This window comes from Mytilus galloprovincialis, chromosome 5 (genome assembly GCF_965363235.1).
Source record: "Mytilus galloprovincialis chromosome 5, xbMytGall1.hap1.1, whole genome shotgun sequence".
In the NCBI taxonomy this organism is placed as follows: Eukaryota; Metazoa; Mollusca; class Bivalvia; order Mytilida; family Mytilidae; genus Mytilus; species Mytilus galloprovincialis.
In genome coordinates, this window is record NC_134842.1 from 69,551,591 (window position 1) to 69,623,679 (window position 72,089).

A 72,089-nucleotide genomic window follows, 5' to 3' on the forward strand; every position below is an offset into this window, starting at 1 on the left:
TAATGCTTACCTAGTATACACAGTTGTTGTTGTTTATATTTAATGCTTCCCTAGTATACTCAGTTGTTGTTATTTACATTTAATGCTTACCTAGTATATTCAGTTGTTGCTGTTATCATTGAATGCTTACCTAGAATAAACAATTGTTGTTGTGTACCTTTAATGCTTACCTAGTATACTCAGTTTTTGTTGTATACATTTAATGCTTACCTAGTTTACTCAGTTGTTGTTGTTTATATTTAATGTTTACCTAGTATACACGGTTGTTGTTGGTTACATTTAATGCTTACCTAGTATACTCAGTTGTTGTTGTTTACATTTAATGCTTACCTAGTATACACAGTTGTTGTTTACATTTATTGTTTACCTAGTATACACAGTTGTTGTTGTTTATATTTCATGCTTACCTTGTATACTCAGTTTTTGTTGTGTACATTTCAAGCTGAACTAGTATACTCAGTTGTTGTTGTTTACATTTAATGCTTACCTAGTATACACAGTTGTTGTTTACATTTATTGTTTACCTAGTATACACAGTTGTTGTTGTTTACATTTTATGCTTACCTTGTATACTCAGTTTTTGTTGTGTACATTTCAAGCTGAACTAGTATACTCAGTTGTTGTTGTTTACATTTAATGTTTAACTATTATACTAAGTTGTTGTTGTTTACATTTAATGCTAAACTAGTATAAACAGTTGTTGTTGTGTACATTTAATGATAACCTAGTATACACAGTTGTTGTTGTTTACATTTAATGCTTACCTAGTATACTCATTTGTTGTTGATTACATTTAATGCTTACCTAGTATACACAGTTGTTGTTGTTTACATTTATTGTTTACCTAGTATACACAGTTGTTGTTGTTTACATTTTATGCTTACCTTGTATACTCAGTTTTTGTTGTGTACATTTCAAGCTGAACTAATATACTCAGTTGTTGTTGTTTACATTTAATGATTAACTAGTATACTAAATTGTTGTTGTTTGCATTTAATGCTTAACTAGTATAGACAGGTGTTGTTGTGTACATTTATTGATAACCTAGTATACACAGTTGTTGTTGTTTACATTTAATGTTTACCTAGTATGAACAGTTGTTGTTGTTTACATTTAATGCTTACCTTGTATACTCATTTGTTGTTGTTTACATTAAATGCCTACCTAGTATACAGAGTTGTTGTTGTTTACATTTAATGCTTACCTTGTATACTCAGTTTTTGTTGTTTACATTTAATACTGAACTAGTATACTCAGTTGTTGTTGTTTATATTTAATGTTTAACTAGTATAAACAGTTGTTGTTGTGTACATTTAATGCTTACCTAGAATAAACAGTTGTTGTTGTGTACTTTTAGTGCTTATCTAGTATATTCAGTTGGTGTTGTTTAATTTTATGCTTACCTAGTATAAACATTTGTTGTTGTGTATATTAAATGCTTACCTAGTATACTCAGTTGTTTTTGTTTACATTTAATGCCTACCTATTTTACTCAGTTGTTGTTGTTTACATTTAATGATTACCTAGTATACTCAGTTGTTGTTGTTTACATTTAATGCTTACATTGTATGCTCAGTTGTTGTTGTTGTTTACATTTAATGCTTAACTAGTATAAACAGTTGTTATTGTTTACATTTAACGCTTACCTAGTATACTCAGTTGGTGTTGTTTACATTTAATGCTTACGTAGTATAAACAGTTGTTATTGTTTACATTTAACGCTTACCTAGTATACTCAGTTGGTGTTGTTTTCATTTAATGCTTACTTAGTATAAACATTTGTTGTTGTGTACATTAGATGCTTACCTAGTATACTTAGTTATTGTTGTTTACATTTATTGCTTACCTTGTTTAAACATTTGTTGTTTTTTACATTTAATGCTTACGTAGTATACACAGTTGTAGCTGTTGCTGTTTACATTTAATGCTTACGTAGTAAACTCAGTTGTTGTTGTTTAAATTTTATGCTTACCTAGTATACACAGTTGTTGTTGTTTACATTTGATTCTTACCTAATATACACAGTTGTTGTTTATATTTAATGCTTACCTAGTATACACAGTTGTATTTGAGTCAGACAGACGGACAGACGAGCGGACGTCAATACTTGTACCTACATATCCCTTATAAATACTTGCTAATTTTATTAGTATACCTGCTATATTTCTTTGAATTTCTCCCAGCTGATCTTCTGAAATAAGAATAGATGTGTAATGGTATATACAAAATATGTATAATTTAATTTTCTCAACCAAGACACAAATAAAGGATTTTATCAGTATGAAGATCAAATCAGTGATCATGGTGTTGAAGTTGAAAAGCAATGACAATAATTAGTTTCTATGAATATGTGAATTATGAGTACTTGCCACTGGTACATTATGATAATTCAATAATTTATAGAAAAGAGTATGACTCATTAACATTTAACCCAAAAGTAGAATTGAATGAGTTACAAATGATTAAAAACATATTTTCGCTTGACAAAAAGACATATTCCGACTTGGAAAGAGTCGATCACCTTGGTATATGTGCATATTAAACAAAGGACACAGATTGATTCATGGCAAAATTGTGTTTTGATGATGAGATGTGCTGTAAGACCTTACGTTACTGAACATTCTTGCTACTTACAATTTTCTCTATCTATAATGAACTTGGCCTTTTTTTTACAGAGGAAAATATTTTGTAAAAAGTTACAATAATTTTCTAAATTAATGAAAATGGTTAACAATTGATTATAAAGGGCAATTTCTCCTTCAGGGGTCAACTGACCATTTCGGTCATGTTGACTTATTTGTAGATCTTACTTTACTGAACACTATTGCTGTCTACAGTTTATTTCTATCTATAATAGTATTCAAGATAATAACCAAAAATGGCAAAATTTCTGTAAAAATTACCAATTGGGGACAATAACCCAACAACCAGTTGTCCAATTTATCTGAAAATTTCAGGGCAGATAGATATTGACCTGATAAACAATTTATCTCCATCAAGTTTGCTCTACATGCTTTGGTTTCAGGGTTATAAGCCAAATTCTACATTTTACCCCTATGTTCTATTTCTAGCCATGGCGGTCATCTTTGTTGGTTGGCTTGGTCACCGCACACAATTTTTAAACCAGATACCCTAATAATGATCGTGGCTACGTTTAATCTAATTTGGTACAGTAGATTCAGAGGAGAAGATTTTTGTAAAAGATAACAAAAATTTACAAAAAGTTGGTAAAAAATTGACTATAAAGGGCAATGACTCCTTAAGGGGTCAACTGACCATATTAGTCACGTTGACTTATTTGTAGATCTTACTTGTCTGAACATTATGTCTGTAAACAGTTTATCTCTATCTATAATAATATTCAAGATAATAACAAAAACAGCAAAATTTCCTTAAAATTACCAATTCAGGGGCAGCAACCGACAACCGGTTGGCCGATTCATCTACAAATTTCAGAGCAGATAGCCTTGATAAACAATAAACAATAAACAACCGCGTGTCAGATTTGCTCTAAATGCTTTGGTTTCAGAGTTATAAGTCAAAATCTACATTTTTCCCCTATGTTCTATTTTTAGCCATGGCGGCCATCTTTTTTTTTTTTTTTTTTTTTTTTAACAATTAAATCATCTTTATTGCACTAAATGCTGTTTAACAATTTACCTAGCTTACAGCATTAGGCTAAGTATCCCTGTATATCAGTTATTATACATCCAGGGAGAATATATAATAAAATATTTTATAATTGTTAGTATTATACAATAAGACATAATACATAAATTAAATTAACATCAATATACATTGATTTAGTCTGCTTACAAATCGGGAAAAAGAACGGATCTACACCGTATCGTTTTGTGTTTATTATATGTGTTTACTTTCTCACAGGTGGTTACCTGTGTATTGGAGTTACTTTAATATTCTTTGTTTTGAAGGATTTACTTTGTCTAAGCTTACTTGCTTGACTATGTTAGTAAAACATAACTAGGTAAGTTTATGAAATAATTTTAAATTCAATTTAAAAGGTTATTTGCTGTGCGGGTTTATCTTGGCACCTCGTGGTGAAATATTTATACAAGGCCAAGGGAAGTTAGCATCTGTTTATCTGTTAAAAACAAACTATACCTTTACTTACAGGTTACAGTATGCTGAAGTCTTTAATAACGTATTCCCGGTTTCTATATTTCTTATCGAATTTAATCTTATAATGTCATATATTTCTTTTTTGAAAATTTTAAAGATTTCTATCTTTGATTCTTTTTTGTTTGAAACAAAATGTGCCTTATATATGGAGAAGAATATAACTGTTATCAGGGTGTTTATATCAAAATATTTTACATCTGCTATTTTATAGCCAGTTATTAAATTTTCTAGCCTTAAAATATGTCTATCTATTTTAAGATAAAGTAATAACTTGTATATTTCTTGCCAGTAAGTATTATTATAAGGGCAGGTAATAAAAAAATGTTTATAGTTGTCAATTTCTTTGCAAAAATTACAAGAATTGTTTTCTAGTACTTTCCACTGTACTAATAAGTCGTTGCATGGAAGGATGAAGTTTAGAAGTTTCCATTTAAACATCTTAAATTTGTTGTTTTCTAGGTAATTGAATATAAAATTAAGAGTGCTTTTAAATTTTATATTTAAATTTTCTTCAAGAATTCTTTCCCACTTCAGAATACCTACAGGTTTTTCTTGCTTATAGGGGGCAATTAGTATTGAATATATTTCTTTATTACTCATTTCTGGATGGATATTATGATTGATTAGTATTTGCAGATTTTTTGTTTTCTTTATATTTACTTTTGTTTTAAATGAGCTTTCTTGTTTTAAAATATTCTGCCAATGTTTTGGAATAGCTTTCTTTAATAATGATAATTCTCTAATCCAATCCCGTTTATCTTTTAATTTAAATAAAATTTTATTTTCTGATATACAACCTCTTTCATCAAGTATGTCATTTACATACAGAATATTATGTTCAATCCATTTAGTAAGTAATAAGTGTTTTCCTTTTGTTTGTATGTTATGATTGCCCCATAAAATCTGCTTTCTTATGTCTAGAAACGATTGTGGGATCTTTGTCTGTCCTCCCTTAACATTTATCCAAGTTTTAATCAATTGCTGATAGAACTCAGGAAGGGATTTAAATATTTTTTTGTCTAACATATTAACATTTTTAATATTCATTTGAAATATCAAGAGGTTTTTACCAAATTTGTTTAAGTAAGCTTGGGGTATGATTGTCCAATTATCACCAGAATTTTGTTTAAGTTTTAAAATCCATCGCAATTGAAGAGCTTTGAGATATAGGTCTATGTCGATCATTTTTAACCCACCTTCTAGATAGTTTTTACAAAGAGTTGCACGTTTAACTTTATCTTTTTTCCCATTCCATATGAAATTATATACTAGAGTTTTAAACTTTTGTATTATTTCCTTTGGTATGTACATATTTGATGCAATATAAGTTAAATTTGGTAGAATTAATGATTTTACTACTATTATTTTACCTATTAATGTTAAATTTCTTTTCATCCAGTTTGATATTATTTTTTCACACTTTTTAAGCTGCTTATCAGTGTTTAGTTTTTGACAGTCTTGATTGTTATAACCAAAATAAAATCCAAGACTTTTAATATTATCTGTTTTCCAATTTATGTTTTCAAATTTGTCTCTGCTATGTTTAAGTTTTCCCAACCAAAATCCCTCTGTTTTATTTCTGTTTAGTTGTAGTCCTGATAAACTTCCAAAAGTTTCAATTATATTCATTGCTAAACTAACATCTTTTGGTGATTTAAGAAATAGTGTTGTATCATCTGCAAGTTGACATATTTTAAGTGAGCAATTTCTACCATCTAGTTTCACCTCTAAACCTTTAAGATTATTATCTTCTCTTAGTTTTAGTGCCATAATTTCAACCACTAATACGAAGGCTAACGAAGAAATTGGACATCCTTGTCGAATTCCCCGAAAAATGTTAAAACTGCTGGACACCCAACCATTGTTGAGTATACAACCTTTTATGTCTGTGTACATTGTTTGAATCCATCTTATAAAACTACTTTTAAAGCCAAATTTTACCAAAGTTTCTGACATAAAGTTCCATTCGAGGGAGTCAAATGCCTTAGAGAAATCAACAAAAAGTATAGCGCCATCTACTTTAAAGTTCTCTGAGTAATCAATAATATCTTGTATTTGCCTTATATTGAAGCCTATGTATCTATTTTTTATATAACCTTTTTGATCAGTATGAATTATTTTTGGTAATACTTGTTTTAATCTTTGAGCAAGTGCATAAGCCAACAATTTTACATCATAATTTAACAGAGTTATTGGGCGATAATTATTTAAAGAAAGTGGATCTTCTTTTTTGTATATTAATGATATTGCTCCAATTTTCTGTGAAGATGATAATTCTCCTTTTTTATAGCAAAAATTAAATACTGATACAATTAAATCTTTTATTTTTTCCCAGAATTTTCTGTAAAATTCAACATTAAGTCCATCTAGACCTGGGGCTTTATTTAGTTTCATTTTGAATATTGCATCTGTGCATTCCTGCACTGTTATTTTTCCTTCACATAAATCACTTTCAGTATCACTCAATTTTGGACATTTTTTAATATTGTTAAAGTACTTTTTAATATCTTCCACATCAGGCTTAGTTGAGGAGTATAATGTTTTATAATAGTTAACTTCAATGTTAAGTATTTTTTCTTGATCAATAATTATATTATTGTTTACATCATACAATCTAGTGATGGTTTTTTTGCACTGCCTGGCTTTTTCAAGACCTAAGAAGTAGGAAGTATTTTTTTCTCCTTCTTCAATCCATTTCACCCTTGATCTTATTTGGTTACCTTTTACTTTTTCATTATAAAGATTTCCTAACTCTTGTTCTAGTTTCTCTATTTTTTCAATCAGGGAGGTATTTGTTTCATAATCATTAACTCTGATGTTAGTTGTATGAATTTCATTATTAAGTTGTCTAAGTTGATTTTCTAACACATTGATTGAATCTTTTTTGTTGAGGGCTTTTAATTTACAGAATTGAATTGTACAATCTCGAACCTCTATTTTAAAAGTGTCCCATAAAGTATCTAGATTTTTTGAATCATTTGCTTTAATTTTATAGTTGTTAATTAGATTGTATATTATTTTTAGGTAGATTTCATCGTTTAAAACGCTACTATTTAATTTCCAGTATCCACGTCCTTTATTATTTCTTGATATATGTACTTTTAAAGATACACTATTATGGTCAGTGTATTGAATAACAATTGGTCTAATATCACAAGAGGAGCAATTTTTTTTAATTTCAGTACTAACAAGGAAGTAATCAATTCTAGTGGCTTCAGTTTTATTTCTTTTACACCATGTAAAATGACTTTTATCTCTGTTTTTTTCACGCCATATATCTGTTAATTTCAAAGATTTAATTAAAGTTTTAAGTCCGCAGACTGGTTTATCAAATTTTAATCTTTTATTTTTATTTTTAGTATCGTTTTCAGATAAAATATCGTTAAAGTCTCCTCCGATTATTAGTTGTCCAAGACTATATTTATCTATAAAAGTTTTAACCGTTTTAAAAAAAGTGTTTCTTAGCTTAGTATTATTTGGTGCATAAACGTTTGCAATTGTAAGTATGCTTTCGTCAATTTCTATATTTACCAGAAGAAGTCTTCCATCTTTATCTTTATAAAAGTCAATAAATTTATAGTTGAGCCTACTTTTTAACCATATAGATACCCCTCTAGCATTGCTCTGACCATTACTGAAGAATAATTCACCTTCAAACTCTTTTTTTAAAGATTCTTCTAAGTTGTCAGTAAAGTGTGTTTCTTGTATTAGGAGAATATCACATTTTTGTTGTTTTGTCCATTCAATTAGTCTTTTTCTTTTTTCAGCTTGCTGTAATCCCTTAGCATTAACTGTACAGATGTGAAGGTTTTGATCAGCCATAATTGTTAATGTAAAAGGTAAGTTTATGATTGGGGAACCCCCATCTATTTATAGTATCAATTATCGATTTTATTCTTTCTGTTACCAGTTCACGAGTATTTACTTTATTCAACAGGTAAATAATTGTCGTCAATTTTGCTGTACTTTTAGCATTTAATTCTTTATACTTTATACAAAGTGCAAATTGTTTTACTGTAAGAAGTGATCCTACATAAAAACATATTAAATAGTGATAAAATTTAATCACAATAATTAGATACACAGTATCATTAATGTTTATCTTTACCGTATTATGTAAAAGAAAATTACACAATGTTGTTCTCAAATTGACAAAACATACAGTTTCTACACATGATGACCTCGCCTTACGGGTCATTATTTGGGTCAACAACGTGACTTTGTTTACAAACTGAGCTATGACAAACATATGCCACACACAGTTTGTGAAGACAATAATTGAGAAATAAATTTTACTCAATACAAAAATAATATAAATACTACAATAATTCTTTAAAGAAATATAAAAATAAAAACATTTACATGAATATATTATACAAAAGATGTATTTACATAGTTTACAGTAGATAAAGATAATGAGTTCTTTATGTAAATATGTACATTTTTTTTTATCAGTACTATAAGTGTTTCTTTTGTCAGGTCTTATTCGTAATGTTTTGTTATTCTCATTCTTCTTTGCTTTTATTTTGCTAAATTGTTTTTTATAGCTATTGAGTGCTAAAAGATTTATTATTTTTTCCAGGAGATATATGTAATGGTTTGCATTATGAAGTGGATTATATCTGTTTTCCAATTTGGACTCAAAGTTTTGCACATAATCTAGACATGAAGTATCAGCATACACAGAGCTATAAGTGTGAATCTGTATGGGAACATCTGTTGTCAATTCACTTATGAATTTTTGTGTGCAAAAGTATGTCTGTTGCAAATTTGTGTACAGAGTTAACAAAATATATGTGTGTTCATTTTGTGATATAAGGAGAAGAATTTTGAGGCACATCTTGATTAATTGGAACTGTGATGAGAAAAGTGCGAAATTTATATAAAATATGCAATTCACCAAAGATATAAATTGTGAAACTATACTAAATTCAACTCTACTGTAAATGAGTTTTGTTACACATGTCATCATGATTATAAACAAAATAAATATCACTAAACATGCATTACAGTATAATTTTAAACCAGTTTTACATTTATTTGTTTTCATATAAAGGTTCTGTAAACTGTTTGTTGCTACATATACAGTACTGATAAATGCCATTTGGTTTCAGTTGGTGTCATTAAGTTGCCAAAGTTTTTGACCGTTTAGCTGTGGTATCACCTTCGTTGTCATGCAAAACATGGGTCGGGGTAACTGGAGACCTCTCCACGTTTCTGTTGGTTTTTTGTTTAGCTGGAGTTGATACAGATTCCTGTTGCTCCGATACAAATGAGGTGATTTGAGTTTGTTTTGTTTTTCTCTCTTTCTTTGACTTTTTTTTCTTTCGTTGTTCTGCCTCCAGAGATGTTACTAATTGGGACATATCAATGTCTTCTTCATGTACACTCGTTGATTCATGTTCACTATTTGTAGATGGATCATCTGTGTGATTTGGTTGCTGTGTTGTATCATTTTCTTCAATGGTGCCTTCAGCATCATTTGTGTTTTCATTTGTGCTTTGTTGTTCATTAGGGTGTTGAGTGTTGTCAGAGAGGTCATTTTCTACACAGTCAATTTGTTTATGACCTTCCTTACCACATGATTTGCAAACCCAGTCATTAGGACAATTGCTAAAATTATGCCCATCAGCTAGACATTTCGAGCACTTTTTTTGACGACTGCTTGTAGATGGTTGATCACGGTACATGACTGTGGCTCTGTATTTGCCTATAGTAATAGAGCGAGGAATGTCTTGGGATAAAGGACCCTGACATATGATAATTCTATCACCAGTGAGACAGTTAGTGATCTCATTCTCATACCTGAGACGTTCTCTAAAGTGGTTCATAATTACACAGTTCCGTTCTTCTAGAGCTCTTAATATTTGGCCATCATCGGCAGACAGTGGAACATCTTTCACTCTAAATCGGACAGTGTCTATGTTCTCATGTGTGGTTACCCTAGGGTTTCTTGAGTAAATATTGATTTGTTTACCCCGAATTTCAACTCCCTTACAGATAAGGTGGTCTCTAGCGGACTCACAATCGAGGTATATACGCCAGAGTCCTCTTATTCGTTGAAGTCCTATGATGGAACGTGCCTCAACTGAATAACCTAGGGTTTGGTACATTTCAACATTTGTAAGGTACAATGTTTTTGTTGTGACTCGATCTGTGAGTGAACCAAATACATCTATTTCTTGAACGAAGACTGGTTTGACTCCAGTCATTGTCGAAGAGCTTGTTGTCTTTGGATCAGTTTTGGTTGCGTCGGCATACGACGCCATTTTTTCTTCACCTTGGCTCTCCTCGTTAGATTTTGCCATTTTCCAAGAGTTTAAGAATATTCTGGTATATTAAGATCGTGCAAATTGTCAAAAGAAATGATTTTGATACACCTTACACATCAATATGTTGCAGTTAATCTGTAGTCTGCTTCGAATTTTACAATTTTTCTCTTGTCTGATTACAACCCGCTACCTTAGTCAAGGGCTGTAACTCAAATCCTCAAAACCCAAATGGCGGCCATCTTGGTCAGTTGGCTTGGGCACAGGACACATTTTTTAAACTAAATACCCCAATGATGATTGTTGCCAAGTTTGGAACAATTTGGCCCGGTAGTTTCAAAAGAGAGGATTTTTGTAAAAGTTAACGACGGACGACGGACGCCAAGTGATGACAATAGCTCTCTTGGCCCTTTGGGCCAGGTGAGCTAATAAAAAGGGGGGATATAACTAATCTAAACTTGTTGAATTCATAATAGAAATGTTCTAATAAATAGTACCCACTATGTTAATATTTGATTGAATTACCCAGTCTATGATACTGAAATAAACGTATTATATTTCAAATCATAGAACGACGATACATATATAATAATACATGGCAAAGTCCGTATCGCATGCTGTATCACCACGATAAACCAATATCAGTCCCGAGGGCCGCAGGTCCCGAGGACTGATATTGGTCGAGTGGTGATACAGCATGCGATACGATTTTTGCCATATATTATTCTGTTTATCATATATTTTTATAGAATCAAGGGATATTATTTTTTTTAAATCGTTCGAAATTATAAGCTTAACAAGAACATTATGATTTTCCAGTATTTTTCCCGCTGACTTAGTTTTTTTCATATAGACTTCCTTATTGCTTAATATCCACATCGTTATGTCCGCTATAACCTTATTACATTCTCAATATACTTTAAAGGCCATGTATTAAAATGCATCCACTAACGATACTGTCCTATTATTTCATTTTAAACTAATTTTGATCAAATAATATAATAAATTGTAGAAATGTTTAAAGTTTTATTGTTTATGTGGCGATTATTTTATTCATGACCATTTTAATTTTCTGACAAGGTGAACAGCAAGAAAAACATGCCTTGAAAAGTTTGCTATCTATTCTAATCAAATTAAAATCGTAAAAATTTGCATTTGTGTTTGATCCATCAGGTAATGAAAACAAACTTCATGAAAATTATTACCAAATAAACAATAAAACTTCAGATATTTCTACATCTTATTGCGTCTTTATTTTCATATATATAAAAATCGCTCATAAAGTTACTGGGTAATAATTTTCTGAAAAATATCGATTTTAGTTGAAATGATAGGACATATTTTTTAGTGGAAACTAATTTTTCCTTTGCTAGAAAATTCAGCAACTGGACGTCAAGTAGAAGCGTTGAAGTCATTCAAATTATGACATCACTCCAGGTATGCGATACGGGTTTTGCTATGCGATACGGGGTATGCGATATGGGTTTAGCTATACGATACGGGGTATGCGATACAGGGTAGGTGATACAGACTGGAAAAAAGTACCTTTATTAGAAATACAAAACTGCTTTATTTAGTACTAAACATATGATAACATTTTATAAACATTTTTTTCGGGGCAAATTAGATATACCTTTCGTTGTGCATGTTGGAAATACTGTCTCGTAATTGTTTATGTATATATGAGGAGCTCTGTCACCAGTTTTAGAGGAATCGAACTGGATGAAAATTTGGCTAAATTCAACAAATTATATATAAAATCGGTAAAACAAGAACTGTTCACAAGTATTGGAATACACATATACGTGTTACTTGAATCATATGTCTGTTCCTTTTGCAGATAATATATATTTCCAGTTAACTTGTACAAATGTTGTATTTTAGACGACTTACACACATTACATTTTAGCTGTATGATAATTATCGGATTTGCAATTATTTACCCTTATTTCATAATATACTAGTACCTGCCATGTTTTAACATGCACGAAAGGTTTCTTTTTCACTCTCCACACACTGTCATCTCTCTTTTCGTTTTATTTGTGTCTTGTGAAACTTAAATGTCTTCACCTATTTGTGTTTAATGTTTTTGTCCCTGTGCGATATGTAGCGGTTAGAATAGGAATGTTAAATCAGATGCCTTCTGTAGTAGTTAGCTTTGCTATCTGAACATGAACTTACTCTGACATGATGATTCTGATTGATTATTAAAAGGTCCTTTATGGCATATAGCTAGGCTAAATTTCTGCACTTGTTCCAATACACAATGATACTGTTGTTTTCAAGGAGTATTTAAAACTTCATCTCTTACGACCCAATTCACCATTTCAGAATTTATTGCATCCTGGGTAATATTTTCAAAAGTGAACACCAAAACGTTTTGATTGGTTAAAAATGTCATAAACAATGAAAATTCAACCAATGACGTGACGTAATCTTCATTTCGGGGTACGAACAATGAAATTACCGATGATTCTTTAGATTCTGAAACGGCCAATTACTGAATTGCTTTTTGTGTTAATGATGAATAGTTTATAGTCTTAAATAAGCATTCAAAAATTGCCTATTGGTGTTCAGTTAGTAATACTAAAAATAATATTGTACAAGATTCCCCTATTCTTAATTAGCAGGTTGAAAACTTCTAAAAAATAGTTACTTACCCATTAATGATAAATTTTCATCTGTATCTGAAAGAAATTTTAAAATTTGGAAAATCAAACTAGCTGTAAGAAAATTAGAGCCTCTTTTAGGATAAAACAATTCTGAAAGGTATTTGTATCCCCCATTGTCACACTTTTTTGTAATTATTTAAACTCCGAGAGAATATAAAAATCAAATAGAAACTTGCAATTAATCACACAAATGCGCACACACTAGAATGTATCACGTTCGTTATTAAACATGAATACGTTCATGTGAAAACAAATTTGAAGATTTTTTTTAAAAGTTCATAATTATTCTACAGTGTTCTATTTCAATTTCTTATAATAAACTATAATTAAAATGAGTGAAAATATATATACTTCATTATATTTTTTAAATAATAACCACCAGTTGTATATAGTTATGATGTTTCGTATGTAAATTTGGTAAGAGTTTGTGTTATGTTTTATTGTTCTTTTTGTTTAATTTGTGAAAGGAAAAGTAAAGATAATCAAGTTTAAAGCAACTATATGCACAGTATTTATATGTTTTTACAAAGTTTCGAATTCATGTAAAAGAAAACTGACATGGGTTTTGTAAAATACAAATAATTACACCATTACTTACACAACTCTATATTTTCAATATTGTTATTCTTGTAATAGTACGAAAACATTAAAAACAAACTTAATCCCAATCTAATATTAAATTTTTAGAATTTATTTGACCTGTTACGTCTATTTTTGTGGCGTTGATACATTCGTGTGAAGCACAGTTCATACTTGTATTGTGCTGTACTTGTGTTCTGTTGTAAATGAAGTATGAGTGTAACAATGTTATTTAAGCGCTGTTTCTAACATTGACATTTAACCTGGGGGTTTGGCTAGACATGGAACCAGGTTCAATCCACCATTTGTTTCTGAAAATATCCTGTTCCAAGTAAGGAATATGGCAGTTATTATAAAATAATCAATATCTATGTGTGTTGGCATTTGTTTTTTAACAATTAAGTGTTTCTGTTGTTCCGTTGTGTTCCTCTTATAGTTGATATGCCAGTTGGTTTGGACCCGATTTTTTTCCAGTTAAATCGATTCATGTACATTAATCAGCGATATTCTACTATTGCCTCCACTTAAGTACTGATCAATTAAGAACACAAACTCATTTTCAGTCTATAAGATAATTATCATACTCAGTTAATATGGAAAATTCCATAATGTTCAGAAACATGCCTCTATGCAGTCCAATCTGACTATTTAATAGCGTTTAGTCTTTTTATATAATGTTAAGATTAAGATGCTTGTACCAAATTTAAAATAAGTAAAATGTTAATCTTTATAAGTTTTCCATCGTATTTTTAATATATCTGCACAATGTGAAAAACACTCATACATTAAAATGGGTTATTTTATTGTTGAACCTAAATACAGAAAAGCGATAACATGCACAACAGCAGGTTACTTAATTACTATTTACATGGATTACCATGTTTTGATACAGTAAAGTCACTGACTGCTTGGCTAATCTGGTAAGCATGTGGTCTTTGCATCGGAAATTTAAAAACAAAAGGCAAGTAGTATACCGCTGTTCAAAAGTCATAAATCGATTGAGAGAATACAAATCAAGGTTATAAACTAAAACCGAGGGAAACATATCAACTAATGTATAAGAGGAACACAACAGAAACACTGAAGTGCATCAAAAAGCAAATGACAATGCATCATACATAGAAACGACTTTTAGCTAACAGCTGCTATATTCATGACTTGTTAAAGGACACTTTTAGAAAAAAAAATGGTGTGTTGAACCTGATTTATTGCTAGACAAACCTTGCGCTTTACCTCAATGTTAAATATACTCCTAAAATTACCACATTACATGACAGGAATACAGTACAAATAAATGCAAGAATACTCAGGACAGAGAAATAATATAATAGTACAATTTGACATGTTAACTACAGAATAACTACGAATACCTCAAATAATTTAGGACAGTCCATATAACAGCATAATAAAATTACGAACTGTGCGTCATACGAATTTATTAATGCCAAAAAAAGTGATGTCACAGGAAATTTCAAAAAATTTGATATAAGTCGACATAAGGTTTATAAATATGTTATTTGATGTGTTTTATAACAATTACAAGAATATTGATATAGAATGTGGTTAGTTATTATGTAATTAATTATATTATCTCTTATTCAGATGCTTGTATCAAATACTAGTATGCATATTTTGTAATTATGTCGGTGTTTCTTCTAAATCAGACTGTAAAACAAACAAATTCTGTAATTATAAATGCCTTAAAATAAAATCATATAAATGAACTTTGGAATTAATTATCTTTGCTTTAACATACGAGTAGAAAATTGAAAACAGAAATATAACTACAAACATAAAACCATTTCCGATCATAATTACAGATAAAACAACCTGACTAAATTTATGAATGTTGGATGTACAAATACCGAGACACGTCTTAAACCAATAAGAATGCACATGCCATAAGCAAAACAGCAGAAAATCTATAAAAATGACCACATAATCGATATTCATGTCAACACCGAAGTGCTGACTACTGAACTGGTGATACCCTCGGGGAGAAACGTCCACCAGCAGTGGCATCGACCCAGTGGTGTAAATAGTTATCAAAAAGTACCAGGATTATAATTTAGTATGCCAGACGCGCGTTTCGTCTACACAAGACTCCTCAATGACGCTCATATCATAAAAAGTTATAAAGCCAAACAGTTACAAAGTTGAAGAGCATTGAGGATCCAAAATTCCAAAAAGTTGTGCCAAATACGGCTAAGGTAATCTATTCCTTGGACAGGAAAATCCTTAGTTTTTCGAAAAATTCAAAGTTTTGTAAACAGAACATTTACAAAAATGACCAAATAATCGATATTCATGTCAACACCGAAGTGCTGACTACTGGGTTGGTGATACCCTCGGGGACGAAACGTCCACCAGAAGTGGCATCAACCCAGTGGTGTAAATAGTTATCAAAAGTACCAGGATTATAATTTAGTACGCCAGACGCGCGTTTCGTCTACACAAGACTCTTCATTGACGCTCATATCAAACAAAGTTATAAAGCCAAACAAGTACAAAGTTGAAGAGCATTGAGGATCCAAAATTCCAAAAAGTTGTGCCAAATACAGCTAAGGTAATCTACTCCTGGAAGAAGAAAATCCTTAGTTTTTCAAAAAATTCAAAGTTTTGTAAACAGAAAATTTACAAAAATGACCACATAATCGATATTAATGTCAACACCGAAGTGCTGACTACTGGGCTGGTGATGCCCCCGGGGACGAAACGTCCACCAGCAGTGGCATCGACCCAGTGGTGTAAATAGTTATCACAAGTACCAGGATTATAATTTAGTACGCCAGACGCGCGTTTCGTCTACACAAGATTCCACAGTGACGCTCATATCAAAAAAAGTTGCAAAGCCAAACAAGTACAAAGTTGAAGAGTATTGAGGATCCAAAATTCCAAAAAGTTGTGCTAAATACGGCTAGGTAATCTATTCCTGGAACAAGAAAATCCTTAGTTTGTCGAAAAATTCAGTTTTGTAAACTGAACATTTACAAAAATGACCACATAATCGATATGCATGTCAACACCGAAGTGCTGACTACTGAGCTGTTGATACCCTGGGAGACGAAACGTCCACCAGCAGTGGCATCGACCCAGTGGTGTAAATAGTTATCAAAAGTACCAGGATTACAATTTAGTACGCCAGACGCGCGTTTCATCTACACAAGACTCCTCATTGACCCTCATATCAAAAAAGTTATACAGCCAAACAAGTACAAAGTTGAAGAGCATTGAGGATCCAAAATTCAGAAAAGTTGTGCCAAATACGCCTAAGGTAATCTATTCCTGCGACAAGAAATTCCTTAGTTTGTCGAAAAATTCAAAGTTTTGTAAACAGAACATTTACAAAAATGACCACATAATCGATATGCATGTCAACACCGAAGTGCTGACTACTACGCTGTTGATACCCTTGGGGACGAAACGTCCACCAGCAGTGGCATCGACCCAGTGGTGTAAATAGTTATCAAAAGTACCAGGATTACAATTTAGTACGCCAGACGCGCGTTTCATCTACACAAGACTCCTCATTGACCCTCATATCAAAAAAGATATACAGCCAAACAAGTACAAAGTTGAAGAGCATTGAGGATCCAAAATTCCAAAAAGTTGTGCCAAATACAGATAAGGTAATCTACTCCTGGGAGAAGAAAATCCTTAGTTTTTCAAAAAATTCAAAGTTTTGTAAACAGAAAATTTACAAAAATGACCACATAATCGATATTCATGTCAACACCGAAGTGCTGACTACTGAGCTGGTGATACCCTCGGGGACGAAACGTCCACCAGCAGTGACATCGACCCAGTGGTGTAAATAGTTATCAAAAGTACCAGGATTATAATTTAGTACGCCAGACGCGCGTTTCGTCTACACAAGACTCCTCAGTGACGCTCATATCAAAAAAAGTTATAAAGCCAAACAAGTACAAAGTTGAAGAGCATTGAGGATCCAAAATTCCAAAAAGTTGTGCCAAATACGGCTAAGGTAATCTATTCCTGCGACAAGAAAATCCTTAGTTTTTCGAAAAATTCAAAGTTTTGTAAGTCGAAAATTTATAGAAATGACCACATAATCGATATTCATGTCAACACCGAAGTGATGACTACTGGGCCGGTGATACCCTCGGGGACAAAACGTCCACCAGCAGTGGCATCGATCCAGTGTTGTAAATAGTTATCAAAAGTACCAGGATTATAATTTAGAACGCCAGACGCACGTTTCGTCTACAAAAGACTCTTCAGTGACCCTCATATCAAAAAAGTTATAAAGCCAAACAAGTACAAAGTTGAAGAGCATTAAGGATCTAAAATTCCAAAAAGTTGTGCCAAATACGGCTAAGGTAATCTATCCCTGGACAAGAAAATCCTTAGTTTGTCGAAAAATTCAAAGTTTAGTTAACAGAACATTTACAAAAATGACCACATAATCGATATTCATGTCAACACCGAAGTGCTGACCTACTGGGCTGTTGATACCCTCGGGGACGAAACGTCCACCAGCAGTGTCATCGATCCAGTGGTGTAAATAGTTATCAAAAGTACCAGGATTAAAATTTAGTACGCCAGACGCGCGTTTCATCTACACAAGACTCCTCATTGACCCTCATATCAAAAAAGTTATACAGCCAAACAAGTACAAAGTTGAAGAGCATTAAGGATCCAAAATTCCAAAAAGTTGTGCCAAATACGGCTAAGGTAATCTATTCCTGGACAAGAAAATCCTTAGTTTGTCGAAAAATTCAAAGTTTAGTTAACAGAACATTTACAAAAATGACCACATAATCGATATTCATGTCAACACCGAAGTGCTGACTACTGGGCTGTTGATACCCTCGGGGACGAAACGTCCACCAGCAGTGTCATCGATCCAGTGGTGTAAATAGTTATCAAAAGTACCAGGATTAAAATTTAGTACGCCAGACGCGCGTTTCATCTACACAAGACTCCTCATTGACCCTCATATCAAAAAAGTTATACAGCCAAACAAGTACAAAGTTGAAGAGCATTGAGGATCCAAAATTCAAAAAAGTTGTGCCAAATACGGCTAAGGTAATCTATTCCTGGGACAAGAAAATCCTTAGTTTTTCGAAAAATTCAAAGTTTTGTAAACAGAAAAGTTACAAAAATGACCACATAATCGATATTCATATCAACACCGAAGTGCTGACTACTGGACCGGTGATACCCTCGGGGACGACACGTCCACTATCAGTGGCATCGAACTAGTGGTGTAAATAGTTATCAAAAGTACCAGGATTATGATTTAGTACGCCAGACGCGGGTTTCGTCTACATAAGACTCCTCAGTGACCCTCATATCAAAAAAGTTATAAAGCCAAACAAGTACGCAGTTGAAGACCATTGAGGATCCAAAATTCCAAAAAGTTGTGCAAAATACGGCTAAGGTAATCTATTCCTGGGACAAGAAAATCCTTAGTATTTTGAAAAATTCAAAGTTTTGTAAATAGAAAATTTACAAAAATGACCACATAATCGATACATGTATTCATGTCAACACCGAAGTGCTGACTACTGGGCTGGTGATACTCTCGGGGACGAAACGTCCACCAGCAGTGTCTAATAGATAATCGATATTCATGTCAACACCGAAGTTCTGACTACTGGGCTGGTGATACCCTCGGGGACGAAACGTCCACCAGCAGTGGCATCGACCCTGTGGTGTAATTAGTTATCAAAAGTACCAGAATTACAATTTAGTACGCCAGACGCGCGTTTCGTCTACACAACACTCTTCAGTGACATTCATATCAAAAAAGTTATAAAGCCAAACAAGTACAAAGTTGAAGAGCATTGAGGATCCAAAATTCCAAAAAGTTGTGCCAAATACGGCTAAGGTAATCTATTCCTGCGACAAGAAAATCCTTAGTTTTTCGAAAAATTCAAAGTTTTGTAAGTCGAAAATTTATAGAAATGACCACATAATCGATATTCATGTCAACACCGAAGTGATTACTACTGAGCTGGTGATACCTTCGGGGACGAAACGTCCACCAGCAGTGACATCGACCCAGTGGTGTAAATAGTTATCAAAAGTACCAGGATTATAATTTAGTACGCCAGACGCGCGTTTCGTTTACACAAGACTCCTCAGTGACGCTCATATCAAAAAAAGTTATAAAGCCAAACAAGTACAAAGTTGAAGAGCATTGAGGATCCAAAATTCCAAAAAGTTGTGCCAAATACGGCTAAGGTAATCTATTCCTGCGACAAGAAAATCCTTAGTTTTTCGAAAAATTCAAAGTTTTGTAAGTCGAAAATTTATAGAAATGACCACATAATCGATATTCATGTCAACACCGAAGTGATGACTACTGGGCCGGTGATACCCTCGGGGACAAAACGTCCACCAGCAGTGGCATCGATCCAGTGGTGTAAATAGTTATCAAAAGTACCAGGATTATAATTTAGAACGCCAGACGTGCGTTTCGTCTACAAAAGACTCTTCAGTGACCCTCATATCAAAAAAGTTATAAAGCCAAACAAGTACAAAGTTGAAGAGCATTAAGGATCCAAAATTCCAAAAAGTTGTGCCAAATGCGGCTAAGGTAATCTATCCCTGGACAAGAAAATCCTTAGTTTGTCGAAAAATTCAAAGTTTAGTTAACAGAACATTTACAAAAATGACCACATAATCGATATTCATGTCAACACCGAAGTGCTGACTACTGGGCTGTTGATACCCTCGGGGACGAAACGTCCACCAGCAGTGTCATCGATCCAGTGGTGTAAATAGTTATCAAAAGTACCAGGATTAAAATTTAGTACGCCAGACGCGCGTTTCATCTACACAAGACTCCTCATTGACCCTCATATCAAAAAAGTTATACAGCCAAACAAGTACAAAGTTGAAGAGCATTAAGGATCCAAAATTCCAAAAAGTTGTGCCAAATACGGCTAAGGTAATCTATTCCTGGACAAGAAAATCCTTAGTTTGTCGAAAAATTCAAAGTTTAGTTAACAGAACATTTACAAAAATGACCACATAATCGATATTCATGTCAACACCGAAGTGCTGACTACTGGGCTGTTGATACCCTCGGGGACGAAACGTCCACCAGCAGTGTCATCGATCCAGTGGTGTAAATAGTTATCAAAAGTACCAGGATTAAAATTTAGTACGCCAGACGCGCGTTTCATCTACACAAGACTCCTCATTGACCCTCATATCAAAAAAGTTATACAGCCAAACAAGTACAAAGTTGAAGAGCATTGAGGATCCAAAATTCAAAAAAGTTGTGCCAAATACGGCTAAGGTAATCTATTCCTGGGACAAGAAAATCCTTAGTTTTTCGAAAAATTCAAAGTTTTGTAAACAGAAAAGTTACAAAAATGACCACATAATCGATATTCATGTCAACACCGAAGTGCTGACTACTGGACCGGTGATACCCTCGGGGACGACACGTCCACTATCAGTGGCATCGAACTAGTGGTGTAAATAGTTATCAAAAGTACCAGGATTATAATTTAGTACGCCAGACGCGGGTTTCGTCTACATAAGACTCCTCAGTGACCCTCATATCAAAAAAGTTATAAAGCCAAACAAGTACGCAGTTGAAGACCATTGAGGATCCAAAATTCCAAAAAGTTGTGCAAAATACGGCTAAGGTAATCTATTCCTGGGACAAGAAAATCCTTAGTATTTTGAAAAATTCAAAGTTTTGTAAATAGAAAATTTACAAAAATGACCACATAATCGATACATGTATTCATGTCAACACCGAAGTGCTGACTACTGGGCTGGTGATACCCTCGGGGACGAAACGTCCACCAGCAGTGTCTAATAGATAATCGATATTCATGTCAACACCGAAGTTCTGACTACTGGGCTGGTGATACCCTCGGGGACGAAACGTCCACCAGCAGTGGCATCGACCCTGTGGTGTAATTAGTTAATAAAAGTACCAGAATTATAATTTAGTACGCCAGACGCGCGTTTCGTCTACACAACACTCTTCAGTGACATTCATATCAAAAAAGTTATAAAGCCAAACAAGTACAACGTAAGTGGAAAACCACAATCTAAGACGTGGTAAAAGTCCTTAGTTAGTTGAGACACTTACACATCGAATGAATCAGCCAATTTGTGATTATGTTCATAAAATTTACGGAGTGTCATTTTTTATCATTCCTCCTCATAACTTTGTTGGAGAAATTTCTGCGTAAGGATCCCACTCCTGTATATTAATTAAGTCCGTATAGTGTGAACATGCATATCGTATCAACTTAGATATGAGCCACCATACGCTGAGGCAGAGGGTATGTTATTGCTGAGAAATAGGAAATTGATAAAGGTGTAGCAAATCCTTAGTATTTCGAAAGATTCAAAAAATGTAAACAGTTAATTATTGTATTTAACAACTCAGTGATCATGCTCACCGAAAATGTTTGAAAAGGTTATAATAAGACAGCTAAAATTATCTCGATTGTCGTAAATATTTTTCTTAACAGACATCAATTATCAATTAAGATGCAAGCTGTGTATGGACTGTCTCAGCATTATATGTTGTATTCTATAAAGGGATAAGATGCATTCGACATAATTCAAACCTTGAATCATTAATATCATCCATTATAGCTATAGCAGAACTGGCAGTTCAAAAGATAAACCTAGCTTCTTTTAATTCTTCATTTAAAATTCCTGAATGGTGTCGACTTGACATGCTTGATGAGAATAAAGGAGAAACGAAAAGTATGTTAAACTAATTATAAAGTCGTTCTGTACAGCGGTTCCTAGAAATATCATAATACGGAAAATTTTACTAAATAAAAAAGCAAACAAACTAGACGGACACATCGAATGTAATGCAGACTGCGTCATAATAAGTTATTTTGAACCTTTGTATAACTCATTCAAATATCATTAATATGCCATTAATGTATACCTGATTTGCCTTTTCTTTTCTTTCTCCTTCTCCAGAAATAGATAGAAAGTATTCCTGACACTGACACTGCAACAATAACTCCAGTTATTAAAGCCGCCCTAAAATACAAAGAATAGAATTTATATAAATGAAAGTCACAATGATTAACAAGAACTTTCAAGGACTTGAAGAGTTTTTTCTCTTTCTGGTTTGAAGCTACGGCCAGTTTAAACAAAACACTTCGTAGGAGTGGGCTGACATTTTTGTAATGAGACATATTTCTTTGTACTAGAAGATCTTGTCATGATGTTTGTTTTTTATATGTATATTGTATTTTTTTTCTATCTGCTGTTCATTATTTTTTTTTATTGGTAACAGTTTTCATGGAAAATGGAAAAATTATATTTTTGTCGATATAGATATTCGATTTGGAAATTTTGCAAACATTTGTTAACAAGCTTAGGAATTTTTTTTACTCGTTAAAGATTATCATTCATTGTTTCCCTTTACACAACAAATAACCAAAAACATTTGCCCAAGGAATCTTAATAAATCCACAGTAATACTGTTTCATTAAATGGGTAACAATTGCCATTTGAAACCAATAATTCAATCACACTGAGTTCATTATCGTGTTCGGCCATGTGACTTTATTCTGTTCCTTTGATTATTTGTATTATTTTTCATTAGTTGTCCCTATATGGTATAGTTTTGATAAGAAAACACAAATATTTGGAAAAACTCTTCTTTCTACCTCCAGAGGATATGTATTGTCCATATGTGAATCTAGTAGGTTAAACAATGGTATCGTTTATGTTATTTTAGAGCATTGGATAATATCTAAATGTGGGCAAATAAGCTATTTAACCCAATCTCCGTTTCTTTTGTTTGATAGACAGCCGATGTTGATTTAGCTAGAACAGCTAGAACAGCACAATATAAACCTTTGCCATAACACAAAAAATGTGGTATGTGTCACAAAAACAACAACCCTAACAAATGGAATAAAATTGCTTAAGCCTCACAATGGTTCTTCAACACAGCACCTGGAGGCGGACTTCAGCTGACATTATATGCATATCATTAGGAGGATGAAATGACATGTAACAAAAATAGGTAACATGCGTATCAACATATTTGGTAGAGATACATAGACTAAATACATTCGTGATAATTATGTTTGATGCCCAAACAATCAATTGCAATATAAACATAAGACGTGTGCTAAAATATCAACAAAAAAATTAGACAGTATACTGTGTTATCAAACAAAATACAGTCTTTACTAACATTTCAGCTTCTGTTAATCTTCTATTACTTATTGGACCATTTGCTTCCGTAGTACTTATGTCTGAAATCAAATTAATTAAATTAATAATCCAAAATATTTTTTTCGAGTTTACCTATTTACCCCCTGTCCTGTCTGCACTCATGGTTGAACTGACAACAATATGATATCAATATGGTGCTGTATGATTTTTTTTAAACTGACCTTGTTGGCAACATGAGGCTTAAAATCGGATTGTTATGCCAATGGTTGTATTTGGTACAACTTTTTGGAATTTTGGATCCTCAATGCTCTTCAACTTTGTAATTGTTTGGCTTTATAAATATTTTGATATGAGCGTCACTGATGAGTCTTATGTAGACGAAACGCGCGTCTGGCGTACTAAATTATAATCCTGGTACCTTTGATAACTATTATCTCTTTTTTCATGAATTCATATTCTTAATTCAATCGCATGCAAATCAAGTCTTCCACATGAATTGCATACTACTCTAAACAATTGCTCATTTCATTATAGATCTAGACCAACTGTTATCGGCTACTTCAAAATCCAAGATGGAGGATGACCCCCGAGCCACCTTATTTGATATGCGTGTCAACACCGACGTGATAAATACTTGGCTGATGATACCCTCGGTGCAAAACATCAACCAGCAGTGTCATCTACAAAAGCTATTATATGAACAGTTTTTCTACGGAAATACCCGCCTATATTTTTCAGAGCCTACATAGTTACACAGACATTCAAAATAAGCAAAAATAAATGTTGTGGATAGGGACAATTAAAAGAATACATATACTTTTATACATCAGTCATCAGAAGTGGACCTTATCACACAGACTTAACAACAATATTTTATTTGTTTGATTCGAGCGTTACTGATGATTCTTTTGTAGACGAAACGCACGTCTGGTGCAAATACAAAATGTCATTTCTGGTATCAACAATGAGTTCATTTCAGAATATTGCATATGTTGTGTTCTGACGTTTGTCTGTTTATCAGTTTCATTTCTGAGCCATGACGTTGTTAGTTTAACTTCGAATGTCCCCTTCTTATCTCTCGGATCTTTTATGTGGTAATCATAGAGCAGCATTATATAAAGACTTAAATATTTAAGATATTTGGTTGGAAAAAATCTCAATGCTTAAAGCGATTTTTTAATAAAGGAATCATCGATTCGTCATATCTGTCTGATCAGTATCCAATTATAAATGTGATTCATCTATGTATAGGTCTATCCACAGTTATCATCTTAAGCTTAACTGACGAATGAATGAATTAAACGTGACCACTGATCTCTAAAGCAGTAGCACATCAAGTTCTTTACCATTATTATTAATTACAATTAAGAAAGTGATACACCATGCCGCAGTAATTTAATCACAAATCGTTGCACTTTAATATAAATCTTACACTTATCTATCTCCTTTGTTGGTGAACCAAACAAAATATATATGAGACTCAAATGCAACAGTTTACGAAACTCACATGAAATATGATTGTTACAATTCTATATCAATTTAAATCATTAACAATATAAAAAAAAATGCTTAACCTCAGTATGATACTTTGCAACGCTGAAAACAACATGCTAATGTCCCATCTTAGACATAAATATGTAAACCAAGATATTTGTATAATATCTAATCTTTATCTGTTATTTTGTTTCTTATCACACTCTATTTTTCAGATCTATATAAATATATATATCAAGTGTTTATACTTACAGGTAAAAACGTCCTCTTCCAGGAGAAATTTTCGTTCACCAAATGTTACTCCGTACAGACAAGAATAGGACACATTAAGATCTTGTTTAGTCAGATTTTGTATAACTAAGGTGTATCCATCCTTCGTAACCTTTCCATCATATTTTTTATTACCTCGTCCTGTTTTTACATCTATAAATAGCGTGCGTTGTTTTGGGGTCCACATATCCCAACCAGAATATTTGGGACAACAGTTTGAAACATTACAAAATAATGTCACGTTTTGTCCATAGTCTGTAACTTTTCTAACAACAGTCCATTCTAAAACACCTGAAACTGTTTAAAATAATTTTCTCTTGTAATGAAAGTCTGCTTTTAACGTAACATACATTTTTTTTACTCATTAAACGTTATTACAACTGTAAGGCTTTTTCGTAGTTCGAAGCAAGTTCTCGTCAGTTTCCCTACAGGTCTTCTTTTTGTTGTTCTTTTTTCTTATAGTATCTTTAAAATATTGCTTTAAGATGATATACACATTGATTGATTTGTGTTTGGTATACGTTCAATAGGATCTGATTGATATTCTAATATAAAAAAAAAACACAATTTGAACAGATTTTGCCTTAATAAGTAGTTCCCTGAGTTTTATGTTTTATGTTTGTATTGTTTCTGCGTTAACAACATGAACAATGAGATAGTCGATTACATCATGACATTGCATGTTAGGGTGTGAAAATATGTTTTAATTAGGTTCACTGGGTCGAGAACAATGAAATACATTTTAGCAAAAAAAGAATATGTATTCAAAGAAGAAAAATTCAACTCTTTACTTCAGGTTTTTATTTGCAACCATTGATCACATATGTTTACTCACTGACATGCAATGCACATGTATCACAGGATTAAAAATAATTTTGCAAAATGTAATTTTACCATATTTGAAAATACATGTAGATAATATTTTAGTTAGTAACTGTGCAAAGAAGAGGAATCAAAAGCCAGCTGCATCGAAGGATGAACTAGCATACTCCTGCAAATAAGAAACAATTATACACAGATGAATAAGTTAAAATGACAGGAAGAGGAGCTTTTAATCAAACTTCTCAGTGATATTGTTTTATGGTATGTTTTGATGAATTGGTGATTATTTTCTTTTTAACAATAAGCATTTACTTACTTTGTAATGTTGGGCAGTTCAGAATCAGCAATGACACACAATGCTTCATACCTAACAAATTTCTAAAAAAAAAAAGTTGAGTCATTAGATTAAAAATGTACAAACGTACATTGACCTATAATGGTTTACTTTTATAAATTGTTATTTGGATGGAGAGTTGTCTCATTTGCACTCATACCACATCTTCCTATATCTATCAAACAAACAAAATCCAGCTTAAATATGTGAACCTCAGAAAAATCTCTTCAGTGGTATGTATTTAGAATATTGACCTTATCAAGAAAATATAACATTGTTTCTAAGTATAACATGTATAAGCTGTCGGGTTTAATACTATGTTTTAAAGATATATAAAAAAAGAGTTCAAAATGAAAGGGTAAAATTTAACGAACAAGACTGTGTCTTCAGTAAACCAACAATAAAAGCTTTGTCTCAATTATAGAGTCTACTATCATTTACGTTAATGGACCACCTACAGACAGACACAATGCAGGGCTTCCTTTTAATGTATTATTTACGGATATTACTATTTGCAAGTGTGTGGTGCAAAATTTTTCCAAAGGTTCAAATAGAAATAAGACAAGGTGCAAATTTGAAAAGAAATGTTTGTAACTAATCTTAATTTATCATCGCATCCAGTAGTTAAAGCAATTGATCTGGAACAGTCCCATTGATATGAACAGCTCCTAAGAGACTAGACGGAATAATATATCATCAAGTCGTTTTTAGTTTTTCAATTTTTTTTAGACCTTTCCACTGCGTAAATTAAATGCTGTTTATTTAATTTACATCCTGTTACATAAAATCTGTTTCGCCTTTTTTCAGACTTTGCAGTAGTAGTTATTACCTGAACAGATAAACATTAAATTGAGTTGTTTAAGAAGCTACTGAACAACCAGGACTGAAATGACTGCAAGCAAATTGTCTGAACATTGTTGAATGTATCAAAGTCTTAAAACTGACGGAATTACTAAACATGAAACTTTTGTTAATATTTCAAATGAAGTGAACATCAAAATGACCGTTCAGTATCAAAATTGCTTTACTGGTGATTGTGGTAAAATGAGATTTTACACGGTGGGTGTCGCAGGTGCAGCAGATTCTACTTACTTTTCCGAAAAACCTGAGATAAGCGATGGTTATTGTTGTTTACACTTTTCTTTCTATGTTGTATTATGTAGACTGCCACCTGTTTTTGTCCTTTATAGAAATACTATTTATTCAGTTAATATTTCTATAACACTTATAAAAAATGTGAATTAACATCTACATCTAAATTGATCTTTCAGTTTTGGTTCATGGTACCGCTCTCTATCAATAGTTATAGAGTGTTTTATCCGTACCTTCACTTTCTCATATTCACTTTATTGTACAAATGAATTGATAATATCTTGGTTGGTATGTATATATAAAACAGACATTGTGTGCCAATATTTTGCATCAGTAATTAAGCAAATACAGGGAAAAAAGTATTAATCAAGGATTGAGCTGTCAATTTTCTTTTTACGCATTTGTTCTTTATCTTTTTTAGGGGGTGTTCGTTTTATATATTTTTAGAGCTATTATTTTAGTTTTAGATGTTGAACAAATCAATCTTAAATCCCATTGTTCCAATGGGAAGAAAACTGTCTTCCTTAAAGTCATATGGAACCTCAAATTAAAAAAAAAAGATGCATATGTTTTGTATAACAAGATGGATAGTTTTCACTATTAAACTTATGTACATATACATTCTTTAGTTTGTCCACATTTAGAAGAAGATTACTTTTTTTAATTGCTTGCTTCCAGAAAGCAATTTGCCGACATATTTTCCGTATGCAAAATGACCTTAGGCAAGTTAGGATGAACCTTCTAGTAAAAATCCGGTGATCGCAATACGCATGGATCTGTCACTGAAATAATTTGTTTTTAATTTTAAATGTTAAACACGTGCTCAATATCCATGCTTTTTTGTTAATTGTTTACTATAGCTATAAGGTGAAAATCGGTAAACTTCGGAGTCAAAATACGGCACTTAATGAGCTGCCATATTTGTTAATCATAACAGACAAAGATAAAAAAAAATGACGATTATACGATATTTTGCGTAAAAAATAAAAAAATCGTGCATAGAAGACTAATTTTATGACCTATACATGCATTGGTTCAACAATTGGTTAAACATTATGTTTCACCAGTCACTCGTTTCTTATGACTTTAAAAACTATATCATACAGGCATTTATTTTCATAGCGTACAATTCATAGCAGTGTTTGAATTTTCCCCCTTAACATTATTTGTTTGTTTGCTAATTTTACATTTCTAATATTAAATCGTATTTATTTTGTAAATACTTCTAAAGTAAAATATTTTTAGACAATTTTTCATGTTGTGTTATCGGATTATTATATTCAGATTGTTGATTGTCAATGGTTTAAATGTATATGTACATTAAATTGTGCAATGTTGAGGTCTTTTCCGTGTGCACTTAGTCATCAACTTTGTATAGGTACTTTTCCATTCATATTTAACGAATTCTAAAACCAGAGTGTTTTCTTTTTCATTCATAGGTTTGATTTGCAAAGATAAATATGTGTATTCTTTTTATGTTGTCATCACATAAATGTGTTACAGTGAAATAAAAGAATAATTTTGTAGTCGACCTTTTTCTTTGAAATTAAATTGCATATTGGGTCGATGGTGTCGATAGAATGGGGAAGGGTGTATGGTGTAATTTGTACGATGAATGGTGCAAAGGTGTAACGTCTATAGTGTAATGGCACAGAGCTTATGGTGCAAAGGTGTATACACTCTTTTTTTCGACAAACCTCCAGCATCGACATGTCAAAAAAACATTAAAATGTTGAAACTACATTTTACTTCAACCCAACCTCACTATTGAAAAACTAAAATTTAACTTTGAAACAACTTACTTTCTGCAGCATAACTTCAACGTTCTTTACAAAAGAATAAAAGTGTTATCTTTTAAAGCAGTTTGAATTGTGTATTTGTAATGTAGTCAGTCCTTACCGGAAATCAAGGAATGAAAAATAGTCTAAAAAAAGGCCGTTAATTCTCGTCACAAGTGTGTTATTTTGTTTGAGAGGTAATCTCAAGAAACGTGAAAGTTGTTTTATTGTAAAGATTTGTATGTTTATTCGTGAGAAATGTAAAGTAGAATTAAAAAAAAGTATCGGTTGAAGTGAACACATCGAAAATTTTCATTAGCTACTATGTGATTTTTCGTACGGGTGTTGATATTAACTCTGCATTGACAGAAATAAGTGCATAATAATGACATAGTAAAAAATAAAATCACTTACTGGATGTGTGTAGTGGTTGTATTCGATCACATATGTTTGTATGAAAAATATCAGTATAAGTTGTAATTGATAACCCGTATATATTGTTTAAGGTTATAATAGCATACGTAGACGAAGTATTTTACAAAAAATGTCAGGTTGATATGAAATATACACGGACGATTTTCACGGTTGCATGCATTTTAATAAAACATACAATTACATCACAAATATTTGAGCTATGATCAAGTCATACCTCGTCGATTCATTTGTAGTGAAATCCTTAGGTATTGTTTAACATATTTATATACAGAATAAAGCTAGGCTAGCCAAATTTTGTTCTCCTTTTCATCCAGTATAATTCAAATATATATTTAAAAAAATATGAGTTACTATATATCCAGATTTATGTTGCTATAATCTTATTCAAATTTATTGTGAAATCATCGGATACGATATATAGTTTTATGTCAAATAAATATACATCTTTTACTGGATGTTACAGAATATGTCTCAATATTTTCTTACTTTATAGTTTGCGGATGCACGTTCAATTTGTTTCTATACGATAATTTTCAAGATGTAAGTGAAAAGTATTTTATAAGAAATGATAAGACAAGATAACCTTTCCTTCATACACAAAAGGACCATATAAAATTGAGAATGGAAATGGGAAATGTGCCAAAAAGACAACAATCCGACCGTAGAAAAAATAACAGCAGAAAGTCACCAACAGGTCTTCAAAGTAGCGAGAACTTCCCGCACCTGGAGGCGTTCTTCAGCTGGCCCCTTAACAAATATATACTAGTTCATACAATATATAATATATACATACATGTGTAAACAAGTGCAATTATTACAATAATTCTGATACTGGGCACGTTTACATATAATTGGTTATATGTGATCTAATCAATTCATATTATTGACTCATAAAACAAAACACATTATGATTCTAGTCAATTTGTTGTTATATGGTGTTAAATTTCCAAATGAACGACTATGTTTCCATAAACGTTAGGAGACAAGTGTATATCTTAATTTTGCGAAATTCAAACTAGATATCAAGTCTGTCTTTTGTTTTCCGTTACACAACAGAAGAACTGGTATATTGGTGATTGCCTGTCAAATATCTGTCTACAATTCATATATTTAAGATATGAATGGCATACAAGGAATTCACCTGATTGTATTGCCAGAAATGTATTACGTTTTACTTAGAGATAAGTTCTTAAACCGGTTTCCCATTTCTACAAATAACTATAGGTCGAAATCTTAATCAAACGAAACTGAGAGATACTAGAGATTTCCAATAAAATAAAATCATACGTAGGTAACTCGACGTATAAACCTAAGGGAACGGATTAATTCCAACCATCGAATTTGATTGAATAAATTTAAACAAAGTTCTCAAAGACTTTTAAAATCACACACTGGAATGTTCGATCATATGATTTTCTTCCATCAAGACGAAAAATGATAGAAGTATTGCATCTACCACGTGGTTTTCCAGATTCCCGCCTCTTTTACTGACATAAGATCACGTATTATCAAACGTATCCCGTACCCATGCGTACAATTAGAGTTATCTTTCGTAGTTTTGATTATGCCAATAATAATTTCAATACTAGAATTGCCATTGCAAGCAATAGCGGATGTCACCCTGGTCCACCAATTGCCACTAAACAGCAGCCATGGTAACGGCAGCCATTTTGGAAATTCCAAAGTTGAATGCCGCATCTAGATTTACAAGTTAACATTTCTGTAACGTTTCATACATTTTTGAAGAATTTTCAAAATTTTGCTATTTTTGAACATTTTCCATGGCAACATTTGAAAATTCCAAAGTCATACTGCTGCTTCATATTGTGCTCCCCATAATATTATACCATCATATAACATTTAATGGCCGTAGAATTAATTTAACACTAATGTTCTGGAATGTTCCATGAAAGTTTTCATATTTTTGCTGTTTCTATGGCAATGGCAGCCATCTTGGAAATGCCAACCCCCGATTTCACATCTGCACATGGGGGTTAACATTATGGTAAAGTTCCATCATCATTGGTCCATGCAATTCCGAGAAATAGTCTGGACAAAAAAGTGTGGAATAATAATAATAAGGAAAAGAAAAAGAATCGAACAATAACAATATGTCACCCGACCTCCGTCAGGGTGACATAATAAGTTGCAGATGAACGCCCCATTATACTTTGTATGATATTTGTCATGTGTATGTTGCATGGAAGATATTAAGAACGAAATGTTTCTTACAACTTTCAAAAATATCGAAAGCGGAATTTGTCAGAATCTTTCTTTATAAAAGTTAAGAATTCAGATTTAACGATCGCTTCCATTCAAGTTTTTTTTTAGAACTAAGGTGTGTCCGATTAAGGATTGTTCTGTTTTAATTTGTTTTAACGTGAATGCTATCGGACTCAAAATATAAAAGATATTTCCAGATATCCCTGAAGTGAACTAAGTTTTTATTTTATTTATAAACAACTAAAAGGGGGTCATCGAATTAATTTTGATGAGTTAATCATTAACGAAAATGTATCAGATAAGTATCATTGAACAACATAACATTATATGATTTTGTTGCCAGATGCGGATCAAAGAAGCATCATAAAATAAACAAAGCAGATACAGATATGTTTATATATGTAACAGACAAATTATAATTCGCCAAAACACTGATAAAAAAAGAGTTCAATACTGTGACAATGATATGATGCTAGGAAATTTTTTTTAAGAAAGGCTTTGTAAAGTTTGCTTGGCACATGTTTCAACAGACACGTGGCATTCCTATATTTTATGTTGTACTCTTCTATCTTGTTTGATTTAAGCAAGACTTTATTGGTTTCTCAGTTTCCACAACAGTTGGGTTCCTCTCTCTTTTCTATGGTGTTCGTTATGATCATTCTTAAGGTTTGGCTTTTTTATTTATTTTTTTCTTTGGGTCCTTTTTTATCATATTGCTCTTTACCTGTTTCTGTTTTTAAACATTTAGTACATGTGTGCACGAAAGTTATAACTATGTTATGTTTTATAGTAGCGCTCTCACTCAACATATATCGTATAATGTCACTGGCTATACTCTGAAATTAATAGTATTGATACTTTTAGATAATCACCCCGGATATGTAATACATATCGTAACCGAAATCATGTTCTCTTTTCTTCATTGTAATTTAACAAACATTGTGTAACACTACAAATGTACGGATCAATTAATCATGAACTTCTAACCTCTCCACAGCATTTGGGCTCCACCATACATTTTGGTTTGGTCATTGTGCTTAACGTTTAAATTTCTGCGGGGTTTGTCTTTTTTGGAAAAGGGGGGGGGGGATATCGTATTGCTTTTGAAATGTTTCGGTTTCCTATACGTCTCATACAAGGGTGCATGCAATTTAAACCAGGATTTTAACCATATCGTTGTACACTATCTTTTTCCGTTTTTCATTTCATTTTCACTCCAATTGGCTCATTGGTATTTTCATTAAAGGAATACTATTGTGATTTTGCTCATTTGCGTTTACAGTAAAAAAAAAACACAGTGACAGTTAGAATTTTTTTTTTTTTTTTTTGTCTTGGTTTTATCCTATTGACTTTTACTTGGGGTAATAGCGAGTTTATATCAGTCGTATTCCAAATGAATTAATGCTGTAAATTCAGAAATTATTGCGATGTTTTTTAGTATTGCAAAAAAAGCGCCATGTTTATAATCGCAATAATTTAAACTCGCATTTTGAAATTTTTCGCAAAAATGAAAATCGCAACAAATGCACGCAACGATTTCTGAATTTACAGTTATCTGTTAATTAAATGGAAAGGACAAAAAATATTACAAAAATTAGTCTTGGTTTATTAAAAAGCCAGAAAAGTAGGTATGCATGAAGTTAGTAGCAATCTGTGAACCTCCAGAAATGCCAACTACTTCTGTCCACACCTCGTCACCAGCAGTCAAGTGTATAATTATAGCATCTCTGTTCTTCAGCCATTGCGCTTGCAGTAAATCAAAAAAGATATAGCCAACTTCGGTTCCATTTTTTTTTATCTTAATTTTCATGGTTTTGCTGGTTGCTTCTGAAACCGTTGCTGCTACATTTATGTAATAAATTCCACTGATTGGAGCAATAAAAGTGCCATGAAACTTGTGGTAGCCATTTCCAGTGTTAAGATGCACGTTGCTATAGATTAGGTGCTGGCCGACAGTAGGAGTAAAATAAGAACCACCAAGTTCAGCTAGGAATGCAACAACTATAAATAAAGCAAAACACGGTTCTTATTCAGACATTAAAAGATATGATTACCGTAAAGGAAACTAAGCTGTAGATTAGATCAATGCAATGTATTTTCAAGAGAAATTAAAGCTATTCATTCGATAATATTTTACATTGTTGAACCTTTCCAGATTTGTAATAAGGTATTGTGCATTTTTAAGTGATTCTCTCTATACCTTTGAGTCCGTCTCTGAAAATATTTCCCATTATAGTAATGTGAATTTAAGTTATTTGACGATGATACAATTAAAGCAACCGGTGATAATCCGTGGAGAAGAAAATTTTGATATGCACATGATGCAGTCTTGTTCCGAGGTATGACTTCCTCGAAAAATACTTCCCACACGGGTTTTCATTTGGTTGTATGGTATGTTTAAATATGCAGTCAAGTCCAGCTGGTATATGACGTTAATTGCTAAGCTTCAGAAAGAATGAGTAACATGCAATCTGTCACTGAAGACTTTCTGGTGTTTATTTGTGGGCTATAATAAAGCCAAGAATTTGCTCTTATCGTATACCTTTTTGTCAAGTCAAATGTATGATAACCCCCTTATATTGTTGGACTGACTCTGTAGGACATTATAATTCTTATTATACTGGTAAATAACAAATAGTTTCCGTCTTCCGTCTTCAGTATACATAATGTGTTTCCGTCTAATGTTGTTCCGTTCGAAAATGTTTAATTGAAGTCTGGAACTGGCATGTCAGTTAACTGCTAGTAGTCTGTTGTTATTTATGTATTATTGTCATTTTGTTTATTTTCTTTGGTTACATCTTCTGACATCAGACTCGGACTTCTCTTGAACTGAATTTTAATGTGCGTATTGTCATGCGTTTACTTTTCTACATTGGCTAGAGGTATAGGTGGAGGGTTGAGATCTCACAAACATGTTTAACCCCGCCGCATTTTTGCGCCTGTCCCAAGTCAGGAGCCTCTGGCCTTTGTTAGTCTTGTATTATTTTAATTTTAGTTTCTTGTGTACAATTTGGAAATTGGTATAGCGTTCATTATCACTGAACTAGTATATATTTGTTTAGGGGCCAGTTGAAGGACGCCTCCGGGTGCGGGAATTTCTCGCTACATTGAAGACCTATTGGTGACCTTCTGCTGTTGTGTTTTTTCTATGGTCGGATTGTTGTCTCTTTGGCACATTCCCCATTTCCATTCTCAATTTTATTTGCTAAAAGTTGGTTTTGAAATTTGAATGATAACAAATAATTTCACACATAATAAATCATAAGAATTCGGGAAGGTATTCAAGAATTGTTTAAGACATAATCCTGAATACAATATTTACCAAATGAAATATATTGCTTGAAAATGATATGATATGAGAAGATGTGGTATGAGTGCCATATGAGACAACTCTTCATTCAAGACACAATTTGTAAAAGTAAACCCTAAGAGGTCAAAGTACGGTCTTCAACACGGAATCTTGGTTTACACAAAGCAACAAGCTATAAAGGGTCCAAAAAATTACTACTGTAAAACCGTTCAAACGCGAAATCTAAGGCTCTAATTTGCGATTAATTATAAACCAAGTAAATACAAAATTTATCAATATAAAAAAAGGGCAATACAGTCGCCAACTATCTTACCAGAACATTTAATGACAATGCGTAGAACCCCATAAACTGATTCTAAATGTGCTACAAATACCTGTTGGGTGTTTTAGTTTTTCAACTTCTTGTTTCAATACAGCCATTGTTTGTTTCAACTCGTCAACGTCGTGTTGCAATGCAGATTGGACATTATTATCCAATAGTAAACTATTTATATTTCCAAATAAGAAAAATAGAAAAATAGTTAACAATAACACATTCTTCATTGTAATTTGAATAGGTATTTCGTTTGAGCGGTCGACTGATAAGACACATTTCCAGAGTCGATTTATAGAACATCGAAGCTGTTATCTTTCTGTATAAGGTAACATTATGGATAGGTCAATAGTTCTTAGTCTAAATACAATGATTGCAACTATTGAAAAGGCGTGTTACCTTATCTCACATGTTTTATAATAGTAATAAGCAAAGGAACAAAGGGAATTGCTTGTAAAAGCAATATTGTCGAGGTTTACAACTGTTTCGACATGTATAGGCTTCCAGAGCACCTGAGATCATTCACGTTTGTTTTAGGTTCATGGTTCTCACTGTAGTTTTTCTATGTTGTATTTTGTGTTTTGTATTGTTGTTATTTTTTACCATGTCGTTACATGTCTGTTTATTTTTCACTTATGATTTCGAATGTCCCTTTGGTATCTTTCGTCTCATCATAGATACGAGGATTGAAATTTTATATTTGCGCCAGACGCGCGTTTCGTCAATAAAAGACTCATCAGTGATGCTCAAATCATAAAATATTATAAAGGCCAAATAAAGTACGAAGTTGAAGAGCATTGAGGACCGAAAATTCCTAAAACTTTTGCCATATACAGCTAAAGTAGTCTATTCCTAAGGTAGAAATGCCATAGTATTTCAAAAAAAAGTTTTGTCAACAGTTAATTCATAATTATGAACATATCAATGATAATTCCAGTGTCCAAATTACAGTATAGTGTGTGCTTCATTTCTTATGAATAGCATATGATTATTAGTAATGCATGGCAGTTGTTGGTCGTTTTGCATTTTCTCTGGCAACTCAAATTTGGTATTAACACGAGGACCTATCAGTTGATTGCCGGAACAATTTGAAATTTCTTTGATTATATGAAACAAGCAATTATCAATACAACCTGTTTGAAATTATAGGGGGGGGGAATCACAAGAAATTAACATTCATATACTAATATATGAATTGTATTGCATTAAAGAATAGCATAGAAATATGTGACCAATGTTATTTCAGACTGAGTTTCAGTGTTTTCGCACAACTGACAGCGGATTGAACGGATCGAGTATAACATGCTGGATCTTCCTTATTGATAATACAATGGTTTCTGGGTCACTATAATATGTAGAATATTTTCAACTAGAATAATAAACAGCTGCGCCATGAGCGCATGATACGCCCGACGTCTTATGTGGAACTTTTATGCAATAATCATAAATAGTTTCTGAGGAAGTTTTAAGCAATAACCATTTATTGTTTTTGAGACACGGTATAATTAGTATAACAAAGAAGTGTGTACAGTTTCAAGCAATAATCATAAATTGTTTTTGAGATACGGCGCGACATGTAAAAAAAACCCTCCCCTTTTTTACAAAATACTCAATAACTCAAAAATAAAATTTTGAGTCATCACCAAAAAGTATACAGATCTTTAGATTAATATAACAAAGAAGTGTGTAAAGTTTTAAGCAATAATCATAAATCGTTTTTGAGATACGGCACGACATGTAAAAATACCCTCCCCCTTTTTTTACAAAATACTCAATAACTCAAAAATGAAATTTTGAATCATCACCAAAAAGTATACAGATCTTTAGATTAATATAACAAAGAAGTGTGTAAAGTTTTAAGCAATAATCATAAATCGTTTTTGAGATACGGCACGACATGTAAAAAACCCCTCCCCCTTTTTTACAAAATACTCAATAACTCAAAAATGAAATTTTGAATCATCACCAAAAGGTATACAGATCTTTAGATTAATATAACATAATAATATGGCTAATATCTCGAAAACAAGCACATTGGCCCCTATATTTTTTTCTTTTTTTATTCCTCAATTTATGAAAAGTTATTTATTTTGAAACTGAGCAGCGAACATCCTTAAGGGGCCTTACTCTATAACAGAAAATAAATCAAAACCAAATCGAACTTTGATTGAGAGATGTATTGCTTAGCATTGTGTATGAGTTTCATAAGATTTGAACGAGAGAAAACAAATAATTAGAATAGGAAACGACGAATAAATCCATTTCTTTAGAACCGTACTTTCTAATATCCTTATATGTGCGTTATTGACATTTCTTAGTGCAGATTTATCATAGATTTTGTTTTATGTCAGATGATTTCATTTATTTTTAAACACTTAATGTTGCATGTTGTTTTACAAATTTAATCTGTTTTTGGATTATTCCTTCATCATGTTCATCTAAAGTATGTCTGATTTTGTTAAAGACTAAGCACACATTATTGAACATCATGTTGAACGGAATTTTAAGACGATATAAGTTTTATTGATAATGATGTAAATTACTGCTGTACATGACTATGGTAAATGCATCACTCAATAAAATTAAATGATTATTTGAGAGCTTCTTGGTTATAACCTCTAAGGGAGAAAACATGCAACTGATATCTAAAAATATTTAATTAAAAGTTTGAACAACAAACACAATTTAACAGTTATACTCTTTAAAGAGTTACATTTCGTCATCCGCACTCTTTTAAACAAACAAAAAACGTACATATGATGTCTCATTGCTGAGTTTTTAGATCTGTAACAATGACATTGACATGACATATATAAGAGTTTTTAAAAAATGATTAGTCTTTGCTTATCAGAAAGCCTGAAAAGTACGAATACATTTTCATGATCTGGCTAGTGGCAATTTGTGGTCTTCCCTGCAGGTAAGTTACTTGGCTCATAACTTTATCATTAGCATTCAAATGTATAATGATAGCATCACTTCTCTTCACCCATCGTGACATTGGTGATTCAAAAGATAAAAAGCCTACTTCGTCTGCATTACGCTTGATTTTAACATGCATTCCATTGCTTGAGGATTCTGAAGCCGTGACCGCTACATTAAAATAATATATTCCACTGACTGGGGCCGTAAAAATGCCTTGATACTCGCTGTAGCCGTGACCAGTGTTAAGATGAACTTGGCTGTATATTAGTGTTTGTCCGTAAGTTGGAACGAAGTAGTTTCCTCCAAGCTCAGCTAAAAAGGCTACCACTGGAAATAAACAACAGAATATTGTTCATTGCTGAATCAAACTAGGATCATAATAACTTATACTTGGAACGTAACATCTTCAATATTATTCAATTGACTTCTTTTTTTCACATCTAGTAGAGAGTTTTCTTTTTCAAATTCGAGATAATTCTTTGACATGCTTGAGATGTTTAAATTTCAATAACTGTAAAGTAATTTATTATTATCAAACATAATTAAGTGACATATGTTTTAAGATGTACATTTATGACAAACGATAACATGTTTGAAAAATTGCAGCTTATCGTGATGTTAGACAAATATAGCACTTAAGGTCCTAATGTAAAATGGCAAAAATGACGAAATGGAAGCACCATGTTTAATTTGAATTAATTTGTGTCATTTCTGCATTATTTGATCAACTCATAATCATTATCAGAAAACTAGATTTTGCAGACCAACATAGGCATACATAATCCAAGTATTTTTTTCGTAGAAGACAAGTTTGTTAATACACTCAAGCACACATTTTTTACAACAAGAGCAACATGATATAGGAACCAAAATAATAAATTTGTCAATAATTTTTTTTGGATTCGAGCGTCACTGATGAGGCTTTTGTAGACGAAACGCGCGTCTGGCGTATATACTAAATTTAGTCCTGGTATCTATAATGAGTTTATTTACAACCACTGGGTCGATGCCACAGCTGGTGGAGATTTATTTCCCCGAGGGTATCACAAGTCCAGTAGTCAGCACTTTTTGTGCTGACATGAATTGTCATTGATAAGGTTATATTTATAAATTTACTGTTTACAAATTTTTGAATATTTTGAAATACTAAGGCGTTTCTACCTCAGGCATAGATCATCTTAGCTGGCAAAACTTTTTGGTTCTCAATGCTCTTCAACTTCTTACTTTATTTGGCCTTTTTAACTTTTTTGGATTCGAGCGTCACTGATGAGTCTTTTGTAGACGAAACGCGCGTCTGGCGTTTATACTAAATTTAATCCTGGTATCTATGACATGTTTATTTGACATAGAAAGCAAAACGCAACCCTTTTATATATCCTTTTGTTGATCTTCACAAAACTCGACATAACAAGTGTCGATAATATAAATTTTCAATCCTGGTATCTGTGATGAGTTTATCTATTTACCAACAATGCTGATTTCTAAATTCTTACTATACAAATGTTTTTGCAATTCATGTGTGCCCCTAAAAGATCTGTAAAATACCTTTTGGGTGTTTCAGTTCTTCAACTTCTTGTGTCAATCCAACAACTGTTTGTTTCAACTCGTCCACGTTATGTTGTAGTATGGCTTGAGCAGTTTCATCTAATGGTAAACTTTTTATATTCCCGACCAATAAAAGTATAAAAATATGCAAAAAGAATGTATTCGACATTTTATGATATAAAACTTATATCGTATGACCTGTCTATCTTGCAGTCGGATTTTTTTCTTCTGAAAACAGCTACAAGGTCGTGGTCGTAGCCAAAGGTTTGTTTACTTTATCAAGACAATAATGAACACGATAAAAGAAATAGCTCCGTCGACACATTTGATATGTCTTTTTAGGTTAAGATATAATAAGTACTGATAAAGGTTGATATTGAATTTCTTTTGCAAACGCACTTATTAAAAACAAAACGCAATTTAAAGGTTAATGTTATCATTTGATATTTATCAAAATCTTAATATGTCTCAACGAAATACTCAAGTTTGTTTTCATTCCAGAATTGTGTTACAGAAAATCATTTTTGCATGTTATATACACTTCACACATTATTTTCTTTTCCTTTTTACCTTCCATGAAGTAGATAAAAAAGGATAATTTGCCTAAAATTTGTTCAATATCCAAAATATTTTATATTTTCAAGCTAAAGATTAATATGTAAAATTGTCAGATTCTGTATAAATTATCACACGCACTTGTCTCAGGATTTTTTTCTACATACCTCAATAAAACACAAGGTACATTTTTAAAAAATGTCACCCGGTCACGAAATTCAGTTATATGCCGATTTTTCGGTTTTCAACCCCACTAAAACTTGTTAAGCCGATAATCGAAATAGAATTTTCTACACAATGGTGTATTACACGCATTATTATTGTTGTCGGAATCATCCGTATCAATCCTACCCAAGTAGGTCAATCGTAATTGTTTCGTCAAAAATCTAAAATAAACAATTTACAGGGCCTGAGCTCGATAATATGTACCTTCGTTTCGTGTGTATTTTAGTCTAAACGCCATCTAATTAACTATCAAGATGACCCCGAAAGCAACCAACAGTCACATAATACGATATATACACAAACATATATATAAATAGATATATGGACCTCGTTTAAGTGGATTTTTCTATGTCTGTTTAATTTCAAGTTTAAAGTTAAAAAATTAGTTGATTTTCGATTTCAACTGTATAGAAATATTGTTTGGGGATCGAATCATTCACTCAAATGATTTACCTGTTACACTTTCAATGCTGACATTCTTTTTTCTTTTAATAACCTAATCAATCATGAATAATCCATATCTGGCGAAGGGGTGAAGTTCTCATGAAAACGGATTCAATGAGGTCGAACTACTTACTTGCAAGTGAATAATTCATCATCGATGTTTCTTGGCTTATTTTGACAAAATTGAACCATACTGGCTGCTAAAAGCGAATTATTATTTCTGATTTTTGATTGTCCCTTTTTGTTTGCATTTTTGTAAATGTTTATACGTTATGTTGATTTCCAGTTGCTTATTGACCTTCACTGATGGTTCTTATCATGACTTTTTTTGAAATAAGATATGATGAACTGGGTTGCGTATTTCATATATTTAGCTTTATCAAATCCTATATGTAAAATGGTCATATTTGGTCAGAAATATCAATTTCAAATGTCTATAATGAAGAATTGTTTCCCCACTGAATTTCTCTGCCAGTCTAATAAACTAACGTTTGCTATCTAATTTTAATTTTCTATACCTTATTTGATATTCATCAGGTGGTGAACAGGTTAATAATATATACACAATACTGCTCGTTGTATTTCCACTGCAACTATAAATGCACAAATTTGACAGTTTGGCCGATCTTGTTATGTTCGCGATCTTTTCATCCCGAAGACTTAAACATTCGTATTTATTGCGTCTCCCTAATTCAAGCAAATTTTAGAAACAAGACCAAAAGACGGACCAGACGAAGTTGTTGGGAAGGCAGTCAACAGAGAAAATGGAAAGACGCGTGGTTGCAAAGTTGAAACTCAAAGAACTAACTAAAGGGCACCACAAGGAACGGAACCAGCGAATGTATGTGTTTGTTATGATATTTCTTCCAAGAGACTATTACCATGTGAACTACATGTACCAGAAAATAATTTAACATACAGCTTAAGATGTTGGGTTTGTATAACGCTTGGTTCAGTCAAATAATATTTGCGTAGTCACTAACAAAAAATTCTTCATGTGTGTAGATTGAATCATGAATAAGTAAAATGATTTTCAAATTTTTCTAATGAAGTTAATATTAACTGCATTTTGTGTAAAAATGTTTTGAAACTTTCGTTAAGTCCATGACGAAAAATCTGTGATGCCTTGTTTTAAAAACCAAGACACTAAAACTCTAGTTACTTCACATTTGGATCTCATTGACCAATATGATAGCAGCATGCACAATATGTGTGTTTTAAAACTATGAACTCATGCTGTTTAGCAAAATCTAGTCTTTTCTAATTGCTGTGCTTCTTATACATAAACTGCACACAAAACTAACATCAAGAGCGACTAAAATCAACTCTACATAGGCTTTATGATCGCCATTACAAATTAGTTGACCGATATGTGTCTGTGTCTCAATCATCATTACAATAAAAAGCTTCGCTGAGAGCAGCCTGATTAGACCGCACAGGTCGAACCAAGAACAGCTGGGGCAAATTCTGACACAATAGCTTGATACTGTGTGAATTTGGATTGTGATAAAATTTTGACATAATATAGATTTCTGAAACAAAATAAATGTTGTAAAATATCTAATAAAAACCTATTACGCAATACTGTACTGTACTGTACATTTCTAGCTCACCTGGCCCGAAGGGCCAAGTGAGCTTTTCTCACCACTTGGCGTCCGTCGTCCGTCGTCGTCCGTCGTCGTCGTCGTTAACAATTTACATTTTGAACTTCTTCTAGAGAACCACTGAATGGAATGGAACCAAACATGGCATGAATGTTCCTTATGAGGTGCTGACCAAGTTTTGTTACTTTGTAGCCGATCCATCATCCAAGATGGCCGTCAGCGGGGGACTTAGTTTAACATAAGACGCTATGAGAAATGCATACAAATGACTTCTTTTAGTGAACCACTGAATGGAATGAAACCAAACATGGCATGAATGTTCCTTATGAGGTGCTGACCAAGTGTTGTTACTTTGTTGCCGATCCATTATCCAAGATGGCCGCCAGCCGGGGACTTAGTTTAACATAGGACCCTATGGGAAATGAATACAAATGACTTCTTTTAGAGAACCACTGAATGGAATAAAACCAAACATAGCATGAATTATCCTTATGGGGTGCTGACCAAGTGTTGTTACTTTGTAGCCGATCCATCATCCAAGATGGCCGCCAGCGGGGGACTTAGTTTAACATAGGACCCTACGGGAAATGCATACAAATGACTTCTTCTAGAGAACCACTAAATGGAATGAAACCAAACATTGCATGAATGTTCCTTATGGAGTGCTGACCAATTGTTGTTACTTTGTAGCCGATCCATTATCCAAGATGGCCGCCAGCGGGGACTTAGTTTAACATAGGACCCTATTGGAAATGCATACAAATGACTTCTTCTAGTGAACCACTGAATGGAATGAAACCAAACATTGCATGAATGTTCCTTATGGAGTGCTGACCAATTGTTGTTACTTTGTAGCCGATCCATTATCCAAGATGGCCGCCAGCGGGGACTTAGTTTAACATAGGACCCTATGGAAAATGCATACAAATGACTTCTTTTAGAGAACCACTGAATGGAATAAAACCAAACATAGCATGAATGTTCCTTATGGGGTGCTGACCAAGTGTTGTTACTTTGTAGCCGATCCATTATCCAAGATGGCCGCCAGCGGGGACTTAGTTTAACATAGGACCCTATGGGAAATGCATACAAATGATTTCTTTTAGAGAACCACTGAATGGAATAAAACCAAACATTGCATGAATGTTCCTTATGAGGTGCTGACCAAGTGTTGTTACTTTGTAGCCGATCCATCATCCAAGATGGCCGCCAGCAGGGGGACTTAGTTTAACATAGGACCCTATGGGAAATGCATACAAATGACTTCTTTTAGAGAACCACTGAATGGAATAAAACCAAACATGGCATGAATGTTCCTTATGAGGTGCTGACCAAGTGTTGTTACTTTGTAGCCGATCTGTCATCCAAGATGGCCGCCAGTGGGGGACTTTTGAATGAAATTAAACATGTTCCTTTCCTTATAAATGAGGTTGTGTTAGTCACTTTTAGCCAAATTTTATATTTTTTTATATGATTTCAAAAATCCAAGTAGAATCAGGTGAGCGATACAGGCTCTTGAGAGCCTCTAGTTAAATTTTGTTCTTGAAAATTTTCAAAAAATTTGTAATCTGAAAAAAATATGAACCTCACCTGAACCACCAAACAATTCGACACTCCCTTTTAAATTATTACCCCCAAACTCAATCCTAGGCTGTTCTTTGAAGTGTGGAACCTTGTAGTACAATTTTTGTCTGGAAACTAGAAAAATGCTTGTTTTGGGCACCTTTTTTTGTCCATGATTCCTGCAACCTCAGCCTTTCCTTTGTGATATGGAACCTTGAATGCTTGTTTTTGCACATTTTAGCCTCCGATTCCTTAACTGTTGGTACAATGACCCCTAAAATAAAACCGAACCTTCCTATTATGGTATTGAACCTCCTCGTACAATTTCATAAATCCATGGACTTAAAACTAAAATATTATCCTGAAACCAAATGTGTCTTTGGGTGACGACACAGAGGACGACAACATCACATCATTATATGAAACCAAAATAAGTGTGAGCGGTCATATAAAAAGGTTTACCAATATGTGTTTGTGTTTAAATGTCTGGCAATGTATTCACGTTCTTAGATCTTTAGATACCATATCTGTTTTCTAACCTGTAAATTTAACAATTGTAACATAGTTACTAAGCGTGGATAAACAGGGCAAGTTTGTGACAATTTTCAGCTCAAAGTTCACATCTGCTCTGTATTAACTGTGTATCAATACACTGTATCAATACACTGAATATGACATGATTGTAGAATATTGTACTGAGTTTATAGATCGGAAACAAGTGCCCTACAGAGATTGTAGTGTAGTGTAGTGAGTATACAGAAATGAACAAGAATGTGTCCAAAGTACACGGATGCCCCACTCGCACTATCATTTTGCATGTTCAATGGACATTTTCCATGTTCAATGGACCGTGAAAATGGGTAAAAAATATAATTAGGCATTAAAATTAAAAAGATCATATCATAGGGAACATTTGTACTAAGTTTCAAGTTGATTGGACTTCAACTTCATCAAAAACTACCTTGACCAAAAACTTTAACCTGAAACTCGCACTTTCATTTTCTATGTTCAATGGACCGTGAAATAGGGGTCAAAAGTTTAATTTGTCTTTAAAATTAGAAAGATCATATCATAAGGAACATATGTACTAAGTTTCAAGTTGATTGGACTTCAGCTTCATCAAAAACTACCTTGACCAAAAACTTTAACCTGAGGCGGGACAGACGGACGAACGAAGGGACGAACGGACGGACGAACGGACGGACGCACAGACCAGAAAACATAATGCCCCTCTACTATCGTAGGTGGGGCATAAAAAGTGGTGTATGCAGATTGGACAGGTGATGTATGCATATCAGGAGACACTTTCCCTCTAAAGGCACTGGTCTGATTCCAGGAGCTCATTCCTTCAGTTTTTCTTTGTTTCCTTATTTGATGTTTGAGATTTGAGCAACTGTAAACCCCTGCTGTCTACATTGCAAACCAAAAATGAAACTTCAAAGAAAATTGTTACTCTTCCATGATTCTATTACTTCTACACCATTTGTTGTTGTTTAACTCACTAATACTATCACTCTAGCCAAGTTAGGGAAATAATATCCTTTAACATGATATATGCTTTATGGCCTCATAAATAACTGTATTTTGTTTTAATTTTTTTATTCATGTAGTTTATTTAATCTATTATGTACAAAAAATACACAGCACTTTTTACAAAACAATAATAACAATCAAAATTCTACATAGACTCTTCATATACTTTTATCATAAATACAGATTCAAATATACCAATAACACCTTAATCATAGCCGTTGGTTTTTTTTCGTGTGATGGGCTTTTGTCATGCAATTTTCAAGTTTGCTTAAGTTTGCAGTACATATATTCCATATCTATGTACATTTTGTATGTTCAATATTTTTTAATAATTTGACAACTTTTTTTTAATCCTTTTTAGACCAGCAGCAATTTCAAGCTGGTAAATATTATTTATTGATCATTTCTGTTACTTTTTTTAATTTTTAATAATATTCTTTAATATGTTTTATCAGTATAAAATTTTTTTTCTATAACATGTTTTAAATATTTTATTTAAAATGAATCAGAAAAAATGCAATTACTGAAAATGGTGATCATGAATTTATATAAAATGATGCATATTTAGCATTTACATTAAAGCATGATCCAGTGCTGATGAAAGAAAGCATACAAATTTAACACACAAAACAAAACAACAGGGAAAGTTGGGGAACCATGTTAATTTAAATATCGGGCTATATCTATAATGGATAAAACATGTAAAAGGTAGATTAAAACACTCCATTTCCATCTGCAACTTAAGAAGCCTTCCCTACCTTATACATGTTAAATGTTTGATAGAACTATCTTAAACTCACAGAAAAAAACACTATCTTTTCTATCATTATAATCAACAACAAAAGCAATAAATTAATTGCACAATCAATGACTTTTTTTGCATTCTGCAGGAAACAAGCCAGTGAATAAGTAAGATAAAAATTTGTATAAATACATATCTTGATTCATTATTTTAATATCATTTGCTGTTAAAATATGGATTCCAACAGGATGCAAAATATAATACCTAACGTCATATAAATGTGTCATTGTAATATAACATTTACTGTGAATGAATCTAGAATTTGCAGTTCAAATTTTGAATTACTTCCCTTTGGTAACATATTTGATTTTGTTTTCAAGCATCATCTAGTTGAAAATTAAATCATCTACTTAACCCGACAAACTTAACTTAAACATATACCTATAGATGCTGAAATGCTACTGAAATATACCAATAGTAAGTAATTATAAGAAAATTGGATTTTGTCAACCCACTGTGTCTGCCACCTTGGCTTGATTATATGAAACCAAGTAAAGATTATGACATGGCTTACCAATTTCCAGTTTCAAAATTAATGTCTAATTGGAAATAATATAAAGAGAAAAAAATGATTTCTCCTACAGTGCTGCTTAAAAAAGTATGTGCCACCATAGAAGATAAAATTTTACAAATATTTGTTATTTTAAACATCTATCATATTACACAATTCAAGTAATACGAATTAAAATACAAAAACAACACTTTTAGCTTCAATATTTCCGATATATTTTAAGATACTGGTAAATCTGATGATTTAACATTGAAAGTGATATGAACAAAAAACAACAAGTCAATATCATTAGCAAATCCTTTTCAGTTGTATGGAATGAACAATATACATGATCTGACCTAGGACCTGAAACACGACCAAAGGCCTAGGTCTACCAATAACAAATGGTATGTATGATATATATTATATCAATGACTGTCATTTAGTGTCCATGACGTCAATAGCTGCCTTCTGAATGATAGAACACCATAATTCTCACCACCTTTTACTTCAAGACTGGGAGTCTGTAATAAATAAAAAAACACATCATAAATTAATAGGTGTACTGTAGCGAGTCAGTTATAATGAAAGGGAAGAATAAAAAAAAACATTCTGAATGAGACCTACATCAGGGGTAAAGACAATTATAAATTCTCTTACTGTAAATAACAGTGAGTCTGTACAAATTTAAATGATATAGATAAAATTACATAGATACTCAACCCAAGATCACACATTCAGGTAAATAAGCTAGGATTCTTTTTAAAACAGTCTAAAGGATTGAGAACAAGGTACTTTTTAAAATATTCACGTTTATTATGTATATTAATGATCTTGTTTATCATGTTTATTTTGTTATGCTTTGTCATAATGCTATAAATAGTGTTATGGCAATTAAGATTTGAATTGAATTGAAAAAGTACAATAAATAATCTGTATTCATGAGATTTACATCAAGGGTAAAGACCATGATTAACTCTCTTACTGTAGTTAACAGTAAGTAAGTCAAATACTACAATAACCTGTAAGTGTCTCTGTTTTAAATAAAGATTAGGTTATATATAATGAACAATTCAGAAAGGGTTAATCCTAGCCAATTTTATTACTAAGCCTGCATCTGTTGCTGTCGATAAAAACTATCAGTTATCTTGGTGTAATCAGGGGTGTACAGAATTTTAATACCTGATTACACTAATGCACTAAGATAACATATTTATTTCTTACTAACAATTCTTTACTAATTCTTAAACCAGGATGTAAAATTGAACCAGATGCTCCGCAGTGCATAGCTTTATACGACCGCAGTGGTTGAACCTTGAACGTTTGGGGCAAGTATGGACACAACATTCAAGCTGGATTCAGCTCTAAATTTGGATTGTGATTAAATAGTTGACATAGCATAGGTTTATGACACAGAATGAATGTGGTCTAATGAACTTAAAATATTTTTTTTGCCTTTGAGCAATTCACTATGCTGTTGAATATTAATCCTTATTCCTAAACTGTTGGGACCAAAACTCCCAAAATCAAACCCAACCTTCCTTTTGTGGTCATAAACCTTGTGTCAAAATTTCATAGATTTCTATTTACTTAAACTAAAGTTATAGTGCGAAAACCAAGAAAATGCTTATTTTGGGCCCTTTTTGGCCCTACAAATGTAATTCCTAAAATGTTGGGACCAAAACTCTCAAAATCAATCCCAATTTTCCTTTTGTGGTCATAAACCTTGTATTAAAATTTCATAGATTTCTATACACTTTTACTAAAGTTAGAGTGCGAAAACTTAAAGTATTCGGACGACAACGACGCCAACATGATACCAATATACGACCAAAAAATTTTCAATTTTTGCGGTCATATAAAAATGGTTATAAAAATTTCTAGTGTAACATTTTTTTTAATATTTATTTTGCTGTGCACTGTCAAATATGTTTTTTTTCTTTATTTTGGGGAAATTTGCAAGGTTTTTTTTTCATTTTGTCCCCAAATCTATTTTTTTCACATATTTTTTTTATTATTTTTGCAAATTTTGTTTATCCCTGGGTGTACAAGGGTGGGTGTCATTAACATGATAAAACTATTTGCCAATTTTCAAATCAATATCTCCAATCATGACGGGGGAAAAAAAGCAGTAGAAAACTGATTATTTAAGTGAAACTTTGCATAAAATCATTAAACAAGAACAAAATTCGAACTTGATATATAACTTGTCATAATAAAACAATTCACCAAATATCAAATTATTGTCTTCAAGCATGCCAGACTGATGGACAGACAGACAGACGCAAAGAGTGCAAACCTAAAGTCTCCTTTAACTTCTTTGGTAGGGGACTAATAAAGAGAAACGAAATTCTTGCCAATGAGACAACTAATTACTAATGTAAAGTTAGCCTTAAAAGATGTTCTTGTATTTATTAAAAGATAAAGTTTCAGTAAATTTGTTTAAATCATCCAAAAATATATATTAAAATGTTAAATTCATTACATTTCACATTTTCCAAAGAATTTTAAGCAATGGTTATTTCCCTTTGAACTGTTAACTAGATTTGTTTTATACCAGAAACTTGTTCTAAAGAGATCGATCCAAATCATCAAATAAACCAAATTGCTACGCACTAGAACAGACAGATCTCGAGATGAAATCATACTTTGCAATAGTCCATTAACCTGTCAAATAATTGTAAAACCAGAGTCAAAAGTCATTTGTATCAAAAAGGCCTATTATTTAATATGAAAAATCCAGATATATACCATCATCTTTATCTTTCATTCTTTTTTTCTTCTTTTTGTCTTTCTTTTTCTTTTTATCTTTCTTCTGTTCAGCATCTTGTTTGGCTTTCTTCTTCACTTTATCATCCTTACTTTCAACAGAATTATCTGAAAAATATCAAAGTAAATATGGTACTGTCTACAAAAGAGCTGCAAAGCAGATAGTTTATTTTGTTACATAAGTTCTGGAAAAAGTGTGACAAATATTTTCAAGCTTAGTCATATCAAACAATTTGTTTCATCAAAAAAGGAGTTAGCTTTATGAAAGATCAAAAAGGTTGCACAGGTAACAAATTTTTCATAAAAAACATTTAAATCTAAAGGCGACTATTAATTTTTGGAGCAAATTTAGTTAAGATTCTGTTGGCCTATAGAGATAATTTTAGAAGAACCAAACACAATGTTACAAGACTGGGCTGCAAGGCCTGTGGTTTAGTGTGATGACTGATAATAATTTCATATTTTAGTTACAATAACAATTTTTAAATGTCTTTTTTTTTTGTCATATAACTCTCGAATTGTTATAATACTCGGGTTTGTATGTTCAGGAACGTGCTAATGAGAGTAAACCTGAGCTATTCAGACACATGAAATTTATGTAGTGTTATTTTCATTTTACAAACTCAATGATGTCAAACTTTCCAAAAAATTTAGTTCTACAGATCCTGACAAAATGATTTGGTGGAATAATGGAGGAATGAACTTGTGAAAAAACAAAATAATTACAAAATATATAGCAATTGCCTTTAAGAGTGAATTCTTTTTATAGATTAGACTACATGTACTAGTTTTCCTGTTTGAATGGTTTTACACTTGTCATTTTTTAGGGCCCTCTATAGATTGCTGTTCAGTGTGAGCTAAGATTCTGTGTTGAAGGCTGTACTTTGAACTATGATGGTTTACTTTTACAAATTATGACTTGGATGGAGAGTTGTCTCATTGGCACTCATACCACATCTTCTTATATCTAGTAATAGCATAGATGATAAGAATATGTGGTTAATTGTAAATGATGGAATAATTAATCAGGGTCACCAGATACAAAACTGTTCATACCTTGTGAATCTTGTAAAGCTCCAGATCTCTCTTCCTTCCTCTTCTTTGGTTTATGTTTCTTTTTAGGCATCTGACTCATGAATCTGTATTGTTCTGGTATCTTTAATTTACAGAACAGCAAATGAATTACAGTATGGTACAATAAAATTATTTTTTTTATGGCTGCGATTTTGAAGAATGGACAAAAAATGTGAGATTTATCATTAATCAGGAAACCTGCATACAGATATGTGTATTATATATGATATGTGTATCATATATGACAGATATCAAAATGTGAATTCTTATTATTGTGACAATAAAAATTTGGAAACTGTTGGAATTGAATGGAGAAAATTAATTTTATATACAAAGTACTACTAAACCCAACAGCTAGCATTATTATTAAATGTCAAGCACTGCAAGTTTTCAGTCTAATGCTATTATGAATTTTCAATCTGTCCTCGTTTCAAAACATGTATATTGCCTTTTATGGGTTCTAACACTTTTTTTTTCTTTTGATTTTGGATAAAATTTTGATAAACATCAACTTTCATTCATGTCATTTGTGCTGAAATTAATTATGCATTATACGTGTAGTGGGCATAGTAATCATGGAAATCTATTTCCATGCTGTCAAAATAACAAACTGTAAAAAATAAAGAAATTCTTATATTTATGATTTAGTAATGATTTTTGACTGATGATGATATAAAAACAAGCAAACCACAGTTTGACAGCTATTAAAAAACGTCCAGGAAAGATAAATATAGAGCTCATTGATTGGAAAAAAAAATAATGGTGACAGACTAATCTGCTAATGTTGATTGCATTTCTAAATTATTTGATACATAAAATGAGTATAAACATGATAAAGTTTACAATTCCAAAAGAATGCTATCAATTTTTAAAAAGAAGTTTTTTGTTTGTTTTGCAAACTAAACTAGTAGCAATTTTTCTTATTATACATAGTTAAAACAGAATTACAAAATCTATTGCAAGGTTTTTAATTTATCCAAATAATGTGACAGTATCAAGTTTGCATTAATAAAAACTGAGTAATTATTTCAGTAGTGATTTTCCTTCTTTTTGATGCAATCCCATTTATTAGGATTCTACAATTTTGCCCTTTATGCTAGTGGTCATTCACAATACAAAATGCATCTATTTATTTCTAAATTTACATTCTAATATGACTTTCTTCTTATACATTTTTGTACTTTGGAAATGAAACCATGTTTTAATTTGAATAAAACATGGGCTGCATGTGGGTTGATGTAACAATTGAAATTGCACGGTCAGTTATATTTTAAATAACACCGGAGATCTATTTGGACATGTGTATTGTTGTTACTCACTAGGAAGTATATGAATAAAATTATTTTAAAAGTAGGTTTACATGGATCTGTTCACATTAATTTTTTTATTGTGAAACGTTTGATTTTTCATAAAGTTTTGGCTTCATCAAATCAAAATTGATGCTTTAAGATGGTGTTTTTAACATGTCCAAGGTCCACTCTGGTTTACGCAAATTTTTAATTATCGTTTTAAAATAGAAATTTTTGTTTTAAGCCATAGTCTATGTTATTTCTAACATGGGTAGGCATAATATTTGTCAATAATTTACACCTCATTTACACTGGATATAAACATATTGACAAATACAATGCCTGACATGTTAAAATGAGCAATAAGCATGGGGTGAAAGAATTATATCTCAAGTATACATGTACTTACAGGTCCTGGATGAAGTCTGAATCCTGATAGAGCACCACCAGACAGAGGCTGTAAATCTTTATTAGCTTTAGGTGGATTCTCAGCTACTGATCTTAGAGAGCTAAAAGAAGAAAAAAAGAATTTAAGTAACAGCTATTACACCAACAGTTATCAATATAAATATTGTATATTTCAAGCAATCCAAAGCATGCACAATTTGAAAACCCAGCTAATTATGTGTTAATTTGTTTAATGAACTATAATTTAACAACTAAAACTACAATCAGAGCTCAGACATAAATAAGTTTGTTTTTGTTTCATTCTGACTTTTGAGTTAAGTTGAATGTTAGATCATTTACTGTATTTCCTCTAAATGCTTTAACAAGTGAAAAAAGTTTTTTTCCAGAATTTCATGTGGCGAAAAAGAGGGTACAGACTTTACTAGGCTGATTACAGTAAATGCTTTGATTGGATTGTCAATGATTATATACTAGGCTGATTACAGTAAATGCTTTGATTGGATTGTCAATGATTATATATACTGTAAACAAAGTAATTTTGCGATTTTTTTGCTAGTCATGTTAGCAGAAAAAATATATATATGTGAATATAAATAGTCTTGAATAAATGTAAAACTTTGATCTTTCTTACTATATCAAGTGAATGTCAAAAACAAAGTTAAATAGCCAAAAGTGGTTATGAGGATGAAGACTATTGCGACATAAAGTATCTGCAAATTATATAAGTTTGTTTACAATGATCCTGCTCTTATTGATTATCCTGTATGTCAGATCAGGGCAGCTAACCAACTTTTATCATTAAATGCCTTGATAGGACTGTACATGTACAAACCTACTATCCTGTATGCCTGGTGAATCAATATACCCTGGAAGGTGTGGTAGAAAGGAACTTAATTCTTCTTTTCCTTCCTTCTTACAGAACCTACTGTAGGCATGCTCTAATCCATAATGAATCATAAGATTATTACTGCCAGTCATTTCTGATGCCTCTGGAATAAAAAAATAAAAGTGAAATTGGTTTAAAAAATCCTCAATTTCGATATTTTAGTTTGATTTTTTTTTTATAAATTCAGTGTTCTAATGTAAACTGTTAAATTGACTGGTAAACCATTTGAATTGTTCAACATCAGACTCTTTATATGAGCAAAATTAGGAGCATGTAATTTAGTGTTTGACGTTTTCCTATATGTTTGTTTATAAATTACTTATATCAGTTATTCCTCAGACTGGTCATACCCATGCAGAAATGTCTTCTAACGAATTATAGTTATCCCGTACCATTGTTAACTTGTACCAACGTCAACTTGTACCACTGCTAACAGGTACCAACTTATTAAAATGTATTCAAATGGTGTTTAATGATGAATATATAAATGTATACTGTAATTTCACTCAATACCTCTTAAGTCTGTAAAATGTACATAATTTGAAAGTACAATGACCAATTTGTAGCTAGTTTAAACATATTTATTTATAGTGGACTGGGAAACAAGTTTTGCAACTTATATTAATCCCTTTCCACTTTGAGGGTGCGAGTGCTACCTTGTAGCGGCATTAGGCGTCTCTTTTTCGAAATCTACAAGGGTGTCTTTAACCATGTTAACGTGCAAGAGATATGGCTCTCTCTTAACACAGGTCAGCCAATTATCGTCCCCTTCCGACAATTTGTAGCTAATGTTTCTTGTGTATTGGATAGACAATACCGTGGCAGATTTGCTTTGTTGTCTCCCTTGAATAGACTATTTTTTAAACTTTTACTGATAACTATTGGATTTAATTTTTAATCATTCCAAATCAGTAATATTGAATAGATTTGGGTACTTTTCTATCTATTAGTTAATAATTCACTGATAATCACACAATCAAAGGAATGTTATATTAATTTGCAGTGTAATTAAGAAATTACATTTACATGTACATGATGTATGTTAGTGTCTAAGTTTGGTTTAAATTTCAAAGATATTTTAATTTTTTGTATGAAGCTTAAAAAACAACATGTTTTTGTCTAAGTTTTCATTAAAATCCAGTATTAAATTCAAGTAATTCAACCTTATTTTTATTAAGTTTACAAAAAAAAACATAAAACATTTGTATTTTTGAATATATTTTTAATGGTAGGAGTTTGCAGTGGTATGAGTTCTGAATGGTACGACTTCCCAGAGGTAGGAGTTTACGTTGATATGGGTTAACCTTTTTCAGTCAGGGATATAACTCTATAGGGTTATTACAGGAAAATAACATACATTTGTTATTGTAGACTAAAAATTCAAAGAACTGTGATAGCATACGTATGTCACATGTTTCAAAGGGACAATATACATCATTACTTTAGTTTCGTTAAAATTTGTAAAAGTTCTATTGATATTACTTTTGTCTATATGTATACTTAACTATTGAAAGATATAACAGTTCTTAGTTTGCCATTTTGCATAATACAATGTACACCTATATCATGTATATGTTATCACAGAAAAAATATGCCTGAGAGAACTAAAGGGTGTTATCACAGCTTCTCTATATCACTTCAAAGGATTTGCTCAGATATAGATCATGTAGATCATGCTTTATTACATTTACAATGTATTTTAATTTATTGTAAGAAATAATGACCAGAGCATGTAATGAGGTTCTGCGTAAGTTTCTCAGTAATTCCCAAGTGTCTTATATAATAAATTAAGTTACATTCCTATAATAACTAACAGCTAAGTTTATCCTTTAATAGCCTCGTCTCATTGATTTACCATGGTTAATCAAACATGTATTATTGCGAACCCTATGATAGTTTTCCATAGATTCACCTGCAAGTTACCTGTCGATTTAAACTTTTGGCAGTTCTATTGTCCCATCTAACAAATACAACAGGTATTGTTCTCTGTGAAGTTTGTTCACTCAGACCTTTAAATTTCTTCTAGGAGAAATATATCACTCATTGATTAATTTACCTGACCAAAAAATTATCTTTTTTTTTTATTGAAATACTTCTATAAACTCACATAAACTGTATGCAATATTGTATTTATTCTATATATCATTAATCAGTCAGGGGACTTACTTAAATAAGTGATTTTCTAAATCACTGATTTAAGTAACATTATTTCCATAAAGGTTGGAAGTTAGAGTTGTCTTTCTTTAATAATCACCTATTTAAGTAGTACAAATTAATCACTAGAAGAAGTGATTTAATTTTATTGTAGCTTTAAATATAGAATACTAATGATCCAGGGACTAATTATGTTTCTAAACTTATCAGAACCAACATCTGTGTTGTCTAGGATGACCAGGTCATTTCAGGTGATGACCTTGTACTGAATCTAGGATAATGACATAAAAATCACTTGTTTAAGTATCAGACCTCAATTTCCTTCCCAAAAATCACTTCTTTAAGTATCATTCTTTTAATAATCCCTACTAATTTCAACACCCCCGAACAGTGAGATTTTTATCGCGAACAGTAGAATTTTATTACATAATCTGAAAGATGAAACCTTGAACTTCACAGGAAAAATACTCCCACTGCTGGGAAAAATCTTTTAAGAAAGTATCAGTTCATTATGTAAAGCCATTATTATAGCATTTTTTCAACTAAAATAGAATTTTCAGCTAAATGATAGCATCAACATGATCAAAGGCAGAAACCTTTCTACTTAAAAGAAGCAAAAAGTTTGGTTTTTTTAAATTTTACAGTGTTTTCCATTCGGCATTTAAGCCGGGTGTGCCGACCACCTTCTTTTGAAAGCCGACCACCTTTCGATTTTAGGAGGTGGTCGGCTTTTTTTTCAAAATCCGGATTTTTTTTTGGTTCCGTACCGTTAAAATTTGAATACTAATCCCGCCTTGTTTTCATTGACAAAGATGGCGTCCAATCGTCAAATTTCAATGTTTTCATTAATCAATCGGGGGGAAAAGAAAGCAAGATGACAATGATGATAAAGAAAATACTAGACCAAATATTAGTTAAATAAAATTTATAGTAATGTTGAATTGAACAAAAATCAACCAAACAACGGAAAAGACACGCAAGTGAAGACAAAGTATGAGCAAGACTTCAAATGACTTATAGTCACAGAGGAAGGATACTACTGTTCTGTGTGCCAAAAATACGACACAAAAGCAAAAAACAGAACAGAAACCTGGATCGAAAGGCCTTAAATCCATACTGATGCATAAAATTGTAAATGAAAGAAGAGATAAAAGATATAAATTTTTGAAAAAATAAAATCAAAGAATATTTATGTTTGTTCAACTCCATAAAATGTGAATATTATACTAATCTTTATTTCTGTGACCCCCACGTGCACCCACAGTAAATTAAAAAAGGTTGCAAATTATTTTTTTTAAAACACCCACCTTACCTTAGTGAAAAAAGAAAAACACTGTTTTACTAATTAAAAGATATTATTTAAACCTATGTCAATGTATGTGTTTAAAATTTGGAAAAAAATACATAATTCCAATTTGTGACAAAACCACGATTTTGCTACTCGAATAAGTGATTTAAAAATCACCTATTTCAGTAAGTCCCCTGACTGTTAATATATTTTCAATCTGTTCAATATAAAATCTGGTTTAATAATAACAAGTTTATTTCAGACACATTTTTTAGTATTTTCCAATGAATTTGCATGTTTTTTGTTGTTGTTCATTTATAGACTCATGTTTATCATGTTTATGAAGACCTTAATTTAAAAATAATAATATTCAAATTTTCATTTATCAAACACACAAAAATATTGAATATTTGATCAAAAATCAACTTTTAATTTTTGAATCAGTATTAAATATTGAACACATTAAAAACGAGTTATTGGTATTGAATAAATACAACACCACATGCAGTTTTGTGAGTCCTTACTTAGTATTGGTATAAGTATTTTTCCATCATTGACAGTTCAATTTTTTGTTCAGGTAAATTAATCAATGAGTGATATATTTCTCCTAGAAGAAATTTAAAGGTCTGAGTGAACAAACTACACAGAGAACAATACCTGTTGTATTTGTTAAATGGGACAATAGAACTGCCAAAAGTTTAAATCGACAGGTAACTTGCAGGTGAATCTATGGAAAACTATCATAGGGTTCGCAATAATTTACTTAAGAAATTAGTTATCAAGGCTATGCATTTAGCATGTTTAGAAAAAAATCAGTTTCTGCGCAAAGTCTCAAGAGTTCCCTAGACAATGCTAGAGCCCAATATAAATGAAATAATTTTACAAATAACAAACAAATGTTATTACAGATTAAGAAACTCTGTAATAACACACACAAGTTATTTTCTGTAATAACCCTATAAAGTTATATCTCTGACTGTTTTTGGTACAAGTTAATGTGGTAGGAGCAGGGGTGTGGAAATATTTGTTGTGAGCACTTGTCCCCGGGCAAGTTTAACCTAAAGTTTTACTTGTCCGGAAAAAATTTACTTGCCCTGATGATCCCAATAAATATTGAAGTATTTCTTGTTACCTAATATATGATTCTTACTTAGCACTGTTGTGCATCACAAACAAATGAAATATATTTGTTTATATGTGTAAAAAATTAGGAAAGTAGGAAATAGGTTGACATCAATGGGACAGAAACCTAACAGCAAACCAACCAATGAAATGACAAGTAAAGAACCCTGAATTTTGCAGCAGTTTTTGAATAAAATATGTAGCCAGTAGGTACGTATACTAAATCTGAGGACAGTGATTGGAGAAATATAAACCAAATAATAGATAAACTATTGGTTTTGTGGTGTTTCTCTGAACTGACACACTTGTTTTTTTTCTTGATTATTTATTATTGTCTTGATGGGCAATTAATGCATCCCTTTTATTTTCCACTTTGACAACAAATAATGTTGTCAATGACCTTTCATCTATAAATAAGACAAAAACTTAAATTATTTATTTTCCTAATTTCCATAGATAGCCAGGGTCAATCTGATATTCACGATGTCTGAAATTCTCGCTTCCGCTTTTTTTTTTTAAAATACTCTGTGTCCTCCATTTGCATTTAAGGTTTTCTACTCGACTCATGACTCTTTTTGTCTTGCTTGTCCACATTTTTATTAAGGATTTATTAATCTGAATCTCGATACAAAATTTAAAGAAATGACACTTCTGTTAAATGATGGATAAAACCTAATCGACGAAACTGGGTCAACGGACAAAGCCAATGCAATGTTACGCGACTCGGGTTCGCATACTTAATTTTATTTATTTTGGTAATCGATCTATTTCCGGTATCATGTAATATCTATCGTCATGGACAATTGATGTTTTTACTTGCTGACATTGGTTTCTTTTACATAAATTAAACATCTTTATATGTTTTGAAATTAATTTTATGTTTTTGTTGGATTTGAACTTTGTCTTGTATATTTTTTTACTTGTCCACGGGCAACCAAGACAAAAATAATTACTTGTCCGGATGTTCAAATGTATGAGTCGTGCGAGTTTGCCATAGCATTTCAACACCCTGAGGAGTTTTTCGGTGGTACAAGTTAACTTGCTTCCTTTATCCCTTCTGACCTGGTGCTGATTTCTCCGGGCAATGCAGGACGTGACAGCCATACTGCCAGAACGTCCATAGGATGTATCGGCCATACCCCAAAAAGACGAAACGGCCATAGTTTGTAAAGACGTATCGTCCACATTTTTTTTATGTCAGGACAGTAAACGCTTCTCCTTAATTATACAGGACAACATGACTTATAGTCAATGTATATTTGAACGAAATATTATTTCAAATTACATAAATAATAATGGCTAACCATTGCTATGTGTGTTGTGTGTCCCGGTTCCCGTGTCTTTGACGAGATAAAATGGACCTGAATGTATTACTGACGGAACTCTCCCTAAGCTTATTGTTGTCTTCAGAGTTCCAGTTGAATCTCCTCTGGGGTATGCAGGTGATCTTGATCCCCGGGGACTGGATTTAGGGGACACTTGCTCTGGTCTTCGAATTGCCTCATTCATTGTCCACCATGTTTGATCCGTTCAATGCAATCTACCTTTTGATTGGTCAGAAAAACTGTGTCTAATTCATGTGATTAACGGAGACGCACATGTCATCAAATATACGGAAAATATAGTTAACGCAGACTTTTATTTAATTTTTTTTTAGATAAGACAACAAGTAAAAGCTGTAAGCCCTCTCCATAAAACAAATACAATGTTTTACATTAAAAAACACACATGCACATACATAATGATAACACATACTTTTTTCTTCAAAAACCACCTGTAGATGACTGGAAGGATAAGGGGGCAGGACCTTTTCGGGACGTCGGGATCTGGTGTTTTTCTTCAAAATCTTAATCGGGACCTCGGGACTTCATGTTTTTAAGCCCGGGATTAAGGGACAAGGACCCCTCCGACGACCCCCTCAAGGATACATCAAATAGCTAGGCACAGTAACTCAGGAAACATATTACATGTAATATGTTGCAGAGGCGGATTTAGGGGGACAGGGGCCAACCCCCTTTTCCTGGAGAAATTTGATTGCTTCTATAGGGAATCATTGAAGCATGACTAGAGCGGGCCGGCTCTTAAACAGTAAATGGGTCCCCACTTATGAAAATTTCTGGATCCGCCACTGTGTTGTGTGTATAGTATATATTAATATATATCAGCTATTATAAATCATTGCTTTATAGAAGAAAAGAAATATTCATCATAGTGCAACCTGAATAAATAAATAAATTCATGTTTTAAAATACAAAATAATCAACCAGCCAAGTGTTTGTATAGTAAGACTAGCTCCTATAAAAATCCTTGAGCCAGCCAAATAGGTTTATGATGCCGACATATGTATACTAAATAGGCTTATAATGCATATTATATGTGCATCATAAGCCTATTTGGCTGGCTTTAGAGGGGCCCAGGGGGAAATTTTGGTTGATTATGTAGGGAATCACTGAGCCATGCCCGGAGCGGCCCCCATCTTAGGTAGTCAATGGGCCCCCACTTATGAAAATTTTCTCACCGGGACCCGCAACTGCATATATAAATTTTAGATAACATGTGATGCATGTTTGATATCGTATGTATTTTAAGATATGTATGAATTTATATATGCTCTTAATTGTTATTAAACCATATATAACTTTCATATTTTGGAATAAAGAATTTTGATTGATTAGATTTGATTAGATACAAACATCATTCAATTTACACAAATTTTACAGAAAAATAATATAAAACAGTTTAAGATATTTTTTGGTTTTGTCATGATCGTCTACCAATCAATATTTATAGTATATATTAATTATACCTATACATATTACAATAAAAAAAAAATGGTTAATGAAGAATTGAATATCGACATAAATATAAATCATGCAATGAATTTAAATATACAGATGACAATGGTGTGGATGGGTTTAATAGAATAAAGATGATGGACACAAGATGTAGAATAAAGTGAGATAAAAAAAAAATGAAGAAAAAGAAAAAAAAATGGGTAACTTGAAAATAAATTGTGACTTGGATGAAGACTTAATTGTATCATTGGACTCATACAACATCTTCCTACATGTATATCTAAATAATGGAGAATAGATAGGTCACTGTTAAAATACCAAAAAATACTGAGAAAATGATGGACACAAAAAATAAAGAAAAAAAGAGAAAAAAAGAAAAAATTAAAGGTATGAAGTATATCCAGGCCATCCCGTCTCTGATTATATCAAAATAAAAATAACCTTAGGTTTTCTCCATGTTCTCATGCCTAATTATTGGCCCTCACTCTAACCAAGAAATTGTATATAATTCCTTGCTCTAACATAAAATACTGGTTCTGCGCCTGTTAAGAATTCTAGTCTTTCATGCCATGTTTTACCGTTTTTGGAACACACCGGTCTTTAAATTGACAGTGTTTGTAAAGTTACATTTAATGGTTTAACCGGAGTCTTTAGACAGTTATTTCAAAAGGGACAGCACTGTGCACGCGGCGGTTCCAGAATTTTTCATAAGTGGGACTCAGTGGGACTGCCAAAGAGGGGTTCCGCTCCAGTCATGCTCAGTGATTTCCTAAAAAAAATCAACAACAAAAATCCCACAAAAAGGGGGGCGTTTTTAGACAATTGCATTTAATGCATTTAAAGCCTTCCCTTAATCCATACAGAAAGGGGTCCTATGGCACCGTGAAACGCGCGCCGCTGTTTTGTTTAATATTTTTTAACATTTGTTTACAACTACACCCCTTTCATTGACAATGGATCACGGCAAAATGCATACATTGCTAGTTATGCATATTCTATCTACATTTTATACTAGTATTACATGTACATAAAAAAATAGTTTAAAAAAGGAAGACCACTCTAATTGGCAGTTTTTTTTTAAATCTAGTTCGAACATGCTTATATAATAAATATACAGAAATTTTAAGAATCGATAGAAAAATTAATTTTACGGTGATCGAAGTGTTTCATCTGTATCGGCTAAGGGACAGCTGTTTCATGTTTCCTAGAGGCTCCATGCAGGCTTTATTAGATCAATAGATCAAAATATAATCCGTCATAAACAAGGTAATTTCAGCGAGAAATATGAATAAATAAAATAATTTTCCCAAGTTTTCCTCACCAGGTGTGCTTCAGCGACAGAAGTTCGGATGATGTCGCGTGCCACGTAGTCACACTTTACTTTGAAATCAATTAGAAAAAGACAACTTAGTCACACGGAATAGGGATAGAATTTCCCTTACGACCTGAAGTGCGGACAGTCAAATCGGCATTCGTCAAAAATGCTTACTTTTATACAAGGTATGGTATTTTTTTATTCATCTTAATTTTTTTATGAGAAAGTTTTACATAAAAAAAACTGATGCTGGTATGCCGGTATGTTGATTTAAATATATTTTGAAAGAATAGCATTGCTATTTGATTGTTATTTGCTTTAATTGATTAAATAACCAGTAATGCAAAAAGTCAGGAAATAATTAATATCAAACAACAATTATTGTTTGAAAATAAGGCGGAAAAGGGGGGGGGGGGGTGAAATAAAACGTTTAGAATATGTTTTTTTTGTAGAACTCTGTATGGTTAACTTTTATATATCTAAATACATTTCCGAATGTGATTACAACCAGATACATTATAAATGTAAATAGAAAAGAAATGAAATGATTCATGCAGTTTTTTCTAATTTTGTTTAATTTTCAATCATTGTACAGTTGTTTTTTATTCCACTGATTAATCTTTTAATTTTATATCAGTTGTTTTTTCAAGATTAAGAGTGAACGTTTTTATCAATAGATAATTGTAGTTGAGGTTTAACTGTGTAAAACAATTAAATGTATAAGGTACAAATTAGAATAATTTCTGAAGTGTTCAGCCATTTTGAAAAGGGAGGTTTCCCAACCTAGGATAGGAGGGCCAACCATAAGTCCCAATTCAAATGCATTGGCCGTCCAAAAAAGGGGGTTCCCCCCGGAACACTCCCCTGAATCCGCCACTTGTTTTCTAGATTCGACTGTGTAGATCTAAAAGTTAAACAAATATTTTCATATTTGTAATGCTACAAATATATAAGGGTATATATCAATTCTTTGAAGATTAGAATAAACATTCGGTGACCTATAGTTGTTAATTTCTGTGTCATTTTAGTCCCTTGTGGACAGTTGTCTCATTGGCCAATCATACCACATCTTCTTTTTTATATTATTCAAATTAGTAGATTCCATAAAAAAAACAGTCAGCTCTGATACACAGACATGCTTATAATAATTGGACAAAGAATGTGCAGAATAATCGTGTGCTCCTTGCAAATATGGTGAAATGATCGCATTAATTATGTTTAGCAATTGAAAAATAAAACGAAACATATCCACATCCGTACCCTGAATATATAAATAATATTTTTTTTTCTCTTGAAACTTAAATGTCGAATGATGTTGCGCAAAAGATTCTGGGTGAAAATTGTTCGAATATCTAACTCATTCCTCGAAACCGCATGTATATACAGTAATATCAGTACCAACCACTGCTTCTGTCGGTTTAAATGTGTAATGTTGACTGAAAAAAAACCTTTTAAAAGTTTGCTTCATGCAGACATTTATATCTCTTAATCGTAACAAAAGATTCTGCTAAATTTTAATAACATTCTATTAAGGTTTGGCAGTGTAATTGATGTGTAACAAACTTTAAAATCTTAAGTTATATATCTTATCTTATTAACAGCTTTTTGTTAACTTTGAATTGAAAATGTGAAATTTCTCAATTTTGCTTGGGATATTGTATTTGCTAAAAAATAAAGCTTCTGTTCAAATTTTTTGAAATGTATATAAAAAAAATTAACCATAGATTGAACCTAGACGTTGACGAAGCCATCGCCACCGTCGACGACGAATACCGATTAGCTATGTATCGGGTCGACGACATAAATGTCACAGACTCGACAAAAATGTACCTAAACACATTGCACACTTGAATAATTTCATCAATATATCAATAAAACGCCCCCTGTACTTTGCAGTATCGATATCGAATTTCTATACAATATTAAATCCATTCATGACGAAACAATACTGGATATGTATTTCCCTAAGAATAATTTCACAATGTAACAACAGCTGCCGCCATTAAACAGAATGAAAATTATTGCAACATATTGCAGTATGATTAGCGTCCATTTCTATAAATTAATTGAAATACTAGTTAATGTTCATAACAAGACATAAAAATAAGATAAAATCTTCGATTTATGGATTAATGCTAAAATCATCATGGTTAATGACTGGGTAATATCATTTGTAAAAACTGTTACCCTAATTTGAAAATGAATTTATCCACTAGATCAAGGAACTCTTCTGAATGTAAAACTCGTGACCAGTAACTTTTGATTCTTTTATCCCCCAAGGGTGACTGGGGAATAGAAATATGGTCACTTGGTCTTCTTCCGACCGGCCGTAAAACGCTTGCCGAAGTGGGGCGTCCGTTTGGCTGTGCGGCCGGGATGTATCAAGTTCGCAGTCACGTCCGGTCAGATTGGGGACGTTAAATCTGATGCCTCGTGTAAAGAGAGTGCCACGCTCTTTGTACGTTAAGAACCCTTGCAACAACTCTTTGAGGGGTCCGTAGGTGGCCTGTTGCAAGGCAAAATTTCTGTCCTTATCCAATATACCCTCATTTTCCAGTGGCAGTCCAAATTTCCCCGACCATCTTCCCAGATGGCCTCTATTATTTCAAGACCTACCTATAGTATTTATTGTGAACTTGTTCTCGTCCTGAATATGCATGAACTATTTGCCACTGGACGTTAAGCAACCAACAATCAATCACTGATTCTTTTATGATTCTATTGAACTGTGCTACACATTTTGTGTTTTGTGTAAGCCCCTGTCAGGGGCGGATCCAGCCATTTTAAAGGGGGGAAGGTTCCAACTTTATGTCCCCATTCAAATGCATTGATCGGCCCAAAAGAAAGTCGGGGTTCCACCCCCCCCCCCCCCTTTGGATCCGCCAATGCCTGGCTAGTAAATCAGCTCATACAAAGTGCGAATCGGCAAATAATATTAATTCCACGGGTTCTGCACTAATATGCCGTAACAATTTTCCGTTGTTTACAAATGCATAATTGCCCTTTATTTTTTTTTATTAATATAAAAGTCAGAAACAGTATTATAGTAAAATTAATACACGTACTTTTATACTAATAAGTTTTTTCTGTCCTTAGAATTTAGTTTTGTCTTGTTGATTATTGATACATTGAAAAAAAAGAAAGAAAAACATTTGTTATCAGTACATTTTCTTATAAAATATATATTCATAATTTAAGTGTTCACTGTTTAAGTTGCAGTTTAATGAAGTTTTTACATGTTCCACACGGATGAAATTCAAAGGAATGCACGCGTTGTTACATGCTACACCACGAGGAAATCCAGAGGAACGCAGCCGTTGTTACTGGTTGCATCCGCATGAAATCCAGAGGAATGCAGGCGTTATTACATGTTGCACCCGGATGAAATCCAGAGGAATGCACGCGTTGTTACATGTTGCATCCCGATGAAATCCAGAGGAATGCAAGCGTAGTTACTGGTTGCACCCAGGGGAAATCCAGAGGAATGCAGGCGTTGTTACATGTTGCACCCGGATGAAAGGCTCGAACGGTCTATTATAAATATGATCGGTGGGACTTTCGTTCGCTTATAATATGTGACAGTAACTACAACAGGATTTAGAAAATGGGACACATACAAAGAGAAAAAGAAACTGAGGTAACAACCGCTGAAATAAAAAGAGATACACTTATAGAGGTATAACTTAATGAGTTTTCATGCGACTGAAGTATAGAAAAAAATAACAATTGCTTTAAAAAGTACAACAGTACAAGCATTTCCTTATGAAGCAAACCCGGCGTTATAGCTTGTCAAACCTCTCACTTATATGACAGTCGCATATAACATGTCTGACTCATCACATTGACAACAATGTGCGAACTAGCAAAATTCAGACACACCATACCGGTCCGTGCTACACTTTTCAATTCAAAAACACTTCTCAATTCATTTTTGTTTTAAGTTTTCAAATTTTAGTTATTTGAAAATTTTACCAAGTTTTAAAATATCAAAATTCAAAATATTTCATTTTTTTTTTTTTGAATTTTGAAAATTCCACCAAATTATATATATATAATTTAGGTGATTAGATATTTCAGTAAATTTCAATAATACTAAACTGAACGTACAGTTTTGATCATTTCGATATTAGAAAGTTTGAATGTTTTGATTTTTGATCAAAATATAGGAAAAGAAAAATGACTAAAAGGTTGATACCTGTTACCAGTGCAAAACTGAATAAGAACGGAACGAAACGAAATGAAATTTACAAAACCAAATCAAAACGAAAACAATAATTTCGAAAAACTTATTATAATATAAAAGAAGAGTCTAACTTGCTTGATATACAGGATGAACATGATAAACATGTAATCTTTAAGTAGAAAAAATTATTAATTAGACTTGATTTGACACAATCTAATTGCCTTATATGAACAGCATGCAGAAAATATTTGTCAACTTTGTGGTTACTGGTCTAAATGTGGTAATAAATAGTATTTGTCTATATATTTGACTTAAATTTTTTATTAACCAAATGTTTTACAACATATAGGTACAAAAAGGACTTGAATACCTCCTTAAGGGCTATTATAATGACACCTTTTCAGGCGCGGATCCAGGAATTTAAACATGTGGAGGCCTAGTTAGACAACGTTTGGACTGATGCTTGCAACAATTATATGCATGTATCAAATATGTAGCTCCATTAGGGGATGGTGGGCTTCCTGTTCCCTAAATTCACCTCTGTTTTAGATAGCGGATTAAAGGAAACGGGATATTTGATTTTTTTTTTATCAAGAGATCATAGTTCCGTACTTGTTATTAGCGCATTTGTAACTTGTCCTACGACAATCAACTTTGAATAAAGTAAAAGTATGCAGCTATGTCTAGTCAGAATAAGGTTTTAATTAGAGTGCCACACTCTCTTCATGTGAAGAACCCACGTGTGGCACCGTTTTAGTCCACAATTCCTTTAAAGTCCACAACACCGCTTAAGTCCACAACAAATTTCCGCTAAAGTCCACAAACTTTCCGCTAAAGTCCACAAAATGACCTCCGCTAAAGTCCACAAGAAAACGCCGTTAAAATCCACAATAGCATGTTCCGCTAAAGTCCACAAAAAAGCACCGTTAAAGTCCACACCATATTATTATAAAAACATATTATTCGCTATTTTTATTCTGTTAGTACAATACAAAGCATGGGCCTTTCTTCTCGTTAGATTTTTTTTATTAGTTTGATACCTGAAAAAAGTACAGTATCTGTATATGATTTTGTTCCATTAATTTTGATCTTTGTATTATGATGAATCGATAACGGCCAATTTAGACATCATTTCTAAAAAGTTTGTAAATTCGTTAGTTATTATTACTGCATTCTACAAGTACTTTCTTTTTCTCTTATTCTTTGCATATAATCACTTTTTGAAATAATTAATGTACAAAGCAAAGGTGCCTCCTAATCTATAACATTTGAAGGGCATTCATTCAGGCAACAATCTTGATTATATCATTAAACAAAAATATAGAAAGTAACGGAAAATAATGTGTTATGATTTTCAGAACGGAAAAATGAAGCCAGTATGATAAATTCTAAATTAAAAAGAAAATATTCTATAGGTCAAAGTAGGGCCTTCAACACGGAACATTGACTCACACTGGACAGCAAACTATAAAGGTCCCCAAAAATTACAAGTGTAAAACCGTTAAGACGGGAAAACTAATGATCATAAATGGGGCTTAAAATATACATGCACTATTTGTTTATCTTGGTAAAGTGTTTTAATCACATGTACAATTACTCACAAGATTAATATGTATAAACTCACAAAACGCTAAATCTGTTTTACAGTAATCAATAAAATTGTATTGAAAAGAACAGAAACATTCTTTGATATTATATAATTCGTAAAAGTTTCAGCTTAAAACTTCATACTAAAAAAGTATCTTTAAAAGAGAATAAAGAAAGGAAACTAACTCTGAAAGCGATACCGTGAACTTTGATGTGACGTACATTTTATCAATCAATATGACTATAGGATAGTTAAACACTTGTTGGTGTTCGGGCTCAATGCAAGATGAACGTTCCTATCGCCTTTATTCTATATCCACACCCTGCATTGATCCTATATCTACACCCTGCCTTTATCCTATATCCACACCCTCCAATGCTCATAGACACTTAATTTTATTAGTTCTGGATTTCTCAGCACACAAATATATCGGCAAGTGAATGCAAAAAAAATATATACATTTGACGGCATTTACAGTTGGATTTTCATAAACCATTTGTCGAAAGGCACAGAATTGTCTGAATATATCTTTGTTTATTTGGTCATACTTTTCTTCGGTTAGTTTTGTTTTTCTCCTGGTGCAAATCAAATTTTAGGATAAAATATAAACTTTGTGTTATATCATCAGAAATTGATAATTAACGCTTCAAAATAGATAAACTTTAGTATTACCAAATAAACAATTAAACCTATGAGAGTTTTGCTTCTCGATTAAAATCTTACATGAAATAGTCCCTTAGTACAAGTAATGAAATAGAAAATTGTAATAATGATATAATTTGTGATGAAATTTTAGATGGTGAAATTACCAGTAGCGAAGTGTATAATGTAGTGAAAATATCAAAATGTGGCAAATCTCCTTGCGTTGATGATATTCCAGTTGAATTATATAAAAATCCTACAGCATTGAATGCGCTTATCCGTGTTTTCAATATATGTTATAATTCCGGTAAAGTGCCAGCTATGTGGAATAAATGTATCATTACACCGATCCCCAAGTCATCCACGGCAGATCCCAGAGATCCTATTTCCTATAGAGGAATAAGTTTAGCACCAGTGGCGTATAAACTATACTGTGGCGTCCTAAATGCTCATCTGACCGGAAAACTTACCGATCATGAAGTGATCAATGACGAACAGAATGGTATCAGAAAGAGTCGCAGTACCATAGACCATCTATCAACTTTAACAACTTTCATTGAAACAAGAAAACTTTGCATGTAAACTTTCAACATTCTGTGCATTTGTAGATTTTAAAAAAAGCATATCACTGGGTTAATCGTAATTTGTTGTTTGATAAATTAGAATTCTTAGATTTAAGTACCAAAATGTTAAATGCTTTACATTCTTTATATTATAATGTTCAATCTTGTGTCAAGATAAATGGCAAGTTGACTGATTGGTTTGGAGTAAATTCTGGCCTAAAACAAGGTTGCATATTATCGCCGTGATTATTTAATATTTTCATAAATAACTTAGTTAATGACATCAATAGCTTAGATATTGGTATACATGTAAATGGTGAAAAGATTTGTATATTGTTATATGCAGATGATGTAGTATTATTAGCCGAAAATGAAAATGACCTTCAAAGAATATTAGATGTTTTAAGTATATGGTGTAATGTAAATGACTTTAAAATTGTAAATATGGACAAGTAAATATGTCAATTTTAGAACACATCTGTGACACAAACAAATTTTGAATTTATGTCGAACGGAAACCAGTTAAATATTGTATCAAAATATATGTATCTTGGTTTATTATTAAATGAGTTTTTGGGTTATAACGAGATGGCGAAAATTGTAGCATAATCAGCCAGTAGATCATTAGGTTTACTAATTGCTAAATGTAAAGCAAATGGTGGTTTTCAATATACTACTTTTACTAAGCTTTTTGACACTCTTGTTGTGTCTGTAATTGTATGGTGCTGCTATATGGGGAAGTAAAGAATACTCTTGTATAAATGCTGTAAAAAATAGGGCAATGCGTTTTTTGTATGGGTGTTGGAAAGTACACACCTAATTTAGCCCTATATGGTGATTTGGGCTGGATGCCATGTATTGTAAAACAATGGACATGTATTTTTAGAACTTATAGTAGATTTACGAAAACGTGTGATAATAGAATAAACAAAAAAGTTTTTATATTGGCAAATAATATATGCAATAATAGACTGAAAAATTGGAAATTCAGAGTACACACAAAGTTTAAAGAACTTGATATGGAACATTTTTGTAATACTAATTTGATTATTGATAAATATGTTATAAAAAATATTGAGAATATCTGTTTCAATAGATTTAAAGAACAATGGTATATATAGAACATTATTTATTAAAAATTATACTTGGTAAATATAGGAGTGCCTATGCCAAATTTAGAAGTGGTACTGCTCCTTTGAAAATTGAGACCGGAAGGTATGAAGGTCTTTTAGGTGTAAATAGGATTTGTTATAACAGTATTTGTAATGAAAATCTTTTAATTGAAGATGAAAAACATGTATTAATGAATTGTCCTGTATATTAGTACGGTGACCAGACCCAAAAAGAAATGTGGTAACAGTTTTGCATGAAATAAGGTCAAAGATCAAATTCTGTGTTTTCCTTTTTTTTCTTCCATACTTTTAAAATTTGAAGATATATACACCAATTTAGGTTAAATTTCAGATACAGACATGTTTTCAAATCAGTTAACAATGAGTTATCTCGAAAATGTAAAAAAAAAAATGAATTAGGAAATCGATTTATTCTTTTAATTGGCGTTTTTCAAACACTTGATCTATTCTACACAATTTCTGTTAAAGTTACAGAGTTGCCTTGCCGGCTGACATTCAACCTCAGCAATACACGATAAATATTATTATTTTACCTGAAGAAGCCCTCTATAATGAAGGCGTATTTTGCCTAAGCTCATTTATATAATTCATTAAAACCAAAAAGCACTCAATACTAGTACCTCGAAAACAGTTACAATTCAAAAATCTAATCAAAGAGATCCACACAACAGCATTATACCAGGAGTATCTTCTGGTTCATCTGTCAAGGAACATAATTTAAAATTTCTACATAATGCTGACCCTTTACAGTAGCAAAGCTCCGGACATGTAGGGTTTTGTTGTGAACAAACACCTGACTTTTTTACATCGAGATTGTCCCTTCAATGAAAACACAAGACCCTGCAGGAATTCTGCTGACATATGCCCTTCAAAATACACGGGGTGTAAGGAATCATATAACTTTCACCAACCGTATTGTAAAATTAACGGAATAGAGTTTTAGCAATGTGTAATGCGGTCCAAATTTTTAGTTTGAAACCAAGTACGTGAAACATGCTGTTTCACTGCCGCCTCACTTGGAGGTGACCCGAATGAACTTGCATCTTTACTGGTGGCAAGTTTTAAAAAGAGTTTTCTGATCATAAAGCTTGAAATTAACGTTCATGCCCAAGCAGAGGGTTTATCTTTGTCAATATTACCGAAACTCTAAAAACCACTGAAATAGACGTGCGTGTCATTTCCAAATCTTGTAAACAGTGTGTTTACCTACTCCAAACAGAGACAAAGTTGTGTCTGATCCGGTAACTGCATGTACAGCAGTTAATAGTTAACAAATTGTTGGGGAAAACAGACACATAGTTAGTGAATAGG

At 32.3% G+C, this 72,089-nt stretch overlaps 1 protein-coding gene and 3 long non-coding RNA genes across 4 annotated transcripts; 1 reads left to right on the top strand and 3 right to left on the bottom strand.

The window, feature by feature from the left end:
• The first annotated feature begins 3,848 nt into the window (after positions 1-3,848).
• LOC143076306 (uncharacterized) lies at positions 3,849-9,146 on the top strand. The gene is made up of 3 exons (XR_012978607.1): positions 3,849-3,985; positions 7,908-7,979; positions 8,723-9,146. It is a non-coding gene; the product is annotated as an uncharacterized LOC143076306 (long non-coding RNA).
• A 24,702-nt stretch (positions 9,147-33,848) lies between these two features.
• LOC143074691 (uncharacterized) lies at positions 33,849-36,163 on the bottom strand. Its single transcript, XR_012978009.1, has 2 exons — positions 35,948-36,163; positions 33,849-34,264 (listed from the first exon to the last, which is right to left on the bottom strand). It is a non-coding gene; the product is annotated as an uncharacterized LOC143074691 (long non-coding RNA).
• Positions 36,164-38,525: 2,362 nt separating this feature from the next.
• Positions 38,526-40,600, bottom strand: LOC143074692 (uncharacterized). The gene is made up of 2 exons (XR_012978010.1): positions 40,354-40,600; positions 38,526-39,135 (listed from the first exon to the last, which is right to left on the bottom strand). It is a non-coding gene; the product is annotated as an uncharacterized LOC143074692 (long non-coding RNA).
• Positions 40,601-47,637: 7,037 nt separating this feature from the next.
• Positions 47,638-60,108, bottom strand: LOC143076307 (mediator of RNA polymerase II transcription subunit 19-like). Its single transcript, XM_076252033.1, has 6 exons — positions 59,864-60,108; positions 53,942-54,098; positions 53,111-53,210; positions 51,395-51,494; positions 50,321-50,446; positions 47,638-48,093 (listed from the first exon to the last, which is right to left on the bottom strand). The coding sequence occupies exons 1-6, from the start codon at positions 60,066-60,068 to the stop codon at positions 48,080-48,082; spliced, it is 702 nt and encodes a 233-aa protein (XP_076108148.1). The 5' UTR covers positions 60,069-60,108; the 3' UTR covers positions 47,638-48,079.
• Positions 60,109-72,089: the final 11,981 nt, after the last annotated feature.

What these genes read in the sequence shown, in the direction of transcription:
- LOC143076307 (XM_076252033.1), bottom strand. Translation starts at nt 60,068, where the DNA reads ATGAATGAGGCAATTCGAAGACCAGAGCAAGTGTCCCCTAAATCCAGT. An exon ending in ACACAACACACATAGCAATG is followed by an intron (nt 54,099 to 59,863) that starts GTTAGCCATTAT and finishes TTTTTATTCCAG; the next exon opens with AGGCATCAGAAATGACTGGC. An exon ending in AGCTTTACAAGATTCACAAG is followed by an intron (nt 50,447 to 51,394) that starts GTATGAACAGTT and finishes GATATTTTTCAG; the next exon opens with ATAATTCTGTTGAAAGTAAG.